General features: G+C 32.9%; 1 protein-coding gene and 2 long non-coding RNA genes across 5 annotated transcripts; 1 reads left to right on the top strand and 2 right to left on the bottom strand.

Moving 5' to 3' along the window:
• Window positions 1–1,132: 1,132 nt before the first annotated feature.
• Window positions 1,133–24,462, bottom strand: LOC136276610 (uncharacterized). Of its 3 annotated transcripts, none has more exons than XM_066089040.1 (5): window positions 24,229–24,462; window positions 13,354–13,560; window positions 10,644–10,862; window positions 4,272–4,374; window positions 1,133–3,384 (listed from the first exon to the last, which is right to left on the bottom strand). In XM_066089040.1, exons 1-5 carry the CDS (start codon window positions 24,284–24,286, stop codon window positions 3,195–3,197), a joined length of 777 nt encoding a protein of 258 aa, XP_065945112.1. In that variant the 5' UTR covers window positions 24,287–24,462; the 3' UTR covers window positions 1,133–3,194. The 3 variants fall into 3 exon arrangements, with proteins under 3 accessions (XP_065945112.1, XP_065945114.1, XP_065945109.1); XM_066089037.1 differs by having other exon boundaries at window positions 1,139–3,384; window positions 10,644–10,913; XM_066089042.1 differs by lacking the exon at window positions 13,354–13,560 and having other exon boundaries at window positions 10,644–10,913.
• Window positions 24,463–25,220: 758 nt separating this feature from the next.
• LOC105343498 (uncharacterized) lies at window positions 25,221–30,520 on the bottom strand. The gene is made up of 8 exons (XR_010715162.1): window positions 30,322–30,520; window positions 29,844–30,104; window positions 27,631–27,885; window positions 27,338–27,474; window positions 27,100–27,237; window positions 26,298–26,437; window positions 25,773–25,890; window positions 25,221–25,669 (listed from the first exon to the last, which is right to left on the bottom strand). It is a non-coding gene; the product is annotated as an uncharacterized lncRNA (long non-coding RNA).
• Window positions 30,521–44,195: 13,675 nt separating this feature from the next.
• LOC136276635 (uncharacterized) lies at window positions 44,196–47,323 on the top strand. Its single transcript, XR_010715177.1, has 3 exons — window positions 44,196–44,307; window positions 44,683–44,918; window positions 47,155–47,323. It is a non-coding gene; the product is annotated as an uncharacterized lncRNA (long non-coding RNA).
• Window positions 47,324–62,327: the final 15,004 nt, after the last annotated feature.

Here is a 62,327-nt window from a genome sequence, read left to right on the forward strand (position 1 = left end):
GGTCACTGGCAGAAAAAGTGCAAAATTCGTGTCCGGTCCATATCTTTCTTATGGAGAAACATTAGAAGTACTTACTTCACACAAAGAATGCTTATGACCTAAGGGTGTGTCATTACCTTGAACCAAGGTCATTTGGGCAAGGTCAAGGTCACCAACAGAAAAAGTGCAAAATTCGTGTCCGGTCCATATCTTTCTTATGGAGAAACATTGGAAGTTTTAACTTCACACAAAGATTGCTAATGACGTAAGGGTGTGTCATGACCTTAACCCAAGGTCATTCGGGCAAGGTCAAGGTCACTGACAGAAAAAATTGCTAAATTCGTGTCCGGTCCATATCTTTCTTATGGAGAAACATTGGAAGTTCTTACTTCACACAAAGATTGCTTATGACCTAAGGGTGTGTCATGACCTTGACCCAAGGTCATTTGGACAAGGTCAAGGTCAATGGCAGAAAAAAAAGCAAAATTCTTGTCCGGTCCATATCTTTCTTCTGGAGAAACATTGGAAGTTCTCAGTTCACACAAAGATTGCTTATAAGATAAGGGTTTGTCATGACCTTGACCCAAGGTCATTTGGGCAAGGCCAAGGTCACTTGCAGAAAAGTATAGAACTCGTGTCCAGTCCATATCTTTCTAATGGACAAATTTTGGAAGTTCTTAATTCACATCTAGAATGCTTATAACCTGAGAGTATGTCATGACCTTGACCAAAGGTCAATTGAGGAAGTTCAAGGTCATTGTTAAAAAAAAATCGGGCTCAGTATACCAATAATTCAAAATTGGAATTTCGTTTGATTCGAGTCATGTTTGTTAACATAAGGATGCAAATGTTCTCATGCATTAACAGTTAACTTGAACTAAAATGGAATTTAAGAATAGAAATTGGTTTGTGTACTCATATAAGCATTAACAGTTTTAAAAAATAGAGCAGTTGTTATTTATAGAAAATGGACGATGAAAAAGATTCATTCAATATTTTCTATAATAGAAAAAATACATGAGTTATGATTTTTCTTAGCGGGGGGTATCAATTGTGAGCTTGCTCACAGTACCTCTAGTTTCAATTTTTTTAATCACAAAACAATAAGAGAGTGTAAAAATTTTGACTTTTTTATTAGACTGCTTCATAACTCTGGGACCAGGTCTTCTTATGATAGGTTATAATTAAATAACATCCCAAAAAACAATCCCACAAAAACAAATTAAAATGTGTATATTAATATTTGGGATACATTTTTTATACCGGTAGTTTATGTTTATATTTATATGCGTTTTTCGCATGTTGAGATCCCCGGGGGAAAGGGTAACCTAACAACTCATTTTTTCCTTTACAACTATAATTTAATTTTAAGAAAAGGTACAAACTTTAATTTTTTTCCAAGAGGAGATAAACTGCTAATAGAGAAGTAGGGAGTTGAGCTCTTGATTTATTTCAGATGTACTTACTGTTTTACATTTTCAAGAACTTAAAAAACCCTTCCCCGTCATTTCAAGATTCCATGAAGTCTAACCTTAACATCTGAAGGGTAGTTTTTAGATGGCCAGTGAAATGTACACGTATAAAAATGTGATGTCTATTGCAACAGACTCCGATGATAACGATGAAAAATTGCACGAGGCATTCCTACTGAATTCCAAAATATTTCAACATAGAAAGAATAATCTTAGCGTGACCAGGCTACGCTCAGGTCAAACCGGGCCCGTAGGACATCTGTCATTTTCAACATACCCCATTATAAGTTATAAATCTTTGTAAGAAATCAGTTCTCGTTTTTTGAGCAAAATATAATAAATTGTGAATGAGATTATCTTCCCCTTCATCTTCCCCTTTCCCAATCTGTGAATGAGATAAACTTCCCCTTCATCTATTTTAGTTGCATTTCTATCACAAGTTTGTATATTTTGATTAAAATTCGTCCAAATGTGCTGCTTAATTATATCGGGACAGAATATAGCAGTTTATAGACTAGATACAAGTCTCCATCAAACTTCAATATGTGATATAGTGAATAACACTAACAAGATGGGGCAATTTTTGTGCAATTAAAATCATTCAATATCATAACATATATAACCAACACTCACAGCATTTCTCAATACTTAGCCTGAACTTCAACTTGTATAGCTTTGTCAACATTCTGACTAGTTTACCTTCTCTACAGAAGAGCGCAACAGGGGAGACAATTCTAACAGTAATAATGAAATGCAAATGTAATGAATAAGAATTCTTTGAGAAACAATGATAACAACTAGTTTATTTTTAATGAGGGCTAAGAGAAAGAACCCTTCACAAGGATACGGATGTAAAATCACTTATGCATCAATATCGTCTGTGATCACTTTCTTAAATATATGGTTCTTAAGATTTACGCTCGTGCATACACCAGCATATGTTTTTGATTACGTGTTTTCTCAACCCCTTCCCGTTTGATAAAACAAAATAATGTACATATACATAGACTCGGCGTCTTTATTACTACATACTGCTGAGTAAAAATCATAAAAATATACAAAAAGGATTACATGTCAACATATGGAAAGCAATTATTTTGAGCTCAGAACATGACACTAAAACATTAAAAACAAAGCATAACACGCACTTATATAAAAAAAAAAAAATCTTTCAGCTAAAAACTAGGCTATAGTTTTTATTATGTTACCAACACGTATTCACAGTCGGCAATAATGAATAGAAACAGCGATATTATATGTTAATATAGAAAAACATACAGAACATGCAAGTAATTGGAGACCATACTATAATAACAGTCTTAATTATGACCTAAAAAAAGAAAAAAAAACAAACCAAAAGATTTTCGCCGATATTAAATATTCTTTTTTGGAAGCATATCTGAATGTTTCTTTTTTCGAAAACATTTTTAAGTAATTGCGCTTGTTCATATCAAAAATGTGATAAGTAAATTGTACAAAAATCGTCTGCAATGCTCTGTTTTCCCTCAAATCAATACATATTTCTAAAATTCCGAATACTAAGATTTCACTTTTTTGCAGCAAAAGAAACTACTAAAGTTTTTGTTTTGCTCACTGCGATCACGATCAAACGCGTTTATACATGTTGTTCTTCTCTTCATCTCATTTAATTGACCAGATAGCTTCCATGATTTCAACCAATTTGCTTTAATCTTATAACAAACCCACTGACTACTTGTTTGATTACTAATAATTGTTAATTAACTAGGTTTTTCGCCCTTGGAGTTGATCGTAATGAGAAGATCCACTGGGTTGACCCATTTCTTGGTATTCGGCGTTGTCCTCCACTGCTTCATATATTTCTTGGTTTAAAATGAAATCCTGAGGAGGAGAATTACAACTCATCGCCTCTTGTTTTACGTCTTGTCCTTTGCATTTGTTCTGTATTGAAATCCTGTATCAATCAAATCAAATACTTTATACAGAGTTATTTTGGCCCCGTGTAATTTTCGCTCTTTTACACTTGCAAACAGTTTCGCCACGTCTTGAGTTTGCTCAGACACAGGTGTGATTAAAGATAGCCAATTGGATGTATTGGAATTCGCACAGTCTTAAATTAGCCCGTTAACAACGAAGGCAAAAGGAGCGAATATTTACCTATAAACAGTATATTTACTCTAATATAAGAGGCATATCTTAATACGTCTGTACTACAGTATCGTACACCCAGGGCATTTGTAGTGTGTTTTTGTTTTAAATTATCTTAGTTTCATTAAAATCATGAATGCAGGAAAATAATAAAAGAGTACTATCGGGACTTAAAAAACAAATTAATTGATGACCATTTTACGTGGCATTGATTTTTTGGCATCTGTATTAAATGGTCAGACTGTCTTGTAGTGTACAACGTAAAGTAACCATATAAAGGAGTCACTGTGTACTACGCAATTTATGTACAGCTTACACAATATCTCGAGATTCTTTTTGTCAGGGGCATGACAAAAAAGTATTTTAAAAATTGATTGTAACCAACCAAACGTCACCAATGTCCCTCCCGAAACATGTCAACTAATATCAATATATCAGCTGGGTAGTTAATCTAATTATATGCCTTATAATTTTACCATTTAGAATTATATACTATTGATTCCATTTTGGACCTTTCGCGAAACAACCATAATCTCATTTAAACAGTATTTCTAGTAAAACTTCATAGGTTTAATTGCAATAAAAATATATAACACGGGTGATATTCAGTATTAATAATTGAAAGTTAGGTGAAATATACATGCGTTAACCCTTTTAGTGGAAATTTTATAGGAAATGTAATACTAAACATACCATATTATCATGTAGCCGTTGACGATGAGACTGATACTAAGAGCTGCAATTACCCCATACAAAATGGACAGGATTTTCAAGTTTGAATCCTTCAATTTCTCACCTGTTAAGACAAGATAAGATATGTGTAGCACTATTACATTATATATATATATGAATTACAAGTGTCCTCCCAATAACCAGACTTACAGCTGATAAATTGTCCAGTTTTGCTGTCACAGTTTTTACAATTTGCAGGACATTGAATATCACAAGCAGGTCCCCCGTATCCGTCTTTACACCCATTGGTACAATTACCAGAGTCATCGCAGATATTACCTCGGCAAGTTGTCTTACACCCTAAATTTGATACAATATAATGCATTTTAGAGTAAAAAATACATGCCTCATACCGGCACCGTCCAATTTTCAAACAATTGTCGTTTTTTGGTTAAATAAGTGTGGAGGAAATTCGGTTAAAAAGTTTTTAAAAGGATTACTCCAATAAGTAATGAAAATCGAGTCGTTTAAAATAATTTTCAATAATTTAATTGTTGGTCTAATCGGGTAAATAGACGCATCGGTGTATCACTTATATCACTACTGAATTCAAAATCCACTGATATTCCCAAAAATTGACTGACATTGTCTGACATCTACTGTATAACCACTGTACCCTACTGTAAATCCACTGTACACCCACTGTACAGAGCTACTGTACGACACTGTACAGAGCCACTGTACTCCACTGGACAGCACAGTACCTACCCACTGACCAGCACTGTACACCACTGTACGGGGCACTGACCAGCACTGTACCCCACTGTACAGGGTACTGACAAATACTGTACACCACTGTAACCCACTGTACCTAGTATGTTTTAATAAGTTATTATGTTTAAACAATGAATTGAATATTTACTTTATTTGAGACCAAAATCTGGATTTGTTTTGATTATTTCCTATTGCATACAAGAGAAAAATGGGCTTCTATTTCTTTAAGTTCATATATAATTACATGCGCGGTCAGAATTCTTTCCAGGGAAAGGGCAGGGATACTTGTTTTCTGGGGGAGCTTAGACATATTTTAGATAGTTGTACTATGTAAGTTTAAAAGAATTGAATTATCCTCTGACCCCCCCCCCTCCCCCCCGAATCCTCCGATCCACGCATGTATTTATCTAAAAACTCGGAATCCAATTATCATACAAAATATAGCAACTTATTCAATAAAAAGGGGGAAATATTTTTATATATTTCAAAATCAATGTTTTAGTAACTAAACATCTAGTTGATTCTTTTTTACAATGAATTTCATTTAATCAATATTGTCAAATAAATATAAGTATATATGTTACATTAAAATTTTAAAATTCACAGAATTTAAAGCTATGAATTACAATTTATAGATAGTTTTAAATTATCTGAATTTTAAAACTTTAATGTAACATATATGTGGAGGACGGACAACTTTTATACGATAAAAAAAATTCCACCATATTGCTCAACATACTGACTTTTTTTTTCAAAAGAGAGAAGATAACTGGTCTGGACTTTAAAATGTCTTTGAAGTTTTACTTCATAGGAAGATTAGCGAGTCAGTATCTGTGTATAGTATACATACTTTCAGTAGATCAAAAGGTGTGAATGTCCCAATATTCAACCTTGTAAATTGTCAGTCTGACACCTTGTTCAAGATATTATGCAATTCCCATATAAGGGTATTTGTGGTCTTTAGATTATTAAATCCATTTGAAATAAATTTTTTTAAAAGCATAACATGTATGAATAAACGAAATACTCTCTATATTAATCATTTTAAATGCGTTTTTTATTATTTAAATCAAGTCGGATATTAAACATGTTAAACATTTATAAATCCTAATCCCCCCCCCCCCCCACCAGTCGCTTATATCAAAATAAGTATTGTGTTAAATTAAAGATGAAATATGGTGATAACGAACAGTGTTCAAATAATATTTCACCCTATTACGGTACTTTTAATTATATACTTTTGAATTTCAACACTGTTCATTATCAACATATGTAATACATCTACATGTATCTTCTCTTGCACAGCTAAGAATGTGATGATATACATGTAGTAACAGTTTTAATAAGAAAAAATATACCCCCTCCTTCCCCCTCTCTCTCTCTCTCTCTCAGGTTGTAACTATTCTCCAAAGTCAGGAAGGCATACATAAGCCCCCCCCCCCCCGCAATATTTTTGCTGCATCACAATTTAATTTTAGCATATCTTCAATTATAAGCGACACCTTAATTAATAGGCAAGCATGTTTATTTTCTCTTTCCGTAATAAGTGAAATGTGTAAGGGTCGGATAAATGAGAAAAATAGTTTTATTATTCAGTAATTGAAAATACGCAATTTATTTTTGAATCATGTTGAATGTATATAACCTAATAAATTTCACGACGATGAATGAGCATGCAGCCCAAAACATGCATACAATTTTTTTTTTTAAACAAACTTATGAGCTATTAAAGCTGTATTTACTTATTATACACTCAATTGGAACTTGTTGCACGAAAACGTCACTCCATGGAAAACGAACTCCATTAGTTGTCATCGTATAATGGCTGCTTTTACATTCAAGTGAATATTTTTCTGATCGTATGGTTTCTTATACAATTATATTTGTTAAAATTAACGTCTTAAACGATGTCAAGTGCTAAACACAATGAACTGAGTTAAATCTTTAAAGCAGAATTAGTTTACTGAATTTTTTTTAATTGTGCATTACACACGTGCTCGGACGACATTTCCGTATAAAATCGCTTCGTATGGTCATGAAAACAAAAAGATATTCAAACTATGACGAATTCTGACTTGTGTAATATTTGCTTCCTGTGTATAGTGATTAGCAGCGTTCACGATCGCAGGTAGATCGCTTTCACACCTCTAGAAATTAAGCCCCGCCCTCACCTGAGATTTACCACCCGGTAAAAAAGTTCGGCCTTTAAAACGTTTTTTCTTCTGGTTTTTTTCTTCATTTACTGAAACCAGTATATTGTATCATAGCAAGCATTTCAAATCTTCTATAAAATCTCTCTCTCTCTCTCTCTCTATCTCTCTCTCTCTCTCTCCATGCTAACGTACGAATATTTTAGTATTTAAATAAAGTACTACCGGTAACATGTAGTAATGTTGACAGCGGCTAAATCTACATATTGGCATTAAACAAATTAAAGTTTGTATTTATCTTTAGTTTCGGGATAATGTCCACGGATTCAAATGATTTGAAGTTCGTTATTCAATGATTGTCTTAAAAATCTTAATGATTGAAAGTCAACGCTAAAAAGTAATATTTTATATCGACAGTGTACTGTCTCCTTCTTTGTGTATGTCTACAGAAAAAAAATCTTTTGTCTCTCTGGGAACAACGAAAAACCCGTAACTAACAGAAAGGCTCAGACTATACACACGGCCGGGTGACTGTGTCAAGGTGTGAAAACTGACCACCTGTGTATATGTGTTGGGGCCTAGGAATAAATAGATGTAAACGTCGGGGAAATACACTGTTAAAACAAAAAATCGGAATTTTCACTTTTGATTAAAAAAATCATTATGGTTGCCGGGTGCATTGGGATCATAATCATTTAAAATTTGTCTTAAAAGATTATTATAATTTACTTACATGTAGGACTAGTTTCATGTAATGTTTGCACAAAAGTGGGATTTATTATATCTATTTAATAGTGATTACACATCGAGGTCAAAATTTAAAAAAAAATGCATTAATTTTTATAACCGAATGCTTAACATGAATCGCTTCGACATAACACAGTACTGCAAGGGGTATCAAGTTGATTCGGGAAGAAAAAGGGGGGGGGGGTGATATTATCCATATAATTACATTTCATTTTTCGACTTAAAGTTTGGAGATATTTTTCTAAAACCACGGAGTTGGTTGGCAAAAATAAACGTAAGACATTAAGAACAATAATCGATATGTAAAAGAAGCAGATTAATAGACAATCAATTTCTTATTATTCTAATCGATTTCTGATAGATGGATCTCTCTCTCTCACTCTCTCTCTCTCTCTCTCGTGTGAATTTTCTAGTGCTAAAACTTGAGGCCCCGAGTCAAAAAGGTATAAGCACGTTAAAATCCCGTTGCGGCATTGCAACCGCCACTTCCAACATAGATTTTATTGTGAACTTTTCTACGCTTGCAAATGACACCAATACAATATTGTCAGAAAGTGATATACCTGTAATCTGCCTCTCTCTCTCTCTCTCTCTCTCTCTCTCTCTCTCTCTCTCTCTCTATATATATATATATATATACAAAAAAGTGTGTAGCGTAGGGCATTTTATATATCTTATTTCTTAAACATTTAAAAGTAAATCATATATTAAGAAAACTGCACATCTACGCATACTACAAGATGTTACAACCTTCCTTGATTTAAATCCTTCCTTTTATTTCTTGCTGAAATTACATGTAATGATATAGTTAATTACCGCTTAATTTGTCACTGATTGTGTTTAAAATTTATAATGTATTCTGCAGTAGGTGGTATTTTGTAAAATTAAAACCCTACATTTGCAATGTATATTTAAATATTTTAATCAAAAGAAATCAATTAACAAATGAGCTAGAAACTCGCACGCTATCTTCGAAATGTACCTGTGTAGTCAAGCGGGCAGTCATGATATTTGGACATGTGTACAAAAAAACAAGGAGGGATATTTTCGAATGACTGGCAGAATGAACATAATGACATGTACTTAATAAAGAAAACGTATTAAATAAATTTAACGACCTGTTGCATTCTCCTGTCAAGTTATCTGTATACATAATAATAATGCTTTATACAGCATAATAAAAATAAATATCGAAAAAAAATATACTGAAGATTTAAGAATCTGATTTTTTTTTCTCAAATTAATAGTACAGTGCCGTACAGTGGGGTACAGTGATGGTCAGTGCCCGGTACAGTGGCGTACAGTGGGGTACATTGCTGGTCAGTGCCCTGTACAGTGGGGTACAGTGGAAGTCAGTAGGACTGTACAGTGGTGTACAGTGGAATACAGTGCTGTTCAGTAGAAATGTACAGTGGGGTACGGTGTTAGTCAGTGAAATGTACAGTGAGGTACCGTCAATGTACAGTGGATGTCAGACAATGTCAGTCAATATTTGGGAATATCAGTGGATTTTGAATTCAGTAGTGTATATTATATCATGAATACTACTCTTTAAAAAAGAAATAGAAAAAAAGAGGGGTACTGGTAGGATCTGCACGAAAAAAATTATGTCTCCTCTTCTCAATTATCATGTTAATGAAATAAATATTCAGTTTCAGACATCTGTGCCCTGGACCACCATCCATACGGTGAAAAAGTACCCTGGATAAATACTTATTGATCGTGTAATAGGGTATGGGTTCAAGGCAGAAAAGGGAAACATAATATTATTGGATAATCCTGTGCGCATATGTATAGTAATACCTTGTTTTAAAATTTAAATTGGAAAGAAGATCTCACTTGATAAATAAAAATATATCGAGAATAGGTGTGGGAGAAAATGAAGTTCAAGAAAATGTTTGTACAAGCCACGGGCCTCCTTGTAATTAACCTTACGATATTATTGCTCAGACGACGGTTAGCCGTGTGTAAACATATAATTAATATCATTCATACTAAGGTCAGTATGGACAAATCTTGTAATTTAATCACTTAGCTATAGAAATAAATTTACATACTGGAAAAAAAAAATGCTATAGAAAATTAAACAGAAAAACTAAACCTTGCGTGGAAACATTCTGAGATCGCGTAGGTTCAAGTTTATAAAACAATAATCACCGATGGTATGATGTGGACACATTAAGGACTTGTGTGTATGTTAGTTTTAATAAATTAAAATGCGCGATATTAGATCATTAAAATACACTAGAAAATCCGTCAATGATATTATGAGTAGTAGGATTAGGTTTTGATACTTGGGATCATTTTAAAGTTGAAGCGTTGTAATTTTCTGATAATTTATTGATGAATGCGTACCACAGGATAAATTTGTGCCACTCAGTCAACTGAATTTTAACTGAAAGGTCTAAAGAGGTAACTGAAATGCAGAGTTATGCCATTCAGTCAACTTTTAGTCACATTTCAGTTGACTGCATAAATGGCAGAGATTCATCCTGTGTTATATTTAAAAATAAAACAACCGCGGTATATCCTTGCATGATTTCGGCAGAAACTCTCTGGTCATTGATTCGTCAAATTTAAACTTGAATTTGGTTGCCCATAGCTTCTATTTCACATAGTTCAAGGATCGCACCTGTAATATGATCATCTTCAGGTGCGTCGTACACTAAAAAATCAGATATACTTGTATGATTGATAGTAAAGAAATTCATGAATAATATACCATAAATCTCTATTTCGCAGACTTCAAGAACAGGACCAAATTCACCATATTTATCGTCCTCAGGTGCGTCAAATGTGGTCTCCACAATGACGTATCTAGCTGTGTGTTTACACGGTATGTCTATGATGTTTGGGGGGAGACCGTGAACCGTTGTATAGTCTGTGTAACATCGAGTTCTCTGTGTCGTTGTTGTTTCTGATGCTGATGAGTTCGAGACATCTAGGTAAAATTGTCTGAACCGATATTGCTTCCAAGATGATGATCCATAACCTATTCAAACAAGAAGCCAATATGCCTTAACGGTCAACGGAGTACCATAGCCCATACACAAACTTGTCTCGGAGTCTCATATATGCACTTAATTGAGGTTCATTGTGGAGTAGAAAAAAATTATCTTCCTGTCTGAGATATTTCATAGAGAACTATTATAGCTATTTATTACATACTTAGCAATAAATGCAAGTGTTTGGCATATGTGATACAGCTGAAATCAGCCCTTGGCCAATATCCATCCCTCGGGCTGAAATTGGAGTCTCGGGCTGTTTCAGGCAATGAAAAAGGGTATGTATTATTCTTAAAGGTCCTAAGAGAGTGAGTGTATGACCTTATATTAAAAAACGTGCTGAACTTCTTTAGAAAGTATTTCTCCCACATTTGCATTTTAATACAATGGTTTTTATGTGTATATGTTTTCATACATAAACTAAAACAAGGTGGATAGTATACTAGTTATAACTTTACTATCAACAAGTCTACTTGTTTATTAAATAAAAAAAAAAAAACTTTTTGTTTCAAATGATAAAATTGTTTGCATAACTCTTTTGACCATACAACTTCTTAATTACATTATATTCAATAATTAATTACTAAATATAACCAAGCAAAGGGAGATAACTCAATTTTGAAGAAGAAGCAAGGCAAGATTACCCCATTAAGTGTTAAAACCCTCTTCCCTGAACTCATTCCAGATGCTTTTACAATATCTTATTTGTAACTTTGATAGATAGCTTCATTATTTTTCTTTTCAAAACATGTAAATTAACTCACGTTGCTTTGAAATTCATGAGCAGAATAAAATAATAAGACAAATACATACACCTTCTTTCCCAGCTATAACCCTTGCCTTACATGCAGGTGAATGCAAAAATATTCCTACAAGTGACAGGTTAATATTTTTTTCTAAGTATGCAGTTAGTTCCAGGCGTCATGAATTTCACAATTTAGGTAGAGGAGTCCGTAGACATTAAACATGTATCCATGCCTCCAATTTTATTCAAATACTTATGGGAGTAGAGAAGAAGATTTTCTAAGATTTAATACATTTTCACTTCATGGCCAAAGTGGCTTCATCCTAGAGCCTGAACCCTTGACCCAGGAGCCATGAATTCCACAATTTTGGTAAAGGGCTTCATAACCATGCATTCATTTTTTCCTCACATGAGTGGGAGTAGAAAAGATTTTTGAAAATTTTGATTTTTTGGCATACTTGGCCCCGCCTGTGGTAGAGCCATGAATTTCACAATTTATATTTCTTTTACCATAGATATGCTTCACACCAAAATTGATAGCAATTGACCTTGTAGTTTTCAAGAAGTTAACAATGTTAAATTTGTTAACGTACGACGCACACCGCACAACGAAGGACAAAAACCAATTGCAATAGGTCACCTGAGAGACTCAGGTGACCTTAAAATGTAAAGAACATTTGAATTACACAGCTAGAGTCAATATCTTCAATGTTCCCAAAAGTGCAATATTTAGAAGAAAACTGTATTTTTAAACAAACAAACCTGGTTTCCCTTTACGATAGATGGTTACTAGCAGGGCAGCTTGACATGCTTCGGTGTTTTAGTTGCCTGGGACAATGAATGAACACATTGCATCTACTACAAATTCACCTATTTTGAAAGAATTCATACTGACCTATCTGCTTATACTTTGTTTAATCGTTTACACACTATGTTTCCAAATAAGATTCTTAAAGCTGATTAAACCAGTTTTTGTATCAAATTTTGTGTACGCTTTTATTCGATGGTTATGCTCAATATGTGTATTATGATAGACATTGCAAAATATGTCTGTAGGAAGGTATGATTGTATTACGAATTTGATATTGCTATATACAAAGGTCAAAATATTTAAGCAAATTGAAAATAAACTTGTGTACATTTTGTTCACATATATTTCTGTAGTTTGTTTTTACAATTGATACATAATTTGTGGGTTAAATAAACCTAATTATTCATGGAACGTACCCGAAGGGTTCTCTTTTCTGACCATGCATACGGTGCAATTGGCTTGTTTAGAGATTTTTTGAGTTCCTATAGCGTATTTTTTGTTTTATTTACTTTGAATATTTCTAATATTCTAAGGAGACCAGTGGAAATAGGCGAATGTATATAACGTTTTAAGATAAATGGCTTGTAAGGAAAATCTTTTGATAGAGCAATAGCAAACAAAAAAAAGGACCATGGAGCTTTAAGTCAAACCTAAGCACATGGTTTTAAAACAAATTGACTACCTATATTACCATAATCTACCATAATATATATATATATATATATATATATATATATATATATATATATATATATATATATATATATATATATATATATATATATATATATATATATATATTCATACATCTGAAATAGAATGTTGGGTGGATATGTTTTAAACAATCAATGTAATTAAATTTAAATCATACCTTCATTTCTACTACGGATTTTTACGTTGTTTATGCTATAGAAATGTCCAAAGTCCACCTGTAGCCATGCCTCTGTTTCATTTGTATTAGTTTGGGCACAATAAATGTAGTCAGTTTGTAAATTGCCATCATTAGCAAGTGATGCATTGTTTATCTTGTAGGTCGAACTTTGGGAGAGAACTGTTGTGGGCCGTCTACATAGATTTTCTTAAAAAAAAATACAATGCAGACTATGTTAATAGAATCCAGTAGGCCTTAGCGATCACCTGAGTAGCATATAACCCATACACAAACTTGTTGAGGAGTGTCATATATTCATTTATTTGGGTTTCATTCTGGAGTAGAAAAATTATAAATTTGTAATGACGACCATCTCCCTGTCTGAATTATGGTGAAAGATTTGGTCTACAAAATCATGGATTCGGTTTTCCTTTCAGGTGTGTGAAAGTAAAGAAGATATTTTTAAACATTATACACATTAACACCTATACATCCATTTTGGCCCTGCCCTAGAGTCCAAACCCATACTCCAGAGGACATGAAATTTAAAATTTTAGTACAGGACATCCTGGGAAGCATAATTATGAAGTCAGTTTTTCATACAGATGTGTGAGAATAGGGAAAAAGATTTTGATATAGTATATACATTAACAATTAACACTATATTGACATATTGCCCCCCCCCCCCCAAATATCCCCAACCCCTGACCAAGGGGTCATGAATTTCACAGTTTAGGTAGAGGTAAAGACGAAGATTTTTTAAAGATTTATTACATTTTACATTTCATGAATTTCACAATTTTGGTAGCAGGCTTCATGGACATCATAATCATGCATTTAGTTTTTAACAAATATATATGGGAGTAGAGAAGAAGATTTTTTAAAGATTGAATACATTTTTAGTATATGGCCATATTGGCTCCACTCTATAGCCAGAACCACTGACCCAGGGGAATGAATTATTCCGCAATTTTGGTAGAGGGCTTCATGGACATCATAATCATACATTTAGTTTTTAACAAATGTATATGGGAGTAGAGAAGAAGATTTTCTAAGATTAAATACATTTTTACTATATGGCCATATTAGCCCCACCCTAGAGGCAGAACCTCTGACCCAGGGGCCATGAAATTCACAAGTTTGGTAGACGGCTATATGGACATTATAACCATGAAACCAGTTTTTTCCTCACATGTGTTGAATGAAGATTTTTGGAAGATTTTTGAAACTTTGGCTTTTTTTTTTGCATATTTTGCCCCACTTTTGGTGCCCCAGGGGTAGTAGAGAATTTCACAATTTAGATTCCTTTTACCATAGACATGCCTCACACCAAAAATGGTTACAATTCGCTATGTAGTTTTTAAGAAGAAGTTCAAAATGTAAAATTGATAACCCACGACGCACGGCGACAGAACGGATAGCAATAGCAAGGCCTAATGGAAAAAAGCTATGACTTATACAATACAATATAGGCTATGTTACATCGCACTTTGAAAAATTACGCACCTTGAAATGCACATTCTTTTTCAAAGTGCGTTAAACTTGGCACTTTGAAAAAAAAGTGCGTTGATATCGTCGATATTAATGCACTTTGAAAAAAAATGTTCATAGTTTAGTGAAAATAGTTGATAGTTTTATAAACAATTAATGATTGTTTTAACCTTGCTTAGCTTAATGTGATATATTTAAAGAAGAACTCATTGCATTATCAGCTAACTTGACAAACAGTTTCTAGATGAGATTTTTATTTCTTTTCTCATACATGTAAGACAATATCGACAATTTACACAAAAAAAACTCCGGAGGTTAAATTATCCAAGTAGTAGTTATTGTATATTTATGATGGTGTATCCTGAATTATTTGGACGAAAGGCGGTGACGAGTGCGAAGCACGAGTCTCCGCCCTTCGTCCAAAGAATTCAGGATCCTGAATTATTTGGACGAAAGGCGGTGACGAGTGCGAAGCACGAGTCTCCGCCCTTCGTCCAAAGAATTCAGGATACACCATGATAAGAAATCAATAACTTTCTTGTATCATGGGCCAGTTAAAAAATCAGTGAGTGTCTTGTGACAAGTGTTTGATGCCTGATTTTCAATTTAACCAAAAGTAAGTGTCTTAATAAGCGTTTCTGATGCGTGATATTTATTTTGACCAATAAAAAAATGATTTCGTCAAGTGACCGCGTGCATATTCTCATTTTCCCGCCAGTATATTCTTCGACGCATTGTTTGACCGGCTGAGAAGATGTCTGGTTGCAGCTTTCCCACAGTGATCACGGGTGATTTACGAGATTTGGGCCTGCATTTGTTGTCAAATGACGAGGACTTAATTTTATCTCAGGCCTTCGAAGAAATAGAAATGAACTATTGTTTTGGAGAAATTAAACTTGAAGATTATTTCATGGATTTTGATGCAGACAAGGAGAATCTTATGAATTTTGACATGAGCTTCGACGCAGAGAATTGCAGGGTTTCTGGCATGGACGTAGACGTGGTGACAAAAAGTGAACATTTTCAAATCCCCGAGGAGCCACGATTTGGTTGTGAAGTTGACGAAGAGGAAATTCAAGCTCTGATAGAGAGTCAAGAAAATCGCAACACGAACAAAAATACCCGTTGGTCATATAACATATTTGAAAGTTGGCGGCGTGAACGAAACGCGCAGTGTCAAGGGCTGGAACTCTTAATACCAGAAATCGAAACCATGGTGCAGCTTAACTTTTATTTAGGACGCTTTATTATGAGAGTACGCAGAAAAGACGGTAAAGAATATTCTGCAAAAACTCTTTATTACATTAGCTGTGGTAGTTTAAGATATTTACGTGATGGTGAAATATATGACAAAAACTTTCTCGATGCGGCGGATCCAAGATTTGCAGGGTTTCGAAAAATTATGTACAGTGAAGGATGCATTAAGCAGAGGAGTTGGAGGGAAAACAAAAGAAGCTGACCCCATACTTACGGAAGATGAAGCAGTAAATTGGGAAATGGAATATTTGGGATGAACAACGCAGAAACCATTCAAAACACTGTGGGTTTTTTTTACTGTTGCAAGTTGTTTTGGTTGAGGGGGCAAGACAAACATCATTCTTTGGAATGTAATCAGTTTCTTCTTGGTGAGGATAACCGGGGTAAATTCATTGAGTTCACGGTCAGGTCAACAAAGACATTCAATGGAGGACTCGCTCACAAGGAACTACATAACAAAGAGATACGACACTACTGTCAGACTGGTAAGTCGATCAACACCCCCCCCCTTTCCCCGTTTTCTTCCGTTTTTAAGAAAATTCCGTGCTTAATTAAGCTCTGATTCTTATTTAAAAGAATGTTAAGTACAGCTATAATTAATTGAAGTTTTTTGTTTTCTTTATAAGGGGACAACTTGCAGGTTCGCCCCCTCGTTACGGCTCGCTACTAGTCGGTGTTAATTAACTAAAATCTATGATGAAGGTAATCTTTGAAAAAGCCCGTCTTAAAGGAAACTTTACCAACCATTCCGGAAAAAGAACATGCACAACGGCCATTTATCAGAAAGGAGTTAGTTGATGAACAGGAGATCATGGGTCGAACGGGACATCGGTCAGAACTGGGAGTGCGGGCCTACAAATGTGGAAATGCAGATATTGCATGCACGGTCTCGAAAGCATTAGATCATTCAGAACCTAAATGTCCAAAGAAAGAACCGGAGGAAGTTTGTGGATATATCTAATAAAATGAACGTACGCGTCCCTGAGAAAATGGAAACTGGTGCACGTGGTAGCTGTACTTCCTCATACAACAACTGCACGTCCATTTCATATCAGTAGTTGAACTTTTTGACATTGCAATTATCAGTTTATGAGAAATGTAATGTTATGTTTTATTTTAAGTGACAAAAGATTGTCTTTATTAAAAAAACGATTGCGCAAGTCAGAAATTAAATGTTGAAATTACCTTGATGTTCAATAATTTATTAACACGCACAGTTTTTGTTGGCCCCGCCCGTCGGTGTATTTCCAGTTATTGTACACTTTACTTACAAAGAAAAACACCGCAGCCATGATACAATATGACATAAACTTCATCGCTTAGCAACTGCATTTTCTTTTCTTCCTTTTTTGAGCATGCAGCAAATTTACCTTTTATCTAGTATACAGGGCTATGCCCGAACGAATATGATATGATATGATATTATATATATATATATATATATATATATATATATATATATATATATATATATATATATATACATATATATATATGTGTGTGTGTGTGTGTGTGTGTGTGTGTGTGTGTGTGTGTATGACAAATTGAGATCAATGTATAATATATTTCAACTGACTTATTGCAAATATGATGATGAGAAAAAAGGATATCTTAGTTCTGTTTATCAAAAACAATATGATCTTTTAGAAGATAAGTGCGAGAAAATTGACCTACATGCTATTGCTTGTTTTTAAGTTTATAATAATTTAATGTTCGTTATTGTTAATATTATCTCTTTGAAGTGATTTATTTAATTTGAATATAAAAAGAGGGTTACTGAGATTCTTTAACATACCAATGGAAAAAATTATTGTTCGACCAGCTCGTATTTCAATAGTATAGCATGTACTTACACAGACCTTATTTCTTTTTCAAATCTTAATTGTTTACCCAAAGTTGCTGAATATTATATACTAGTATTTTGGAAGAAAAAATGAGGGGAAGGGGACCTTCTTCTTTTAATCAATTAAATGATGCACTGGTATTTGACCTGTATTGTTGGTAAACCCTCACTCTATCCCCGTTCTTAATACGTTAAATTAGATTCACGAGTGTTAACAAATCATCATACTATCCACAAATTAGATATTCAGTTCCAGAATTTGTGGTATAAAAATGTTTTTTCATTGTGCGTTAAGAGTCTCAATAATAAAAATGTTGATGTACATTCATAACGCACTTTGAAGATTTTTTTTTTCAAAGTGGGTTAACTTGGTTTGTAATTTAACGTATTCTAAAAAAAATCAAAGTGCGTTGATTTTGTCCAAAATAAACTCACTTTAAAAAAAAAATTTCAAAGTGCGTAATTTTTCAAAAGTATAAACACACATATGCATAACAACACTAATTCATTAGCTCTTCAACGCGTCAATTTATCATTATTAACGTGAGTTAATGAAACTTTAGATACACTAGGGAACTTGCAAAAATTTATTAAATCCAGTTCTATCAGTGTTATGGTATCTTTTCACTCACCCAATCAGAGCTTTACTGTATGGTGAATTCATTTTATAGACACTCTTAAGTCTTTATAGATTGTTTTATATTGTTAACACATATTCACAAGTGATTTTATTTATTTTAGAAAAAAAAACATGAAAAGTTTTATCATAATCAGTAGGAATAAACATGGTGTTAATAATTGTGTTCTTTTAAGAATTTTATAAAATTTTACTATGATGTTTGTCGAATCATGCCAACAAACGTTCGATTACAAAAACGCTACTCGTTATCACGGAAAAGTTGCACGGTCAGTGATGGGGAAAGAAACCTAAGATTAACTTAGTTAACGTAAAGTAAATGAAAGGGACATTGTGATTTAGAAACCAAAAAGTAAAGGGACACTACGCAGCACTGTTAAGGTTTACTTTGTGGTCGCACCGACCAGAAATGATCTTAAAACAAGAATTATACCAATAAATCTTATCTATTTTTCTTTTTTGATTCAAAATGTGGTTATTTTTAGAGCGTGTATTATTTCTATTTTAGTTCGATGTATTTGACACTGGGAAGCTTATCTAAGTCCGCTTTTTACAAGGGCATACACTTACGAGAAAACCATGCAAAAGGTGGTGGGAGCAAGGTTCTCTGATTAACTTCATATTTTGTGTGTAACAGTGTGCATCTATATGAATTAATTTGCCACAAATTTTTTTTTGATGTGGTCAGTCTAAACTTGGTTCTGCAGCACTGTTACTAAAAATATCATTTTGACCCTTTTAGAATAAGATTTTGTATAATTCACCAAATTATTGTTAAGAATTCTGAGTTTAGTTTAAATACGAATTCAAAAAGTCATTTAGAGTGAACACTAACAAGATACACTTGTGTAATTCATTTTGTGAGAATTCCCATATTTTCTTTCTGTTAAGTGCAGATAGGTCACGAATCTGGCATGTTTCCAACTTTTTGTAAAATTGTAAAAATATACATTTTTTAAATGCTTAAGAGTCAGAAAATGGCACTTTAAATTCACTAAATCTGTTTCTAGTTATAAAAGGACATTTATCTTTACAATATATCAAAAATCAATCTTTGGACTCTCAATAATATTGCAAATATATTGTCTTAAAGTTGGACATTTTTCTGCTTTTAAAACTCTCTAGAATCTGTAGTTTGGCGTGAGCTTTACATTGTCACATGTATATTATGGGTAAAAAAACCTGGCATATTCGCGAGCCAAACAATATTTTACTGAACAAAAGGGTTGCTTCAACACATTTCAGTTTTTTTTAAATCAATGCCATTAAAACACGAGAAATCATGGGAAATGGAAATTTAAATATACATGTAAGCTGAAGTGGACTTATTTGCCAGTGCTACACATTTAGACAAGCAAAGTGCCCATTTGATACACGAATGAATAATTACAGGGGCAAAACTACAAACCCCCCCCCCCAAAAAAAACAAACCACAAAACCAAACAATAAAAACCCCAAAACAAGACAAAAGGATCACCTCCATGAAAAAAAAAATGATTACAACATATCTTTGTTGAATTTAACAGACGATTTTTTAAAATGTGGAAGTGGTGTGGAACCAATTGCCAATGAATGTCCATCACATAAATTATCATTGAATAAGGTAGATTTGGTAATTATTTTTGTCCGACAATATAAAGGACTGAACTTTTATTGTTTGAGGGGTAGAGGGACCCGATATCAAGCCTAAAAATGTTAATAAAGATATGATACATCATAAATTACGCTCAAAATTTGTAAATATCAGCAGAATACCAGCGTAATATAATATAGAGACACATTTTTATTAGCAATTCATTTTTATACCCCCCGCAAACGAAGTTTGTGGGGGTATATAGGAATCACCTTGTCCGTCCGTCCGTCCGTCCGTCCGTCCGTCCGTCTGTCCGTCTGTCTGTTCGATTCGTGTCCGGTCCATATCTTTCTTATGGAGAAACATTAGAAGTTCTTACTTCACACAAAGATTGCTTATGACCTAAGGGTGTGTCATGACCTTGAACCAAGGTCATTCGGGCAAGGTCAAGGTCACTGGCAGAAAAAGTGCAAAATTCGTGTCCGGTCCATATCTTTCTTATGGAGAAACATTAGAAGTTCTAACTTCACACAAAGATTGCTTATGACCTAAGGGTGTGTCATGACCTTGAACCAAGGTCATTCGGGCAAGGTCAAGGTCACTGGCAGAAAAAGTGCAAAATTCGTGTCCGGTCCATATCTTTCTTATGGAGAAACATTAGAAGTACTTACTTCACACAAAGAATGCTTATGACCTAAGGGTGTGTCATTACCTTGAACCAAGGTCATTCGGGCAAGGTCAAGGTCACCAACAGAAAAAGTGCAAAATTCGTGTCCGGTCCATATCTTTCTTATGGAGAAACATTGGAAGTTTTAACTTCACACAAAGATTGCTAATGACGTAAGGGTGTGTCATGACCTTAACCCAAGGTCATTCGGGCAAGGTCAAGGTCACTGACAGAAAAAATTGCTAAATTCGTGTCCGGTCCATATCTTTCTTATGGAGAAACATTGGAAGTTCTTACTTCACACAAAGATTGCTTATGACCTAAGGGTGTGTCATGACCTTGACCCAAGGTCATTTGGACAAGGTCAAGGTCAATGGCAGAAAAAAAAGCAAAATTCTTGTCCGGTCCATATCTTTCTTCTGGAGAAACATTGGAAGTTCTCAGTTCACACAAAGATTGCTTATAAGATAAGGGTTTGTCATGACCTTGACCCAAGGTCATTTGGGCAAGGCCAAGGTCACTTGCAGAAAAGTATAGAACTCGTGTCCAGTCCATATCTTTCTAATGGACAAATTTTGGAAGTTCTTAATTCACATCTAGAATGCTTATAACCTGAGAGTATGTCATGACCTTGACCAAAGGTCAATTGAGGAAGTTCAAGGTCATTGTTAAAAAAAAATCGGGCTCAGTATACCAATAATTCAAAATTGGAATTTCGTTTGATTCGAGTCATGTTTGTTAACATAAGGATGCAAATGTTCTCATGCATTAACAGTTAACTTGAACTAAAATGGAATTTAAGAATAGAAATTGGTTTGTGTACTCATATAAGCATTAACAGTTTTAAAAAATAGAGCAGTTGTTATTTATAGAAAATGGACGATGAAAAAGATTCATTCAATATTTTCTATAATAGAAAAAATACATGAGTTATGATTTTTCTTAGCGGGGGGTATCAATTGTGAGCTTGCTCACAGTACCTCTAGTTTCAATTTTTTTAATCACAAAACAATAAGAGAGTGTAAAAATTTTGACTTTTTTATTAGACTGCTTCATAACTCTGGGACCAGGTCTTCTTATGATAGGTTATAATTAAATAACATCCCAAAAAACAATCCCACAAAAACAAATTAAAATGTGTATATTAATATTTGGGATACATTTTTTATACCGGTAGTTTATGTTTATATTTATATGCGTTTTTCGCATGTTGAGATCCCCGGGGGAAAGGGTAAGCTAACAACTCATTTTTTCCTTTACAAGTATAATTTAATTTTAAGAAAAGGTACAAACTTTAATTTTTTTCCAAGAGGAGATAAACTGCTAATAGAGAAGTAGGGAGTTGAGCTCTTGATTTATTTCAGATGTACTTACTGTTTTACATTTTCAAGAACTTAAAAAACCCTTCCCCGTCATTTCAAGATTCCATGAAGTCTAACCTTAACATCTGAAGGGTAGTTTTTAGATGGCCAGTGAAATGTACACGTATAAAAATGTGATGTCTATTGCAACAGACTCCGATGATAACGATGAAAAATTGCACGAGGCATTCCTACTGAATTCCAAAATATTTCAACATAGAAAGAACAATCTTAGCGTGACCAGGCTACGCTCAGGTCAAACCGGGCCCGTAGGACATCTGTCATTTTCAACATACCCCATTATAAGTTATAAATCTTTGTAAGAAATCAGTTCTCGTTTTTTGAGCAAAATATAATAAATTGTGAATGAGATTATCTTCCCCTTCATCTTCCCCTTTCCCAATCTGTGAATGAGATAAACTTCCCCTTCATCTATTTTAGTTGCATTTCTATCACAAGTTTGTATATTTTGATTAAAATTCGTCCAAATGTGCTGCTTAATTATATCGGGACAGAATATAGCAGTTTATAGACTAGATACAAGTCTCCATCAAACTTCAATATGTGATATAGTGAATAACACTAACAAGATGGGGCAATTTTTGTGCAATTAAAATCATTCAATATCATAACATATATAACCAACACTCACAGCATTTCTCAATACTTAGCCTGAACTTCAACTTGTATAGCTTTGTCAACATTCTGACTAGTTTACCTTCTCTACAGAAGAGCGCAACAGGGGAGACAATTCTAACAGTAATAATGAAATGCAAATGTAATGAATAAGAATTCTTTGAGAAACAATGATAACAACTAGTTTATTTTTAACTAAAAGCAAAATATGGGTTTTTTTTTTTCATGTTTAATTACAAATATTGACTTCAGTGGATTAAAATCGCTTGTAAAATAAAATTTCAAAAACCAACAAATTTTTATTTTAATTGAAAATGGGATGTTTTTGTGAATTTATTACTTTGAAGTCCTTGAGAGTCCAAAGATGGATTTTATATATTTGTAACAATACATCAAACAGTTTCTTATTAGCACAACATTTCAAAAAATAATGCGCCATTTTATGAGAATTTTTTTCTGAAAAATTGACAAAAATGTATAATTATCATTTCTTGGCATACTGCCAACATTTACACCCTTGGGACTTCATGGTGGAAATAGAAATATGAAAAAAAAATATGCAACGATTAAAGGTTTGAACTTCCTTTTTAAGAATATAGTCTTATTTTTTTTCAAACATTGTTTATACAATTTGTAATGAATAACTGAATTTGACAATTTTTCTCTTAACTTTTCTGGATATTAAAGTCTAATTAACCAGAATGCAATACTGGCCGTTACTATAAATAGAAACATCCAGTGCAAAAACAAACATTATATATCTGACTCTAGATGGATATCCTTTAAATCTATGATAAAATTCTGTTCATTCTTGAGACTTGCTGCCGCAGCTTTTTTCCATATTTGCATGGTTTTCTCGTAGACATGCTTTTAACAGATTATTACGACATGTTGGATATAAATCAAGGAAATGTTTATTTTATTAAAAAGTGCTGCTGCTTTGATTAAATTTATGTAATAAATTAAAAAATTGGTAAAATATTAAGCGAAAGTCATTTAAATTCTAACTGGAGCTCATTTCTCCGATATTTATTCTAATAAAAGATGAATTATGTGAAAAACAGCAGCTTTTTTCAAAATCTATTAGAAGAGTAGAAATTGATCATCATTTAAATAAGGGTATGCCCTTGTAATATTGAAATTTGTTTGACCTCCATTCGGGATAATTATCAACACATACCACGTGACTGGCAATTCAAAGGAGCACACTAAGTGTCATACAAAGTAGCATTCACTATACTGTTTCATTTAATATCACATTTAAATCATGATAATATAACTTTACATAAATATGTTGTAATAATAGATGCATCGTTTTATGAACGTTTAAACCCGATGATATTTACATAATCAGCCTTAACAGTGCTGCGTACATACATATGCAAAACATCATGAACAATAATCACTTACCATAGCAGAAAACATAACTGTGGAATCCAACGATTAAAGTCCACAGTAACACAATCATTCTGGGAGGAAAACTTATGTTAACGATAAGGAAGAGGAGATCTATATCAAAGTAAGCTAACTAAAAATGACAAAAAAACCCTCTATGTGTGTTATTTTACTTCCCGGGTTTTTTTTAACGAAAACAATAAATGTTATTTATTATTTTTTCAAGATCAATTCTCTGTAAATATCAAAATTAAGCATATGTATTTCATTTAAAAATAAAATCATATCCCTCGTTTATACGATATTTTAGTTGTTAGTTGTTTTTTTAAGCCAATTACGCATACGTATTTCATATAAAAATAAAATCATATCCCTCGTTTATACGATATTTTAGATAGAATATAAAACAAAAAAATATGAACACATATATTATAAACCACTGCTTGTTCAAATTATATTGTGGCTCTTCTGAAGAGTAATACGTATATGTACATATATTTATCTATCTAAATATTGGATGTATTTATCGAACAAATACTATAAATGTATATATTTACATTGGAACTATGAATCTATGTTGATGCGCAATACTTGTACTTTGAATCGTGAAATGTGAAAGTTCAATAACAAAAATAGTTTTATGTACCTTCAAAGTTTCTTGTTAAAAAAGCAAGTAAAATACTAATGTAAATACTGATGTTGTTATTTATCATCATTATTTGTTTAACTTTTAAAACCAGTAGACCAGTCGAACATTGACATATTTAATATTTCAATATTTAAAATTGCATCGACATGCAGATATCTTCCTGGTCTGTTTATTTTTTTAAGAAGAATAATCGTTCGTTGTCACTTAACCCACTTAAGAGACATTTTCCTGTGGTACGTTCTACTTAATATGCTATCAGCTTTTGCAGAGTCCTTAGGATTTACTTCCTCCTAACGTAATTGGCTTAAAAAAAACAACTAACACACACTTAATATGAAATTATTCAAATTAAATGGGGCAAAACTTTAATGGATTGTGGGTATTTTGCAAACTCTTAGTAATGCAATTTCGTGGATGCGTCTTTGTTTGGTTTTAATAAGAAAACTAACCCTTTCAAATTATTTTTTTTCGACTAAGATGCCACTTTGTTGGATGTGGCTACCCACGAATACAACAAAATATGTGGATAGCGAATTCTATTGATACAACAGTATTATATTTATTAAGTATATTAGAAGCTGTTGTAATCTAGCAGAATGTAGTTTTGTCATCTTACATCAAAAATCACTTTTCATTGTTTGTCTTGTAGTAATTTACTGACATGGTTCATAGATTTCTGATTTGTTAATTTCACCAAGCTCCTGATATGACGTTTCGTTAGAAGCCTTTTTGGAAACATCATTATCTCCTCTGTATTTTTCTTCATTAACTTGATCCTTTGCCACCCCCGGACTTGCTCGTCGTTACCTGAAAAAAAATAAACATTGAAATGCAGCTGTGATGTAATGTCACGTGACATACCCGGTTAGTCTTACAAATTTAAAATGAATTTGATTAACATGCTATTTACCGTTTTACAACGAAGATTGCAATAAGGATACAATTCAAACCCAGTGAAACACAAAACACAGCTACAAAGCCATGAAAATTAGATTCCAATTCTTCGCCATCTTCGTTAATGTTTGATACTTTAAAAGATCGTGAAAAATAAAAACGACAAGTATATGACACTTTTGTATCCCTTATTTGTAAAATTTCCTCATTTTCGCAAAATATGTGAATCTATTTTGAGGCTATTCATAAAAAAAACAAAACATTAAATTCATCCTAAAAGAGTTTAAAGATCATTTTTGCTTGTAGTGTTCTCTTATTTAGAAAGATATCAGCACATTCAGTTGGTTAACATTCAGCTTATTAATAAATGAATTGAAGTTATGATTTATAAAAAAAAATTAAATAATTTTCTTTACACATCACGTGATACAAATCACCGGATGTCACAAAATTGATTGTGTTGTGATGTATTTCTAGCTTCAGAATTCAAAACATTTCTCTAATAACGCTCTTTTCATGTTTAAACTTTAATATGACTAACCATCAAAGCAATCATCACCTCCCATCCATTTCTACAGCCGTGTCTACAAACGCCAGACACGTGGTCACAGTCACGTGATGTTTTGCAAAAGCTGCTACATTCTTGAAGGCAACCAATTCCAAAGAAACCGAACTTGCATACTGCAGTAATCAACGGAAAGTTAATATCAATTGCTCGCATAAATTTTGAAATAATTTTAATAATTAGCCGGGCTCTGCTGAAAGTAGAGTCCTGGTTGTAGACAAGCAAATGGCCAATGTTACTATAAATAGCACAACTTCAAAAGTAATCAAAAAACCAAACAGCGTCAAAGTTATAGCTTCCGCTGTACCAAATAGCTACACAAAGAGCCACGTTTTGTCAAAAGTGTTGGCATTTTGGGTTTTTTTTTATTCCGAGAGAAATGTCTATCTTTTTCAGTTTTCTTATTAAAAACGTGTTTTAAAATCAAAAATATTCGTTTTGGACACAATGCGCATGAATTTTCACGAACTACATTGCTGTGCGTTGAAGAAATGGGGATTGAATGTATAACGCTTGTTGCAAAATTCAAGGCAGCAACTGTTGAACTTGTTTCTACTAGAAAGACATATTTTTGTGTATAGCCTGACACTTTGGGGACATTTAAAACATGAGAGAGAGAGGAGAGAGAGAGAGAAAGAGAGAGAGAGAGAGATTTTCAGTCTTTACTATACTACACAATATGCATAAAGACACACCAAAAAGCCCGGCCTTCAGTACTTTGATTTTTATAGTCCTGTCATTAAAGCTCAGCTTGTATGTATGTATTATAAGTTCTTACTTTGTTGACATCTCTTTCCTTCATATCCCGGCTTACACCCAGTAAGACACGAGCCATTAACATGGGAACAATACATTAGGTCAGAACAATGACCACACGTCTCATTACATTTCAAACCATATTTTCCACTTTTACATTCTAAAAATAAAAAAAAATCAGGATAATTCATAACATTATGTGTGTTTCCAAAATAAAGACGTACGTAATTTTACACGGTTTAGAAATCAATCGGATTTACCTGTCTTACACAACTGTCCAAATACCCAGCACTGCACCCAGTAGGACAGGTCCCATCAACAGCGGAACACTCTGCTTCATCGACGCAGTGTCCACAGGTTTCAGTACAGTTATAACCATAATATCCAATGTCACACTCTTGAAAAATAATACATTAAATTTGCAATGTTTTGTTTACTAGAATAGAATTTACACGAAGTTATTTATACAACGTAAAAGTGCAATGTTCATGTAGCATACTATATTATTTAGTATAATATTTTACATAGTGTGTTTTAATATGATGAAACCAACCATATACTTCAAGTTCACATATATCAGCGAACGCGTATTTGGAATAACCATGTGGATACACAAGTCCTGGGAGTCTTTCGTTGTAATAAATAACATACTGTCAATACACAGCGCAGGTGACATTAAAAACTGCTGGTATTGTTTCTGTGGTGAAAATATTGTCCTTATAACACAATGCTCCATCAATTTCAGATGTTGTATTTGAGACATATATAGAAAAACCCAAGAATCTAGAGGTGTAGCCATTTGATGAATCTGCAAAGAAATGAAAAGTTCTAAACATCTTCTAGTGGAATTAACTACAAAATGGGATAAAATACTCTAGATTCTATAATATACACATTTAGAAGGCTTAAGTTTATTAAAGACGGTTGTAAATAATTCAAACATCCAAATAATCGTGAAAACATCACCAAACAGGCGGCCAATAGGCCGTAACATTCATCTGAGTACCATAGCCCAAGAAATTGTGGAGGAACCGCATAAATGCATTTGATTTAGGAATAAGGTATGATTCTTTGAGTATTATGAGGTGATAATTTTTGCCAAGGCGTTATTAAATCTAATAAAGCCCGAAGGACTTTATCATAGATTTGATCACGCCCCGACCGAAATCATCACCTCATAATATTCAAAGAATGATTCCTGATTACTTATATTTATATAATTTTAAGACGCTGTACGATTATATATTTAAATATACATGTAGATAATCAAACCCCGCTGGCTCCCAAATTATACGCCTTTTAAAGCTATGGCTTATAAAGAACAAAATCGATACGTAGTGTTATCACAGGCAAAGACACTGGAAAATGCAAATATTTGAGTTCTCTCCCTGTTTTCTTTTTTTTTTTTTTTTTTTTGGGGGGGGGGGGGGAGGACTCTTAATCCTATATATTAGCACCAGACCTATCACTTATAACCTGTATATAACCTACTACTAAAAAGATGTACAGCTTCCATACAAAGTATTTTTTCCCTAGATATGTTAACTTTCAAAATAGGTTTTATGTTTATAAATTTTCATAGATAAACTGAAACAAGGTGGCTAGTATACTATTTTGATCATACAACTTTTAAATTACATTATATTTAATGGTTAACTACTAACTATGAACAAACGATGGAAGATAACTCCATTTTGTAGAAGCAAAGAAAGATAAATTCATTATCTGTTATAATCCTCTTTCCTGAACTCCTTTCATATGCTTTCATAATATCATATCAATGACCTTGATGGGCAGATTTATTATATTTCTTTCCTAACATGTGAATTGGATCATTTTTTAAATTAAAATTCCTGAGCAGAATAAAATAAGACAAATACATACCCCCCCCCTTTCCAAAGCATTACCCTTGCCTTACATGCAGGTAAAAAGAAATATAAGTAATTATGTCAGGAGTTAGTTTTTTTTATAAATCCGTGTTCTGTGTCTGTATTTTTAAATCTGTATTCTTTGTTTTTAAACATTATTTGCACTAACACAATATATGGCTGCCCCCCCCCCCCCCCCCCCCCCACGACCTGAACCACTGACCAAGGGGCCTTAATTTGTGGACATGATTACCAATCATTCAGTTTTTTGGGAGTAAAGAAGATTTCTTAAGATTTACTACATTTTCACTATATGGCTATATTGCTGCGCATCCTTTAATCCAAAACCTCTGTTAATTTGAAGTACAACAAGCTAGGGTTAAGGGTAAAGTAAATATGCTCTGATATAAAAGGGCATGATCTGATACATGTATAACCTTGGCAATTGACCTAGAAGCGTCATTCAAGGTCTTTGAACACTCTTTGATAGAAAACACTCTGAGCAAGATTGAACAAAGGTGAGAGAATATATGATCTGCACAAAGATTTATTTAGATAAGTCTGTACAGTGGCACTCAGGGGATGTACAGGGGGTGACAGTGAAAACACAGGGGGTGACAGGGGAAGACAGGGGATTTTTATACGGATAGGGGTATTTAGAGCCAGTAGTGATATGTCCTTAACCAAAAACGTAAGATCTGGATCAACTGTCATTGCATATTTTACCATTAGGCGCTCTGAAAGTGAAGTATGAGCCAGGTTGAGCAAAGGGGAGAAGAAGACGTGCCATTGACAAGAGATTTTGGACGAATAGACGGACGGATGAACAATCGGACTGATCACTATAGGGTCGCTTACACAAGAGCCAAAACATGTACACTTGATAAAAGATATTTACCCCAAACAACGTTGTCCGTCCTGTAATATATTATGATGTAATGGATTTTTGCGAGCCGTGTGAGGTTTACCCACCAAGTGGCCGTGGTTTTATTATTGGCAGAGAGAGAACATTGACCTCCTAGTCCACTGAGATCGGACTTCAAACCATCTACAGCATTACTGGCGTCAAATCTATCTTCATTTGGCTCAATAGGGTCCAAAGTATATGTGTTTTGTTGGAATGCAGGCAGGTGGAGGGCAATGTTACTTGTTGGCTGACCTACAAAATTAATTATTTGTTTTATTTGTTTTCGATATTTATTTAAACTTTAAAGTAAATCTTGGTCATGCAAAACCTAATATATCGATACTAAAACAAGACAAATCTTTATATCATATTCCGAAACTATTGAAAAAGATAGTCTGACTTTTTTGTCAACACTATCTGATTAACATAATTATTAAGTGATGTAAAAGTAACGTGTATATTTACTTACCATAGGCATATGTAAGTGTCAAAATTTCAACCCGTAATATCAGACAAATTATGCGGGAAATGAAGTAAACATAATCTTAAACCATTGTTGAATGATATGTTCACAGTATGCCGAATGAGTGATAAAGTAATATATCAGGAAGTAATCTCACCAATTCACATGACAAAATCGTGCATGTATATTTCAATGATGTCGTTAAAACAGTATATTTTCATTCTACAGTTCCCTTCAAAAAATAAAATAATTTACATTTTAAAAGTCTTGTAACCCCATAAAAATCTTGCAGAAGTATAAAAATGTCTTGTTCTTCTTCTTACTAATGGCTGTAAATTTGCAGTTAAAAGAATCAAGTTTAATGGGACGATGTAAATAAAGTGTGTAAAATAACAATATCAGCTTGTTTATAATGGACATAGAAGAGAAGTTAAAAACACTAGCTTGTATAATCAACTTTTTAAAGGTTGGTGACTGGTCTTATTTGACCTTAAAGAGAGCGTTACTCAAATGGGTTTTCTAGGTACACGTATGTTGCACCATTGAGCCCTCATAATATTTTTGTTCATACATGAACATGTACTACATCGTTGAAATCAGTCCAATGTAAAGACATCCCGTGAGTTTCTAATACGTTGCTAATGTAGACTCGCAAGTTGTTGTTTTTTTTGTCAGAAGGAGTATAATTTTACTTTATTTTGACATTTTAGACAATTTTTAGAGTGGTGTCGAGTGCCCAGCCCCGTCCCGTCTTGAATCAGCCACTGGATAAATCATTTTTAAAGTGCATTTTTTAAACAATAGAATTAAATATTGCCAGTAACATTGTAACAATAGAATAACAAGAAAGCATATTGACGCAAGCGTCAAATGGGCCGCAAAAATATAATTGTTGTATGAATCATTGATTGTTTACATAAAAACACACCACAAAGAAGAAAATAAGAGTTGGTTGTACTTATTGTTATGGTAAATTTTAATATACTTTCAGCAACTTGTTTTGAAGTAAGTTTAAGAAATATTTTATTCAAAAATATACATATAAGTATATAAATGAATCTGGATTGAACAGCAAGCAATACTAGCCTATATTAGTTCTCTCCATCTGAGATTGAAGTTAAAATTTTACTATTATCATAAAGAATCGATTTCGTTACTGAAAGCATTTCTAACGGAAATTGTATGATCATTGCCATAGTATGAAGTAATGGAGAACACACTGCATGATTTGTACATTACTCTAATACAAAGTTCAACAAATCATTTTTCTCTTGGAGATTATGAATTTCAAACGGTTAACCATTTTGGGTTTTTTGTTGTTGCATAGTATTGAATGAAAACTTAATGCATTAATTTAATATATGATTTCAAGGAACCTCATAATAAAATAAAAATGGATAAGTTCAAATTTTCCAGTCAATTCAAATTTTCATTTCTGTCATATTCTTGCGTAAATAAATGATATAAAATTAAAATAAATGTCATTTCATGATATTTTCTACCACATTTTACATGGAAATATAATAAATACACACGCAAAGTCATTTTATTTGACACGGCACATAGAAATTCAAATACATCATTTACATAAAATTTAATGACATTCAGGTCTTTAGTATTTCAGGTTTTTAGTATGTCCCGCAAACCGATCCTGATGCATTGTTTTGAAAAGAATGAAAAACTCCGAAATTTTCCGAATAGATTATAGTCTCGATAAAAACTCGACAATCTACTAAGTATGACCTACTTTTCATTTATGAGTAAAACCAAAAATATGTGATATTTTCTAAAAGGCATAAAACATATTTCTACCTGCAAATTTACTTTAAATTCATAAAAAATAAGCATAGTATTAATTCTATTAAAAAAGAACTGTCCCGCAGAAACGCAGTAACAATATTTAAATGTGTATCAAATAACGGACCGCCTTCCGGCGGCCCGTAATAAAACGATCTCTGATTGTCTTTTTTTGTATCTTTGGATTATATACTTTAGCGATAATATGTCACAAACAATGGCGTTTGTTTAGGGTGATGATAGTGCAATATTTAAAGACCGTTCTTTTTTACCAGTTGGTTTACATCTGGCATGTTTATTTTAATGATGTTGGATATAAATAGATACAGGATTGACGTCATGGGGGTAAAAACGAATCTCTTTTGTAGGTGCTTATTCTTAAACTTGTGCAAATATTTATACTGCTACTTTAAAGAAATTGTCAAAAATCATTCTGTTTGATAATTATTTATTACTGCTTTTTACCTTCATTGAAATTAACCGAACATAGAAACTTCCAAAGTTACCAAATGACGTATCAATTGGTAGCATTTCAAATTTTAAGCATTTTCTACATCCAACTGCTGAGGCAGTAATGTTTTCCTTTTAAATATGCTTCATTACAGGGGGGGCGAGTGTGTTGATTTTTTCGGAAAGGGGGGGGGGGGGTAGTCAGTTTTTTTGACATTTTTAACTTTTTTACAGTATGCATTGTCCAGTTTAGTATTTCATTGTATAGAATTGTCTTCATACATGTACATATAAAGCAATAATACAGTTCATAAATGATTGTATACATGTATACAGATGCCAGTAATGGTAATTATATACTCTTCCTTTTCATGATTGAAATTCTAAGAACTGATAAATTAAAATTTTCAAATTCTCTTTCCTTTACTTGAAAAACTGCAAAAAATGAACCTCTGCCATTCAGTCAACTTAATATTAACTGAAAGGCCTGGAAAGGTGACTGAATGGCATAGCTATCCCATTTACTCACTTTTAAGTTACCGTTCAGTCACATTTTAGTTAACTGAGTGGAGGAGGTTAATCCTTTGCTGGGGAAAAAGTATCAAGGGGTGTTAAAACAAAATATTGCATTATTGTTTAGTATTACCGAGCATTCAGACCTTAGGACGTTTGTGTATATAGAAGTACATGTACACGTGTATCCCTCACCTCATTGTTCCCTATCTCGCTAAGGTGCACTGCAAATTGTCAATACGGGCTGTGTACAGTAGCTATTACATAACCACGGACGGACTCTTTAAAAACTTAAACTGCAACCAACCAGTTGTTAAACATGTGATTTCAGGTTCTTTGATCAATATATTGATCTGGTGTAAAATAAAACTTTTATGAATAAAACATAAAATTCACCGCTTTAAGTTAATCTTAATAATTATACATTGTAAGTTATAAAAATTAATTAGGATTGCATGTTAACTTATTGAGAAATCAGTTTCCGGTTAATCTATCAGTAACTTTTAATTCAAAATCAATGCAAACTCTCCTTTCTCTCTCTCTCTCTCTCTCTCTCTCTCTCTCTCTTTCTCTCACTCACTCTGTGTCTATATATTAAACTCCAACATGTATAGAAAACACTAGTACAGCATTTACATGTATGTCGTGTGTCATGTTTTCCAGGTTCGAAGATTCGGTTACTCTGCCTGGGCAATTATAATACAAATCAAAAATTTAAATCGGTAATATTTACAATTCGCTTCTCTCTACTAGAGCGCACACGCTTCCTCAACAGAAAGTGTTCTGTTGTCAGCCAACACAACACATACAATAAAACCCCGTAGCCTTATGCAGGCACGTTAGGTGTTTATTTGTGTTCTAGGTTTCACCCCATTTACTGTGTCCTTTACAGCTTCTTCTCACCTCGGCTCTCTGTTCAGAATTCCTACTTAGAGCTCAGAAACTCTCCTTATATACCCTAGGTCACGTGATACTTGGGGATCTAGAAACAGGAAGTAGTACTTTAGTATGAGAAGCGAATATAATTTGATTCCGACTTTTATTTCAGTGTATGTTTTTACCTGGAATGATAAAGAATTGGTGATGAAATTAGGATTGCAAGTTAACTTATTAGAAAATAAATTCCCGGGTAAATATTAGTATATTTAATTTAAGATCAATGAAAGAACTTCCACGTTAAAACAAGGAGAGACTTCATGACACAATCACGTGCAACTTTGTGTGGAGTGAGATTTTTGTGATATGTTTTATTTGAATTTTAAGTCCATTGTTTCTTTTTTTACTGATTTCATGTGAAATTTCCACGCGAATTTTACTTGAAATTAACTGAAAACAAGATAAGGCTTCATGAAACAATCACGTGCAATTAACGTTGAACTTTGTGTGAAGTGAAATTTATGTGATTTGTTTTATTTGAATTTTAAGTGCATGGTTTCTTTTCCTATTGATTTCATGTGAAATTTTCACGCGAATTTTACTTGAAATTAACGGACGTTCACAGGAAGCACACATGCCTGTGAAAAAATGTATTCCACAAGAATTTGATTAAAATAACCTATAAATTGCAAAGGTATAACATTATGCGTTGGTTAAGTATCAAATTCTATATTTTATTTTTGCTTTATTGCTAGTTTATGGCTATGAAACGGGAACACCCTTAACAATAAAGTATTCCTCAACTTAAATGATACTATTTTACAAAGCTTTTACTTAAAATTGATGTTTTTTATTCTTAATTTATTCTACAAGGTATGATGATCATCGAAGATTATATTACTCCCGATTACGACAAAGAACTCACGGCGGATGTGACCGGTCAGCAGAGGATGCTTACTCCTCCATGGCACCCACCTGATCCTGTCTCTATCTGTTTTCTTTTTTTTGGAGACCGTGTTTGCTCTGGTTCTGATTTTTGTTTTTTCCCTCTAAATTTAGAGCACTGTTCGTTTTCGCCACATTTTTTGAAAGAAACTTAGGTTATCTACAGAAAAGCCTGGCATTTAAAAATTGATTCATGCCTACTAAAGTTTGAATAACAAGAAATTTCGGGTTGATATGACGTGGAGCAATAGAAACTCCCACATAAGAATAATTATGAAAATGTGTTTGAAAATGCATAACAAGGTGCTTTTTGACGCCTTATATTGAAATACGAATGTAAAACTATGATTTCAATTGAATATATTTATTTATGTTTTTACATAGTTCAGTATATTTATTTGCATTGATAGAGTTTTGATATTGTCGAATAATTATGAAAAAGAACGCATACAAATTAAAAAGGAAAATCTAAATGTTGTTGTTAATGAAATTTGTTTAAAAGTGCACATTTTTTAATGATTTATTCAAAAGAGTCGAATAAATGAAACATTATTGGTTTTTAATACTAAAATAATAAACATATTAATGTTCAGAAATAAATTTAAAATGCAATTATTTTAAATATCTTGTTTACAGTTCAGTTTCTATAAGCACAGGTTAACAGTGAAATAAGGGTTGTTTTTCTTTAATACTAGTTGCCAACATATTTATGAATACGTGTTCATACGTTAAAGGCTAGAGCATTATATTCCGTAGAAGGTAACAAGGCAAACACCAATGTTGTTTCTTGACCTCATGTTATTTTGGACAGTTTCTTACTTATGTGATGCCCAGGGGTGTAAGTACATGATGAATTTTTTAATCAATTAACACTCGCACAAAAATATTTATGATTTGTGTTCAATTTGTCTTATCTAACTGGTATGATACAAATATGTGTTATGTTATTGGTTTAAACGACTCATTTTGTAATGTGTAAACGTTTGAAACTTTGAGTTTTAGTTTTTTAACTATGTAAACTGTTAATGTAGCCTTAATTTAGACAACCCAACCCATTACTTCTTTGAGAACGATTTTCCCGCTGTAGAAGTTGTGTAATATTTTTCGTGTCAGCTACCGGTTTAGCAATTGAGAACTTCCTCTTCTTAAATAATCTTGCCTTTGTGTAAATGTTTATTTTTTTCAAGTTAAAGATTAATAGCTAACCAGGCTTAAAAAACATTGCAGACCAATGAAGGAAATCTATTTATAATGCAGTACATCTGATGTGTGAAAATCATAAATGTTTTAGTAATCTGAAGTGCTTTTCGTAAAACTTCATTTGTAATTTTTTTTAATGAAACATTGAAAAAAATATTGATTGGAAGTTTCTTCATAATCATTTTTCCCCTTAGGCCAAGTGAGACTACTTTTTTGAAAAAAAAGTTTTTACAATTAGTTATTTTTAGTTTCATGCATGTTTTATTTCAATATATTTTTTCTGCCGATGATAATCGCTGATTATTGTTTTGGTGAAATAGATAACTTTGCGTTAAACATACCAATCTAGCACACATTTACACATCTTTGTCAGCTGATGTAGTAAATGGGCTAAAAGAAACATGTACATGGTTACTGTATTAAGGTATTCGATATATAACGACCACATGTTGTACCTAGTAAATGAATGGCATGACAGTCATAATCATGATATCATTTTGAAGGTTTTATCAAATAAAAATACTCGACTAAACGAATTCAAAATTTTGATGATAGTCCAACTAAATACACATTGAATTTTGCATTGACGTATATGGGCACTGTATGTTTTAATATTGTAAAAAGTCACTTAAAATTCGTAAAACTCTCTTGGTTAATACATGCACAAACTTTTCTCTTTATTCAAATATGAAATAAAATGAATTTTGACAAAATTAAAATTTTCTTTTTTTTTCATCAGGGGAAGATAACTCTTTAAAAAGTTTTAAGGTGCAAAATGACAGCTCCTTACATATTGTCTGCCATGTTCATTTCACTTTCATAGTCATCTTGCAATACATATTCTAGTTAATAGTTTAAAATGATTCAAAATTGTTCAATATCCCGTCATTATACATTGAATACCTTAACAAACTTTGTCATGTTGTCGTTGAAAATAATAGAAAACTTAAATTATGCTAAGCAGGGTCGTATGCATCTTCTTCCCCCAACATCAATTTTGTAATAGATAGCCATTCTTTATTACTCGTTTTCTTTTATTTCTATCAATGGTGAACTAAAGATTTGACTTAATGTAAAATACACATGTAGTTAACCTGGCTTATCAAAAGCCAACTTGGCAGACGCGAGAAAAATATTCCTCCGCCAAGGCAGTAGACGGACTGTTTGAGACTAGCTCAGGGGGCAGGGACCAGTGTGCCATGTCCTACAAGTCGGCAACTGACGTCATGTGGATGGTGGACCTTGAAGATATATATAGCATATACCAAGTTGTTATATATCATAAAACAGGCGGTGTATCGTTTGGTAAGTAAAGTAATTCTTTCGTGAATATGTTTGGTTGTCACATGCATCACTTTCATTGGTTCGCGTTGTTGAGTATTCGGAAAGACAAGGCTCTTTACCAATGTATGTGTTCATGTATCACAGATGCTGATCATTAGTTTAAAAACATATATCAAAAAAAAAAGGTCACGGTATGATACCTTAATGAGGTTTGGTATTAAGTTAACGTTACAGCATGCATAAATTGCAAGTGAGAAACATAGCATAGCAGGACATATACGTGGTAGTGAACAGACTTACACCTCTCTTCCATTTTATGTTCAGACGACTAAATCCAACTTCCCCTGGTTTGTAAAGTTTTGCAAAAACTTAAATACAGGATACTTTTGATATACAGTTCTTTTGTCGAACAATGCAAATACATAATTATCTATAAAAAGTGACGTCACAGGGTAAACGTATTTTCCGTTTATTAAGCATCCGTTTAATAGTTAAAGTTGTACAAGGTGGGCATTTCCTACGTTTCAGAATTACATGTACCTAATATTATATTTCATTATCACATATAAAATATCAAAAAAGGAAAAAAATATACATGTAAATATTGTAATATTTTTTATACGTTGCAAGGTGAATATATTTAGAAATTAATAGACAATATATCGAGGCTTACTTGTATATCTTACCTCCTGCTTAATTCCAAAAATAATATTGGCCAATATCAGTCACGTGGATACCAGGTATATCCCATATATAGGTCAGTAAGAAATATATCTCACATTGAGCATTATGACGTCATTTTAAAAGTATTATGTCGTCAGGTTTCGGACTCAAATTGAAACTTTAATCTTGTTATAAACTTGATTTACTTTGTTTTATTTATATTTATCTTTAAAACAATGACAGTAAGATAAAAACTTCTTTATTTTGTGTTTTTATTTTTCTCTCTTTTCAATTCCAAAAGTTGACAGCACGTATGCGAGCAGGTTCTTGGGCTTCTCAATTTACATTTCGAATACAACAGAGAGAGAGGATGGGATATTGTGTTACCGCGACACCCACCATATAGCATCGACCATACCCGCTAACGTCACCGCATTATGTTTTATGGTCGGCCGATACGTGATTTATTACAACACTAGAGAGGGACAAGCGTCCAGAAAACTCGACTATTCTGCATTGACGCAAATAAACCTGTGTGAAGTAGTAGTTAATGGTAAGGATGGGATAGTGCTGGTAAACTTCTGGTACATGTATTACAGTTTCAGTGTCAAATGCAATATACTTATTACTGAAAATTGTGATATATTCAATTTGAATTCGTCATCATACCTTTTAACTAAATTTTGCATTACTCAAAAGAGTTTCAAAATTTTTGTAATCAGTTTCTAGGCAGTTTAACAAAAATCAACTTCTGCCATTAGTTATTATTTGAAAATAAATAAAATACGTAATATATTTGTGGTTATTATAAATTTTCTAAAACTGTTTGCATCAAATTGATAACAATTTTTGAAAACAAAACTCATAGGTAATGTCTTTGGATCGTGTTGCATTTTCACAATAAGGTTGTCCTCTTGGCTTCCATGGTAAAGATTGCTCTAAGCCGTGTCCTGTTAACTGCCGTCATTGCGGTCTTATCTCGGGACAGTGCGACGGACTGTGTAGTCCCGGTTTTGATGGCCCTACTTGCGATCAGTATAAAAGGAGTGAGCTACTTTATTATATATGAAGGGAGATTTTTAAATGTGAAATTCTATAAACTTACGTTTGGTTTCGTTATTCTCTCTTCTGTATATTTAAGCCATTATAATATAGAATAGATCTGTAAAATGAGTTTCAGAAACCAAACAATTGATTGTTTTTTCGTAAGAATAGGTTTGAATTTTCTTTTAAATGTTTTTATTATAGTAAATTTGGCGTTACACCGCCGAACCTACCAGATGTCAACACGTATTACAGAGTATCCTAGTGATAAGCTAGTTGACGGCAAAGTGCTGACTGGACACATATCCCATGGAGCATGTACCTCAACTTTAGATGAGAAAGTAGTTGCCATGTGGATAGTAGATCTGAAGAAACCTCGACGAATTGAGCGCATAAATGTATTTTCAAGAACGGATAATTTGACTTGGGGTAAGAAGTATTTTAAAATCTGTAAGATTTATAAAGAGCGGAATGTATAACAGCTAAACTGAACCCTATGTGTTTGTATGCTTCTTTTAAATGCATTTTGATATGTTTTAAATTACAGTCTACAGTTTTTGTTTTCCCAACTGTAAATCACATCATTTCAAATTATACATGTATATGGATCAACATTATCACAAGTCAAGATTTGATTTGTTCATTCATACAAGTGCTTTGATTTTTTTTCATACAATATTTCAATTTTTATAATAGCAACACTCGTGCTATAGCTAACAATAATTCCTTTTATTCCTATACAAGGCGTTCTGCAATGTTTTGTGTCCACACGCTTTGTTGTAAACAATCGCAAATTCACAACAAAACGATGTTAAATATTATAATTGCATTTTTCGTTTTAAAATACCAACAACAATTAATTTTTTTGTAACCTGAAATATACATGTATATGACGTTTTAATTCAGATATCCTTTACAGACTGATTTATGCTCAGTTCAATAAATCATTTAATCAAAAATATATCGCTTTCACAAGTCTTAACTTATTATCTCCTACGATACTGTCTTTCCTTCATCTTCCGCTATGTTAACATTCAGAACTTTCAGTGTTTTTTCTAACAATATAATTATCTCACCTGTTATGTTTCGAAATGACCGTTTATGTATTAACATGACAGAAAAAACAGTAAATAAATTCAATTCGTAGTATTCCTTCATTATTATTTAGAGATCTGTTGATTTTAGTTATACATGTAACATAATTGTGTTTGTATTATCTTTGTTGGGTCTTATAGAATCGTGAAAAACCAACAACAACAATACTTCTAAAACACAGTCACTAGGCAGTTTTTACTGAGAGATGCACAATACACAAGTCAAAGTTCACCATCTCCTTCTGTTAACTAAGCCATGATGATGTAAAGTTCAATGAAAGGAGCAGTAAAATATATACCTTTAACTTATGTATCATGGCATGTTTTTTTTAACTAAGAATATGTCTATATCGCAGATAAAAGCAGTGACTTCACCAAAAAGCTTCTTGGATTTTCCATCATTGTCTCTAATACAACTGATCGTCGAGATGGTGTCGTCTGTGACCAAGATACTCAATACACTGCATCCACGATACCCGATAAGGTGGAAATATTCTGTTCTGTGATTGGTCGATTCGTCTTCTATTATAATGAGAGACTCCCTGGGATACGTTATCCAAAGGATTACAGTAAATATGCATATGGCGACCTCTGTGAAATTGAAGTTTCAGGTGAGTTATACTTCATAACTATTGGATAGCATTATAACAATACAATAAAATAACTTCTTGCGTTTTGAAATAACCATTTATTCCATATTCATTACAGAGGATTTTTTTTGTTAATAAATGTACTACATGTACGTTAAATTTTTATAGTTGGTCTGTTTAAATAAATATTTTTTTTATGAATATTACATGTATGTGTTTGAGGTTGTCCCGTTGCCGAATTTGGATACGAAAATGCAGATTGCACTATTCCTTGCCTTGCCATGTGTCATAAATGTAAGTAAATCTTATAACTAGCTCAAGTAACTATACATGTACATCACAAATCATGGTTTTATAATAACCTGATTATCTACGAGAGGTCACGGCAGAGGCGAGAGGAGGGGAAGTTTTATCAAGCCTCATCAAATAAAACTTCGTGTGTATTACTGTAAAACGAGAAAATTTGGCACATACGTATTTTAGCGCAAACGCAAGTGCCAGTACATTAGCGCATTTATATTTTAGCGCAGGCATCTTTTCTTTAAAAAAGAATACAAAAAATGTTGTTTGATAAACGATCACGCCCAAAATTTAGTTCTGTTTTCACTCATGCATATGAACACAACGACTTTGATTTCTATCTCGCATGCACGGTATACTGTCGTTAAGAACAATACACTTACTTTTGTGTAAATCGTCAGTAGATAGATATGAATACTTCATTTATTGGCGATGATGTGTAATTTTTGTTGGTAAACAAATTTGAGTTATCGGACTTTGAATTTAACGTATCGACTTGGATAACACTAGAAGAGTCCCGAAACTAAAAGTGAAATCGAATGCTACATTTACCATGAGTTTCGATCACCATGAGAGAATCTTTTTCACAATTATTTTACATTAAAAAAAAACAAATAAAATAGGTATCGTCTTGTTATCTTTATATCCACTAATCAGAGATCAAAGAAATTATGATCAATCATGTATTGTCAGCGTTAACGATCGGCGCGCTTAATCACATTTTCACCTCGAGGCGCTAAATGGAAGTGGGATTGGGAGAACCCAATTTTGAAGGTGCTAATGAGAGATATTAGAAAGCAATTAAAACTGAATTAATTAATCCATGTTAAGTCACTTATACCCGATAACCCATACCGTTTACCTGTGTAATTGTTTAAACAAACAGGACCGACAGCATCTGATATTTAAATTAACACTTCTATATTGCCTTAAAAATGGACTGACGTTATTGTTTTGCAACTTGAAGAACTTTAATACACATAAAAAAAACGTTGGCGCACTATTAATTTTAGCGCTAAGAGGCAGCTGCGCCAAAGGCGCTAAAATTTGTAGTGCGCCATATTTTCTCGTTTTACAGTATATCTTTTTAATGTAATAAACTAATATACTTTCTTACAGGAAAAACATTAACCAGTTCTGACACTGATTTATTACGTTAATATATATTTAGTTGTCACGCTGCAAAATGTACCTGAAATTAACTGCAATTTGTTCTCTTTTGGATACAAAAATGGCAGCTCATATGTTTGTCCTTTTCATTAGATTTATTAAGTAAGTAAGCAACATTTGAATTAGATGCACAATAACAAATTAAAGTACGTAAAAGAACAAAAATATTTCTGAATATAACTATTATAAAACGCCCCATCTAAATTTGGATAACCTATTTACAACTGCAATGTTCATTAATTTGATCCACATTGATCTGCTATTCCAAAACTTGTGATGTAGTAATATTTAAAAAATGTATTAACTGAAAGTTGTCTATAAAAAATGCAATACATAACACACATTTAGGTGCAATGCATTTGCAGTAATCTTTAACGAAACCCTATTTTACAAAGCTCTTTTCAGAATTTCTTGTGGTTTATAGATCTGGAGAACTTTAGCTATAGAAAACCCACATGGCTGTCCTATACCAATGCGAAGTTCGGATCGAGCGATAAAGCTGTGGACGGAAGGAAATCCCGCCATTATAGGGACAGGCAGTGTACAGATTCAAGTCACTTAATTCGTAACTTGTATTTCTGGTGTTTTTAGATCTGGAGAACTTGAGCTTTAGAAAACCTACATGGCAGTCCTCTACCTATGCCGAGTTTGGATCTAGCGATAAAGCTGTGGACGGGAAGAAATTCCGCCATTATAGGGACAGGCAGTGTACAGAATCAAGTCACTTAATTCGTAACTTGTATTTCTGGTGTTTTTAGATCTGGAGAACTTGAGCTATAGAAAACCTACATGGCAGTCCTATACCTATGCTGAGTTCGGATCTAGCGATAAAGCTGTGGACGGGAAGAAATCCCGCCATTATAGGGACGGTCAGTGTACAATCACAAGCCAAACAGCGAGGAATACCTGGTGGGTCAATCTGGAGAAAAAGTACAGGATCGCCTTCATAACCTTGTATTTAAGGACGGATAACTCTACCTTTTGTACGTCCACTGTTATCCATAAAATTATAGTGAACGCAAATTATTAATATGAAATACTAGTAAGCACAAAGTACTGTAAACGCATTTTATTTTGCTGTGTATTCTCTTTTGCGCTTTTGGCGGAATGTGGCTTCCGCTAAATCAAGTACATCGATAAATGCCATCCATATATGTATAAGAATAATTACATTCAGGAGTAGGTTAATTTAAATCCACGCCTACTTGCTCAAAAACTAATTTCCGCCTAATATCGTATAGACCAACTATTATACGTTTACAGTATCGGTTTTTGAAAAAAAAAACATAATAACTTTTTTTTTTTAAACTAATAATCTGGTAAGATTTTAATATGTATTTTATTCACTGATCCTCAGATTTACCACAGAAAATTTCTTGTCTAGTTTTCAGAAGTATATTTGCAAAATATTACCTCGGGTTTGCTGTGTACGTTTCGAACACGACCAATAGAAATGATGGTGTATTATGTTACAAAGATCGTAGTTATTCAACACGTACGCTTCCTGATCGCGTTACCATTAGGTGTCTGCAGTCTGCACAGTACGTCATCTACTACAATGAACGTCGACGTGGTGTGGTCTATAATTCTGATTATTCTCACAACGTGTTTGGAGATTTGTGTGAAGTTGAAGTTTACGGTATTTCCTTACAAATCTCTCTCTCTGTCTCTCCAAATTCAATTTTCTTAAGCATTCCTCAAATTATACTGAAGATTGCTCATACAATGCACAAAATAGTATAATTAGTTAAAAGATGAAGAAAGAAAACATTTTTGTATTTTGTTTTATTACATTTGGATAGGTATAAGCTACGCTCAAGTTGATAATTCTTTACCTAATAATTATAAGATAAACTAAATAATCTTAATTTTTACGTTGAAGAGTGAATCCTATGGCATGCAAATCAAAATTGACATAGTATTTTTTAACTAAGGATGTCCAAGTCCTGTGGCTGAAGTACCGGAGTGTTCAAAGCCCTGCCCTTCCAACTGTGAGACATGTTATCCCAACACAGGGTTTTGTACGAAATGTAAACCTGGATTCGAGGGTTCGGCGTGTGATGTAGGTGAGTGCATATGTTTCTTATTCATTTATTTATGGCTTAAAATTATCCATTGGATAATTTGGATTTTGTTAATTTGACTGTATTTGTCTTAACGTAGTATTTTTGTTCGGCCATTAATATTTTTGGTTCATTTTTCTTTCTTTCTAACACATCCTCATAACTACGAATGAAATCTTATACAGTCCTTAAAACAGATCTAAGACAGCTAAGAGGTATCCAACACTGTTTTGAAATTCATGAAGTTTGATACATGGGTTAAACAAACGGTTTTAATTTATATGAAAGATAGTTTATTCATAGCTGATTTATTACTTTTTATCATATATTTTTTTCTTATATATTTATAAACGATTAACATAGAATAGTTCATTTCAGTTTGCGATGCTATAGGTAGAGCTGGGATAGCCAACGACGGTTTTTACAATGGTTCTTTCACTGATATGTTCACTTCTGAGGGACACACTTTCTTACCGACGGAACACGGATTTGCACGTCTCTTCTTGACTCTATCGGGGAAGTCTTCGAACATTGCAAAATTGTCCTTCACTATCCATAAGGCATCCAACGTATTTGTTGCATTCGTAAATAGCACTAACGAGTATATCGTAATGGTAAGTATTTGCATACAAATAAGTGTTGATAACCATCGTAATTTTTTTTAAGCAGTTCGAACTACTAAAACAAAACTGACCTTAAATATTTAGTTGTCTAAAGCTAGTTTTATAGGGTGTTGCTTAAACGCGGAACGGAAAACGGAACGGAAAGCGGAACGGAATGGAAAATATCATCACGTTTATCGCTTAAAAAGGGTATAGACTGGCCAGAAACGATTAACTTTGTATCTTTTATTTATATCTAATGAATGATTATCAACATGTTGTTATCTTATTAATATTCATATGAATGTCTATCAATTATAGCATTGTATTCATTCGGCTTTAGTTGATTACGGAAACGGAAAAATCAAATGTATACGAATTGTGAAACATTAACATGATTAAACGAGCAAATAAGCTATAACTTTTTACTTATTTTTCTTATATGGTATTGCTGGCATTTCAGCGTAACTTACGCGGTTAGTGAAAGCGTTTTATGCGTGTTTTGAGTATTTTTATTTTTCAAATATGAGGTACATGTATATACTTACATCAAAATTGAATTTTCGGTGTTATAGACGATCTTTTATCATACAGACGGTACAGTATCATTGAGATGGAAGAAAAAAACCGTAGGACTGACGACATTAAAAATTAAGATACAGTAAACATTAAAATACCTGGTAATTTGTGAAACTAGTAATTTGTGAAACTAGTATTTTTAGCAATGCAATTTTGTTTACGTTTGCATTACTAAGCAGTTGTTTATTCCAGCAGCTATATACATATGATCCGAATAGAGAGCTCTAGACGTTGCCTGGTTTGATTTTCCGATTATATATTGGGACTAAAGTCTGTCGATCCCAAAAAATTCATGCAGCACATTTGGACGATTTATAATGGAAAATGTTGACATCTTCTCTCCATTTGGAAGTCACTCAGAAGACCTTGCACAATTTTTCAACACTATCATCCGGGTCTGTTGAAATGCAAAACCCCGTAGACTTCTTTATTTTTAGCCGTGTATTTATACCAGCTGATAAGCTAGAGAGGACGTTTTAAAGAAAGAATAATGAGAATGTTTAATGCTTCTAAAAGAGAATTGCTTGAACCCTGAGGTATATGTAAATATACAGCAAAAAGTGAATCGAGGATATTTTGGGACAGAATATAGTGGTCAATGCATGTACTGTTAATTTTGAAGAAATAAATATTCTTGAATAAATAATCTAATATTGCTAATCTTTCAAAAACAATTAAAAAGGTACATAAAGTATATCGTTTTAGCATGATAAACAAATCTATGAGGTAAATAACATTAGATAAGATTTTCCGTTTTCCCCTCCGTTCCGCTTTCCGTTCCGTTTTCCGTTCCGCGTTTTAGCAACACCCAGTTTTATAGTCCTTTTTTGTTCATATTGGAATAATACAAAGTCAGTGTATAACGTTCTGAGATATGCTATCTGGAAATAATATTTAGTATTTTTATATAGATTTTCTTTATTGTTTGTAGCCCAGTAATACTAAAATCTATTGGAAATAGTAAAATCATGAATGTAATAATGTAGCAACAACAATGAATAATAACAAATGAACGTAACCCTTTGATTTTTTCTCCCAAAGAATTTGAAACTCTGTATATGTCTTGTAACTTGATAAAATAAACGTTGATAGTTTTAAAGCCTTCAATCCTTTCTAGAGTCCGTTTCATGGCACAGGTGTATGGTGTAGACCTCAAGTAGTTGACTTTGCACAGATTTTATAAAAAAAACAACAAAAAAAACAGTCTTCCTCTAACTGGGGAGTTACATGTTCCTTGTATAAACAGAACAATCTCTGTCACATAGCAGATAATTGGGAAAAATGAAGCTTGGTGTTTGTAGAAAGCATTCGCGCTCTTGTTGGTGTCTGTTTACCGAATACTGTACATGTTTTAGGTTATTTATGTTCCGTGTAAATTTCGGCCTTATACATATGTAAAGAGTTTCGCCCTGTATTGTATTCACACAGTTGTGTTTAAATCGAGATGATTTTAATTATTGAAATTCGACCAACCTCTATTTCGCCCGCTGACAACGAGGATGATAAGGGCAAAACATTTAGAAGATAGGGTTGGTGGGTGGATTTCCCCGTTTTACAAAAAACCTGCATCGGGGGGTGGGGGGGGGGGGGGGTGGTGGTTCCGGTCCGGTATACATTATATAGCCATCAACTTCTTTTTTCGTAACAAACAAAACGATTTTCTTTGCAGCATTTCGACCAATACACAAAAACGCAACACTGGGAAGTCAACGTGATAAACGAGTTCATGTCCAAAGTTCATGTAATCCGAATAACAGTCCAATTCAAAATTCCGTTCACCATCTCAAATCTGAGACTTCCGTTGCGGGCTTGCTTCAGGAATGACAGTGACGTTAGTAAAGTGGTAAATACAATTAGCAAACACATTAGTTTTAACGATAACTTTTACTGTTCACCTGTTAACATAGACATTTTGAGTTTAAGTGAAAAAAGGCTGACGGCTTCTAGTTTAAAAACTGTAAATAAACAAACATTTAAATGAACCAAAAAAGTACGAAGGAATAGAAAAACAGCTGTTAAATATAAGAGACATATACTTAAAAAATGTACAACAAAAATGAAAGAATAAAAAAGGTAATAAAAAAACGGAATTAAAAAATAGAAAGAAAATATAACAATTACCTGTTGTAATATGTTTGGTCCTCTACAAGTTATTATTTTTGTTGCAGGCATGGCGCAGACCTGGAACGTTCAAATATGTGCGAGAAATACACTAATAATATCATATTTTGTGCAGAAATGATTTATGTAAAGCAAGCCAGGTAGAAAACTTTATTTTGTCTGATGGCTATTTTAGAAATTTAATTTATACTTGTATAGCACATCTTTCTATTGTGGGACTGTATGATACTAGTATATAGGACTTAATTTGTCAGTTATATTTTTTTACTTCATAGTAATTAAAAAAATATATACAATGTATTATTGACATTTGTTTTGGATAAAATATAGTCCAAGCTCTGTGGTTGCCAGTATAGTTACCAATCGGTCCGTCTGTTCGTTTTTACGTCTGAAATCAATTGTCTAGGACATACATTTTATCCCTTTTGCCCAATATTTTTTTTACCTACAGAGAGACTTTGGGTAAAGGTTGTGCAATGACCTTGAACCATGTTCCCAGGTCTAAGTTTAGGCCACAGCAGAATCTTTCAAAAATCATAGTCCTGATAATTTGTTCTCTTCCCTTGGTAAACTATGGCTTATTCACAGTGTATATGGTCAAAGGGTATACAGTTCCCTTGAATGACGTCTCTAAGTCCAGAATCAAGGCCATATTAGAATCAGATCCCGCAACAACAAAAAAATAGTAATAAAAATCAGGGACCTATTCACAAAGCCTCCCTACCGTTGCCGTACAGAGCAAAATGTGCCATATTTGCTTCACATATGTTGTGATCAAACATACGTATAACTCATGTTAATCATATGTGAATAATGCGGGATTTTTCAACATATTATAACCACGATTTTAAAATCATATTTTTAACACTTTTGTATAACCGCATGTATCCATACACACGTGAAACTTGTTATTTTTTTTTCATATGTTACACGTATGTATACATATGTTATTCATTTGTGCTGTTTCCAATATGTATTTCATACATGTACTTTATTTTTATAAATGAGTTACGTTTGTGCCGAAAAACTTTGCAATTATATGTCTGTAAATAACTATAAACTTTATATTTAGTAAGGAATATATGTATAACTGAATTATATACATAACTGGAGTCATGTAATGTACCCTCTTAATAAATTGGTTTGATAACTAATCCAGATATGATTCAGAATCTTTTACGTCACGTGAGCATACTATAGAGATGCGGGGCGAATAAGCTAAAGGTAACTATTGTTAAGCATTTGTTTTCATTTACTTGCATAACACAATTTTCACAGGATGAATGACCATCTTTAAGTCCTCCTTAAAGACAGCTTAAAGGTGTTTAAAGGTAGCTTAAAGACGATCTTTAAGCAACCTTTAAGCTATATGTGTTGCTTAAAGGTGGCTTAAAGAAAGCGTAAAGATGGCTTAAAGGCAGCTTAAAGACTATCGTTAAGCCACCTTTAAGCCATTAAAACATTTTAATTCAATATTGTGCTTAATTTACCAACAAAATGTATTAAATTATGAAAGGAAAGGTATTAAAACGGTTTTTGTTCTAAAAAATAAAATGAAAAAAAACCAAAAAAACCAACGCCCACGGCGAGAATTGAACCCGGGACCCTTTGTTTACTAGCATCACCAAACTTCCTCTGCTCCACGTCAACTTACATATTTAAGGGAGTTTTTATATCCTATATACCAGTGGATATTGAATCAATGTATTGAAAAGATTTTGACAAACCAATCAATTATATCTAATTTATAAATTACATGCATGCATGTATTTAGAATGAAATACGGAACTTGGTCTTCAGTGAACAAAAATATATTATACCTAAATGGAAACCATTAGGCTCACTAGTAGGCTTTCTTAGTTAATAAATGTAAACCGAGTAAATATACGTTCATCTAATTTATAGTTATAAAAATGTAAGAAAGAAAATAAAATCATTTCTTTTATTAAATGCATTGAAACTATTAGGGTATTTGTTCAATTTCCCGCAATTTCCGATTTTCATGATCGCGGCGCCGTTCCAGTATATTTAAACATTTAATTGTATACATGATTTTTAAACGATCAATTCTATTACAAACAATATTACCCATTACCGGTGACGTATTTACTGCATGTGGCCATTGCAAATGATGTATACATATACTTGTACATACAATTGTATAATGTACCAGGCCGGGTATGTGACATATTTACCCTTATACATATATTTAAATAATTAACCCCTATTTATGATCACCGGTACAGGAATTAATTAGCCTCAAGATTTTACTCTTACATACATGTATCGTTAATTTGTAGACGTAACATTTTTGAAACCCAGAGCTAGGTAATAATACTTTGAAAATGAATTACAAATGTAAATTAACTTTTATTCACTAGACTTATCGTATACTCGTACATACTAAGATTCAACGCCTTTAGAAACCCTGACGTGCACCTGGGCACACGACACAACTGTTGTGTATATCTTGTATATTCTGTGTTAGTTCCAGGGGTTTTCTTAAGTTGGACAAACAATAGACTCTAATTAGATATACACAAACTAACAAAACTATGTCTAGACAAACAAAGCAGTAATATCCTGCCCGATATAACAAAGGCAGTTGAGAGTCTTTTCATCTTTAAAATGTATCTAGCAGATCTAGAGTTAGACCTAGAAATAATGAAAATTGAAAAAAAAAAATACAAACCTTAAACCGATTATCAAATCAAATCATGCATTTTTGGTTCATTATCTTTTTTTTGTTTAATAACCGGATGAACTGAGAGAGAGAGAGAGAGAGAGAGAGAGAGAGAGAGAGAGAGAGAGAGAGAGAGAGAGAGAGAGAGAGAGAGAGATTTCCCCGATTAATTTATAATATATACTCTAATAGGAAACAAACATACTTTAATTAGTTTTATGCACAGATTAAGATAAGGAGGCTGCACTCACCCCTACAATAATTTATAAACCCCCCAAAAATTATAAAGAATTTTATAACGGCAATCTGTGTCCATCGGAGCGGTGTTAATGATAGCGATCTGTGATTAATGAAGCGACAATTAAAACCGCCTAAAACAACACCCCCCCCCCCCCCTTGGAAATTATATCATCACTCGAATCACCCACTCCCGTCCCTATAAAAAAGATTTTGCATTTAATATATCTTTTTATTGTTCAGCTTGATCAAACTTGACTAAAAGGGAACTTAAAGATGGTTTAAAGACAACTTAAAGGGAGCGTAAATGCCACTTAAAGATGCTTAAAGGTGGCTTAAAGATGGCTTAAAGGTCACTTAAAGAAGTTTGGACATTAAGGACCTATAAGCTCAGCTTAAAGGTGACTTAAAGGTGGCTTAAATATTGTATATCCTTTACGCCACCTTTACGCCACCTTTAAGGACTTGCTTAAAGATTGTTTTTCGCCCTGTGTTTATCATACAATTGTAGATGACAATAGAGTGAACATACCGTGTAAGTTAGGGTTGAAAGACGATAAACGATCGACGGACATTTGATGATATTAGATAATTCTTGACCAAAAAAAAAAACAAAAACAAAAAACAACAAAAAACAGCTGAACAAGTAAGGTAACAGTGGCCAAATAAAAGAATTTTTTTTCTCAACTCCCACAAATAGGGTTAGCAAACTAAATGCTAGTGTTGCTGTTCATGAAGCCATCTAATAACAAGCGAAAGCATGAGATGTGACACTGTACAACATGTATCCATTATCCTTTGTAAACCTTGAATTGATCAATAATTATAGTTATCGGGGTTATCTGGCTAATGTTCATTTTGGTGACATAACTTTTGATGGTCAATTAAATAAAGAAGAATTGTTTCCATATATTTAATGATTAAAAAAACCTGTCTGGACAAAATTAGAGAGGAAGAGGGAAATGTGTTTCACCTTAAAGGTAGAAATACCTAATTATTCTTTTTAAAAACATTAAATCCAAAATCAACAACAAGATGCATGTATACTGCAGTAGATTTAATATTAAGGACGATGGATCCTGCGATCAAAAGTATATAAGTTTTTTTCTAAAGTATTTAATTTGTTTTAACATCTACACACATATTTAAACCAAAATTAAAAACAAAATTTTGGGGTCTATCTGCTCCTTTCGGTGCTACGGTGTATTTGATATGACCTTTCTGCACTGAAAGTGTAAATTGCACGTAAATCGTTTTCCCTCTATATTTTTTTTATCGAAATGAACCATGGTATCAAATACAAATTTACATTATTTAGAATTAATAAAATTAAAATTATCATAATGAAAAAGTTTGCAATTTCTTCACCTTATTGATATTTTGACCTTTTTGCACTGAAAAAAAATACTATTTGTATTCATAAACGATTCAACATGCAATTAAATTTAAAAGTCTCAAACTTTCTCTAAAATTATGACAGACTTGTCAAAAGAAAGTTAAATGTTCAGAAAATAAAACCAAAAGTATGTGTCTATAATGTAAATTTTGAGATATGGCATGAAATAAGCTAATTTAGGGGGAAATTGGAGTAGATTTTATCTTTACTTTTATGAAATATCAATTAAACATGCCAATATATGTCGATAGAAATATTGTTGAAATATGTTTTTGAAACAACACGAAGATATCCCAATGCATAAACTATCTGAAAATTTGGTCTGCACGAAAAATAAGAAAGCTAAAGTTACGGTACTCTAAAACAACTGAGTTATGAAAAATGTTCATTTTCTTCTTAAAACCCTTCCGCCACAAAATATAGTACCTTACTACACTCTCTAAATATGAAATTTTCCCTTCACTATTTTATGCAATATAGTTTTTTGGCATTGTAGAAAAGGAATTTACAAGTAGAATTCATATATGACACATAATTTCCAGACCAAAAAAATGGCTACCAAAATCAGAGGATCAAACGTCTTTAAAACGACACAATGTCATTTTAATTTCTATTATGTTTCAGTTAACTTGTTTGCTTTCAAAGTTGACTGTAGTGTGACGGTCCACTAAGCTGATCCAGTTCTTGGTATACACTGCCGTCGTCCGCTGTACGATACATGTATATCCCAGACGTCGGAATGAATTTTGTGTCTCTTTTCAATCGGTCTTGTATTACATCCTGTCTCCTGCATGCGTTGTTTTTTAAAATCCTGAAACGTTCAAATATAAATGTTTAGCATTTGCCAGCGGTTTATTGTATTTCCTATAGTTCTATTACGTGTACCTAATATTTCATAGTGAAATTCTAAATGTCATTATTTTTTTCAGTTTGCTTTTTCTCAAATATTGGACTTTTGGTGTTCACCGCTTAAAATGGGCTTCATACAAGAAAGTTTCTAAATATTTATTAGAATCAAATTAATTGGTTCAACTTGCTTTTTTCAAACTGAAGTTAAACTGCATTTAAGACTTTGGAACCATTAAATTTCGTGGGGGCCGATTTTTGCGGATTGCTTTTTTACAGGTTCGTGGAAACGTAATTTCGTGTATTCTTTTAAACCTGCAAAGGAAATATGACTTTATTACCCTAATTCATTAATTCGTGGAGGCTGTTAATTCGTGGATAAGAGTACCCACGGATTCCGTTAAAATTGAGCCACCACGAAATCTATGATTCCACAGAAATAGGGACAAAACAATGCTGATAAAGCCAAAGGTATAGTTGTATAGTCTTTGTTTTTCCATTTTCTTTTTGATTTAAGGGTTGGTGTTTTGTTCTGATTTTTTTTCTTTTTTTTTTTTTTGGGGGGGGGGGGGTTGCAATAGGACAAGTCTTATAATTAAGTAATTATTTAATTCACTCTTTAACATCTCGTACATGTATATAATCTTAAGTTTTGAATGCTTCAGTCCTTCAGATTACTGTCAACGTTTTGGGATTTAAAATATGTACATGTTATTGTTCACTCGATTAATGCAGAACGGTGTCATCATTAAATTGGGCTGGCTTTTTTCTTTTGTTATCAAATTTCAGGGTATGATGCTAGCACATAAGCCTTCCTTTGGCAAGATACCATTTTAAAGCGTGTCTGTTTCTGAGAATATAATTTAAAGCAATACAATACATAATTCTTAGAAAACGAATTCAAATACCAGGTAATTGTACAGATGTTGATGACGAGACTTATGCAAAGAACTGGCAGCATAACATACAAAATGGACGCTGTGTTGTTTGATTTCTGCGACAGATTAACTGTTAAATGAAATGATATTTTAACATCATTACACAACAGCCTTGGTTTACTTACGACAAAAATTATACATTTTTTAAGTGCTTCTTTTTTGAAAGTTGACAAAACAATTGTATCCTATATCGTGCATCTTGTATCATATCCTTCGAAACAGCTCTATCTTATCATATTCTACCCCATACCATCTATTTTAAGGAACAATAGTTAATAAATACAAAAGTTAAGTAAATAAGAAAATAATACAAGCTTTACTTATGCAGAGATAAAATATCTAACTCATACATTGATCATCCGCGGGGATGCCTGCCGCTGTTATGGTGGAGGAGTTGGTGTTAACCGGAAGGGGTAAGGTGGTAGCGACAGGCTGTCCTCTGTAATATCTTGTGGTGGTGGTGCCCAGGGTAGGTACATCTGAATATACCCTATCTCCACCGGTTGCGGTGATGGCTGTCGAGGTGGCTATGGTGGTGTCTTTTGACGCGGCATTAGTTTCACCGCTGTTATATCCTTGTTGTTAAAAAATACACATTGAAAATATGTTGCTTTATTATTTACACTCTGAGTGGAATTCATTTTAGAATATATCCTGTATGAAAATCAAAATGCATGTGTCATATACTCGGCAAGGTGTTTGAAAATCACGGTGCGAGTGTTATATAAATATCTGACTCCACAGGCGCCATCTTGATGAAATTCAAATGCTTAATTGGTTCGAAAAATACACATGCATTTTGATAACGTACAAAAAGTATTTTCCATTATATGTTAACTCTCTTATTCTTGTCTTAAATCAAACTATCCGGCTGGCATTGCAGTTGGCATTTAACTGTCATCTGCAGGCAGATTTCTTTATGGGAAAAAAAACATATCCTGTGTTTGATATATCTATCACTCTTTGTAATCTGCAAACAATATGTTTTTCTATGTAACCCCTATTTGAATATTAAATGTCCGATTTTTGAAGTATATCGATACTGTAGAGTAACCACTGTTAACGGTCTGATATTAAGAAACTCAATAATATCGGACTGTCACAGGGAAAATTCTAAAATGCTTGAACAAAGAAATGGCACCCTAACAGTGTTTTAACTACGGTTCACACGGTATGTTTATTATGCTTTAGGGTTTCTGGGACTGTCAATTGGTCTAGAACTGAAAGATATAACATACCGTCCATCATTTCATTGATAAAAAATTATAAAATACGATGAACAATTCTATTTGAAATCATCATATTTTGTTACTAAATTAGAACGAAAACTAAGTCATTTTGTTTCAGTAGGGGTATCATTGTATGGAAGTTTGCACATGCATATGTTAAAAAAGGTTTTTAATATCTGATACGGATAAAGACTTTGGAAAAACTATTGATTTGTAAAATTAAAATGAATAATGGTTCATTTACAACATCAAGCACGTTTTCAAACTCATTCATAAATTTTTTTCTAATGAGTTTTGAAATTCCTGAACAAAACTATATCAAATAAAAATAATATGTTGTTTCAGATCTTTCTGACGTTATTTATTATCACATTATTTTTTAAAATTTGTATTACCATACACCTCTATTTCACAGATTTCTAGGATAGCCCCCGTAGTTGGGTTATCTTCAGGAGCGTCATACGTTGTCTCTACAATGACGTATCTAGCTGTGCGTTTACACGGTATGTCTATTATGTTTGGAGGTACTGCTTGGTATGTGGTATTGTCAGTGTAACATCGAGTTCTCTGAGCCGTTTTTGTTTGTGTTGCTGACGTGTTTGATACATCTAGGTAAAACTGTCTAAATCGATAGGGCTTCCACAAACCTAAGGAATATGATGTGAAAATAAAGTTAAATATACATTTATAATAACCATCAATATATGCCAATAAAAAAAATTATCAAAAGAAAAACAACAACAACACAAACCTATATTATATTTTTTGTTTACATTCATGTATCATGAGTCTCCTTTAATGATGCTATGGAAGTGACATATTATTAAAGAACAGTTCTTTTTAGAGTGATGCATATGGTAGGCAATGCTTGTCCCCATCCAACCTTTAAATTGCATTTGATATATTGAAAGATATGCAATTTTTATCGGTGTTATCTTTCATCAATTCTGATTTTATCATTTCTAAACTTTTCATTTGAAATCACTGGTACAATAAACAAAGACTTAGTTTTTTATTCTGGACGGGAAATTCCATCTTCTCCCACACATTAATCGTAATAAATTAACACGACGATTTTACGAATATTGTCAACATATAAAAAATTAACTAAATGAAAGTTTAAAATGAGAAAAAAATGTAATACCACTGACTTAGGTGTATGTTGTTTAGTTGTTTCAATAAAACACGTATCTGCTTTACAAATATTGAACACTTTCACAATCAATTTACGTATAATATACACGTGGGTTCATATGAACCACAAAGCACTTTAAAATTTCAGATTGAATGAAAAATTAAATACCTTCTTTTCTATAAAATATTTTAACACTTCCTATGTTGAAGGGTTGTCCAAGATCTATTTGAAGCCATGCCTTTGTCTGATTAACTTCTGTGTGAGCGCAATACTCATATGAAGTCCTTTTAACACCATCAGTCACCAATGTTGCAACATTAGATTTGTACGTCGAACTTTGTAAAACTGATGTTGTAGGATTCCTACAGAGGTTTTCTGCAAGAAATGATTTAAATGGAATGCACGAGCCTTGTCCAAAAATGACGTAAAAAGATAGAAATACTTAAATTCCGTTTACTGTAATTTTGGCAGAAAACTGTACTTTACTAATTTACCGTTTGTCAAATATTACCCGAAATGTCAAATGCATGCTTGATATTTTCTTTTAAAAAACAAAATAATTTATATCAGAGGATTTGGCGAGTGGTGGCTATATGCGACATTCGAAATAGTAAGACTTTACGCCGTAAGTATACCCATCACATTGTATACGAGAACATTCACCATCAATTTTATAAACTGTCTAGCACCAAACAATTCTGGATTTTTTTAGACATTTGTAAAGCACTAAAATGTATCAATTCATAAGTTTTTAAGTGTGAAATGATGTCATGCGTATTTTTCATGTTCTCTCCAAGCCATGCACGCGCTTAAGGCCGGTGCTTATTCACGGTTTTCGGGGTGTTAGTCAGATAAGAGTTTCCGCCTCTCCTTAAAGTAGTCCGAGTATCGTTTTTGATACCCGGTATTGATTTTGCTCTACATCGCTGTTGCAAACAATGGCAATAATAAGCAATTAGAACGATAATATATGTGCTCTATGAGAGATAGAAATGATTAATGTTGAGAAACTCAATTCTGTTAAAGTAAAATGAAAAACGAAGTTTCTGATTAACCAGGATCTCAGGTATGCTTATATCTTTTTTGTTTTGACCACCCCCCACCCCCGATTTTTCTTTTACTAAAACCGGTTTAAATTTAGATACAGAAGCTATTTCGAATTTAATCAATCGTCAATTAATTAATGTTTAAATGATATCTAACATTGTTGACAGATCTAGGCAGAAAACTGTAGCAAAACGTGATTTTTACGGATTTTTTCGTCAGGGTCTACTTGGTTTAGAGCTTATAGCATGAAAAGTAATCCGTCAACATATAATTTATTTTACCAAATCTTTTTTCTAAGATGTCAATCTATAGAATAAACACCACGAATTTAAGTTTGAGTCTATAAAATAGTAAAAAAAATACTTACTTACAAAAATTTGCGCAAAATTGTTGATGAGATATGGCTTAAATAAATATTTATACTCTATTTTGAATGTTCAGTTCTAATTTTCCCAAAAAATGGTAATTATTTTTTTTAGGAAAAACGGACGTCTGGCAAATTTCATAATTGTCAATAATTTTCGCAAGGGGGTACACCCGTCTGAGAGGTGATAACAAACAAACTAGCATGTAAACATACATATTTTCTTTTGTATATGTATTGCTAGAATGTATATTTATCATTTAAAGCTAAGCTTTTAATGATTGAGCCCATTTAGTGCCGAGTATAGGACTACCTTAAATGGGATAACATCACCGGTTAACTCTAATGATTGTACCAAATATCAGCTCGGTGGACGGAAACAATGAAAATAAAGTATCTTGTGTAAAGATACAACACAAAAGTTCAAGCAACTATCGCAGTGCATAAACCACTGACCTTTATGTTACTGGAAAGACGCTTATGACCACTAACCAAGTAAATATTCAAACAAAATACAGTTTTGGTATTTTTCACAAAGGAATACTAGTAGCAAATACTCAACCTGTTAACATTGAAGCGAAGAAAAAAAACCCTACAAAATACACCCTCTTAAAACCTAAGCTAAAAGAGAAAAATAAACATTAATAATTGTGACAAAGCCTATCCATGTATGTGACAATGCTCATTTATTGCATTAAAGGGTAATAATTTCTTATAATTGGCAAATCCTAATTAGTTAAATGCATGAAGTTAATTATCAGTATTTTTAAATATAAAATACTGTCCTGTTCTATTAAATTAAAGCAATATTGTGCTATAATTAATGGTTATATTAAACATTAACTCTACAACCATTTTTTTGAAAGTTAATCTATCATTAAATCAATATCGGAAATTAAGAACACACTTTGCCATTTCAATTATTACAGCTGTGCAAATAAACACGTGCAATCGAAAGTGAAACATACATTTTGATGGGGAAAATTTAAATGGCCGCTTAACATAAATAAAACGCAGAGTCTTTTTTTTAAATGATAATAAAATGAGACATTACTTTTTCCGCAGGCAACCACTGCTGTAAAAAAAAAATCCTATCTCCGACTTCTTATGTTATCGCTTTGTATTTAACAACATCGCTTACCTGGTAGTAATTAGTAAAAAAAACAAAACAATATTTAAAAAATATCGCTTAACTTAAACAAAACTGGATGCATATTAGAAACTAAATATGTGTAATTAAAATCTCCCAACATAATATCTATATATCAATTTTACAAATTATAGTCTTTAGATTATTCTGATGAATTTTCTATGTGATGTATCTTCCTTTTATTTCCTTTTTGTAATGAACTTTGAACATTTTGTGAGGCATTTCCTAACCTCTGACAATTATAAGTTGAACAAAATAACATTTACTATATATCAGAGTACTAGTGTTAAAATTTGAACACAACAGTCTGTTATGATTGTTGAGAGTTTTTTTAAATTTCCTCTTTGAAGAAATCATGATCCTTCATCGAAACAAACTTTTAAAAAAAATGCTTTTTTCTGAATAAAAAATGAAAATGTGAATTTATGGCGACGGCCGTGTTGCAGACGTTACCGGCAGACATTAGGCAATCCTACTCTAGCCTTAAACGGTGATCATTGTTCAGTAGAATTAAAGAAATAAAAGCAAGTAGAGTATCCTTATTGAAATAATAATATCATATATGCATTGACTTATTCTTCCTATCCATCTAACTTGGTATTTGTTGATGTTATTTTAAAAAGTTAAAGAATACGTGCATGTAATTTATGCATTAGTGGTACAACTACGAAGTGTGATTAATAGTTTTTTATCGTGGTATTTTAATAATATACCCGAAATTTTCATGTATCCGTTCTCTTATTAACAAAATATTCTGACAAAATAATTTATGTACACAATTATCACACTTTTTTGAGAGTATTAACTTTAAGTGAGGCTATCAGCCGTATCATAAAAAAGTGAGGTTAGGGGCACGTAAGAAAATGTTATGGACATATATTTTTGCAATAAGATAAGTGGTATTATTTTGATTTTACTGCCTATTGGCAATATAACCAAATTTCTGACCTGTTAAAAAATCAGTCATTAGTATATTAATGTAAAGTAATGTATTTTATACTTTACCGTAACAATAAACATGAAGTTGGAAACCAAAGACGACAATCCCAAGAGAATAATACATATCCAATTAATGTTTTAATGACCGTTTACCTTTATCAATAAAAATATAGAGGAAATATTGAGGAAGATAACATGTATCGTACAGAGGCTTGCTTCGCTCACCTGGGCAACAATATTTATGTCTCAGGTCAATCATCGGACCTCAGTCATTATTCATGAATATTTATAAAAATTAATGATGTTTATAATCATTAGTCCCTTTTCTAACAGGATGATTTTATAGTCATATCATATGTTGAGTATTGCAGTTCTAAAAAAAATCCTTAACAATAGTTTATATATGGGATATAAACGTACATCAACCTCTGAACCTTCTCGTGAGGCCAAATAATTGTCCCGGGGCCAAAGTCTTAACAATTATAAAGAATCATCTGGCTGATTAGTTTCTGAGAAGATTTTTAAAGATTTACCCTATATATTCCTTTGTTAAGTTTTGACCCTACATTGTGGCCCCACCCTACCCCTGGGGATCATGATTTTCACAACTTTGAATCTACACTACCTGAGGATGCTTCCACACAAGTTTCAGCTTTCCTGGCTGATTAGTTTCTGAGAAGAAGATTTTTAAAGATTTACTCTATATATTCCTTTGTTAAACTTCGACCTCCCATTGTGGCCCCACCCTACTCCCAGGGGTTATCATTTCACGACTTTAAAACAACTTTGAATCTACACTACCTGAGGTTGCTTCCACACAAGGTTCAGCTTTGCCGGCTAATTAGTTTATGAGAAAATTTTTAAAGATTTACTCTATATTCCTTCGTTAAACTTCGATCCCCCATTGTGGCTCCACCCTACCCCCGGTGATCATGATTTTCACAATTTTGAATCTACACTACCTGAGAATGCATCCACACAAGTGTCAGCTTTCCTGGCCGATTAGTTTCTAAGAAGAAGATTTTTAAAGATTACTTTATACATTCATTTGTTAAACTTCGACCCCCATTGTGGCCCCACCCTGCCCCCGGGGGTCATGATTTTCACAATTTTGAATCTACACTACCAGAGGATGCTTCAACACAAATGTCAGCTTTCCTGGCCGATTAGTTTCTGAGAAAACGATTTTTAAAGATTAACTCTATATATATTCCTATGTTAAACTTTGATCTACCATTGTGGCCCCACCCTACCCCCAGGGGTCATGATTTTCACAAATTTGAATCTACATTACCTGTTGATGCTTTCAAACAAGTTTGAGCTTCCTGGCTGATTAGTTTCTGAGAAGAAGAGTTTTAAAGATTTACTCTATATATGCATTTGTTAAACTTCGACCCCCCATTGTGGCCCCACCCTCAGGTGAGCTATAAAGGTTAATTTTACAATACAATAAGTTGTTAAAGTTGGTTTCTGGAAGAACAGACTTTGAAAATTTTCTTAATATTGACAATTTTTTTACTTTTTTAATCTTTAGTTTAAGATCTGTGTACAAACATAGAATTGTGAGCAAATCTTTTTATCTTGCTTATAATTCGAAGCTTAACACTTAAATATGGTTAGTAAATAGAAATTGTAAACAATTGAACACAAGAAACATGCACTACATGTATAACAAATAAAGAACACAATTTATTTTTTCGAAATGAATCATATATATACATGTATATACCTACATATTTCCGTCAGCGATATCAAACTCTATTTAAACTGAATAAACTCGAGAAAATGCCGAGCATCTAACAAAACCTATTGCATTAATCTATCATTACGCAAAAGATAATGCCGAATAACCGATAGATTGAATTGTATTTCAGTAGGCACCTTCCCCTACATCAGATTTTGCTTAATTTGCGCAGGTAATCAGTTAACTGTTTGATTTACCGAAGTCTCTGTTTGATTTAATACGTAAAAATCACGAAATACAGACGATAGTTTCCAGGTTACAAAACATAGATAATGAAAACGAAACAAAAATCAGAACAAGCGAACACCAACGTCATGTGTGAAAACTGTCAACGCATTGAAATATTTAGCCTCAATTTCACAAAATCGGCACCAATATATTTTGCATGTTTCAAAATTTCCCTTCATACGCGAACTGTTGCACAACAAGCAAATTCATCATAGTCAGATCGACCCTTTTTCGTATAATGTCATGGCTGCTTTAAACAGAGAAGCTCGTTTTAGAAGTATGGAATACGAGTCTAGGTAAAATGGGTATGCAAACCCGGGCCGTGGCAAAATAAAAGCCGGGGCAGATCGGCAATCGTCAATTCCAAATACGCATTATTTCGCAGCAATATTTACAGCGAATACAAATATATTAGTCCATCAAATATCCTGAAATTTTAATGAGATTGGCAGATTAATAACTGCCAATCTTTTGTTTTGCCCTGGCCAAGTCTTGCCTACCCATTTTACCGGATGCCGAGCCCGAAGCTATTAAACTGATTGAAACACGCATTTCCTTTATTATTATTTTCGTAATAAGTCAGATTTGAAACAGAATTACCCCTTAAATTTTGTGATTTATATTTTCATTCCCATAAGGATAATATATGCTAATCTACGTTGAATTTGCCTGGGTAGTTCTTGAGAAGAAGTTTTTGAAAATGCCCCCCCCCTTTTTTCTACAATTTCAAAGATTTAGTCGCTTTGAAAACAGATCGGACTTTTATTTCTGCAATTTATATTTGC

Source organism: Magallana gigas, chromosome 1 (genome assembly GCF_963853765.1).
Source record: "Magallana gigas chromosome 1, xbMagGiga1.1, whole genome shotgun sequence".
Taxonomy (NCBI): Eukaryota; Metazoa; Mollusca; class Bivalvia; order Ostreida; family Ostreidae; genus Magallana; species Magallana gigas.

Coding starts and splice junctions, on each gene's coding strand:
- LOC136276610 (XM_066089037.1), bottom strand. CDS start 24,286: ATGATTGTGTTACTGTGGACTTTAATCGTTGGATTCCACAGTTATGTT. Junction 13,561..24,228: donor CAGTTATGTTTTCTGCTATG/GTAAGTGATTAT, acceptor TTTTTTTTTAAG/AAAATCTATGTAGACGGCCC. Junction 10,914..13,353: donor AATCCGTAGTAGAAATGAAG/GTATGATTTAAA, acceptor TTGTTTGAATAG/GTTATGGATCATCATCTTGG.